Here is a 72,089-nt window from a genome sequence, read left to right on the forward strand (position 1 = left end):
GTGAGTAATCGACATATCGAAAAAATGATGGATAGATTAGTCTACTTTTAAAAATAATGTTTAGTTGCAGCCCTAGAGCCAATCAGAGGATGAATATCAAAGAGCGCCTGTAGCCACAGGAGCTTGTGTCTGAATTGTGCATCATGGCTGCTGCTAACGACCAACAGGGGCTTGAAGAGCCTCCCCCCTTGCTGTATAATGGCAAGTGTGCAGTTACACCCTTTACTTATATATATATATATATATATATATATATATATATATATATATATATATATATATATATATATATATATATATATATATATAGACACACACATACGGGTTATCAGTATTGTTTGATAAAGGCATGAAATACCAGTATAACAATTGTGTGGTCTTAGGTTAAACATATTGGGCTGTAAATGTGTGATTCCCATCTATGTCCTTCCCACCAATACAAACAGTAAAGAGGAAGGGGAGAGCCATGGAATTACCTAAACCACAGCCAAGTCCAGCGAAACTGGAGGATGTCTTAAAATGTACACCATTCAGCTGATTCTGCTGACACCTTCTCTCACTGGGCAGCCACACCCATCTGAGCTCAAGTCAGTGTGCCTCATTCTACCAATTTACTTAACTGCCTACTTATGAGGCTGTGCCTCACTTTATAAATACTGCACAGGCTGCACTGCACCTCACGAGTAGAAAGTCATGCATTTAGAGCCCATTGCATGTGTCTATAAGTATGAAGATTACATCATATCTAATCAACATTTAATGAAGAAAACTAGGAAATTACAAATGGGCCACATACTCGTCTTGGCACTGTAAATTGCAAAACAGGCTTTTTAGCTGACTTATGTATTTGTTGCGAGGTCCGCTTTTTCTCCTCCCTCTTTCTCCTTCCGCCATCTCTGTCTCCAGAAAGATGGAACCATCTCTTTATATATGCCTCCACCTCCTGGTCTGTTGCACTGGCAGTAAGCCAATTGTTTATAACTGTTCCCAAAATGGGGAAAATATGTAAGCTTCTGATAGAACAAAAATGACAAACAGTAGTGAGAAATAATGAGAAAGCTATATGGCTTGCTACCAGATTAACCCTTACATATAAAAACAATTTCTGTCCCTTGTTAAATCTGAAAAATTAAGGCCATCCTATATTCAGGGTCTATATCCAGTGTTCCTTAGATATAGGCTTCACTGGAGTGGCCCACCCAGGTAAACTAATTCATTTGTCACATAGCAGATGACATAACCTCCACTTAAAACTCACCAGTTAGTACATCTTTAAGATGAAGTCTGTGGAAAGCAGTTTTTCCATTGATCCCACGCCAGTTCAACTGCTTTGCCAGTGAGTTTGTGAAGCACTGCTTCATCACTCGCCACACTGTGTCTTTCATGTCAGTGCCACCAATGACACTCAAAGTAGTAATCTTGGGGTGAAACAAAACATACATTATTTATATGTACAGTAGTAGCTTTACCACAGTTAAATCAGTTCAGCCCTAGCCCCTTTTTTAAGCATTTCTGCTTGAAACTGACATACACATAAAGAAAAGAGTGCATCTCTGCAACCACACGGTCTATTTGAAAAATTTTGGTGTCATTATAAAAAAGATTTGATGTGTAATTATCAGTGTATGTCTTAGTGGGACAGAGTGAATGAAGATATAAGTCAAAATAATCTGAAAATTTCATCATATGTAAAATGTATGTAAACATGTTAAATGCTAAAAAAAAAAGAATAAACAGAGACTTAAACTCAAATAAACAGGTTTTTAGTTAAAATAGTAGAGTTTTTGTCAAAGTGTGCAATGACAGTAAACATAGAAGTTAATGAACAACCACAAAGTGCACTTTTGTAACATAAAAAGTAAACACACCCAGTGTCCAATATAATATTTATATTATATGGCCCAGCCATGAAAAAATGAAAATAACTATTCAAAAGAGAACAACATTAATTGAAATAATTATTTTTTTTTTTACAGGACAGTAAGAACAAAATAGGTTTGTGTGTTTATGTCAGTCTGATTTCATCTCTGCTGCACAGCCCTTCCACAGCCCATCATATGTCACAACTCCAAATATTTTTATATTATTCTTCATCATAGGAAGTTTCTGAGACCCTCCATACACTGAAGATATTTTTGACACATTTTAATCTGATTTATACGCCGTCCACTGAAAACAGTTTTGATCCAGGATACTTCAGGATTTTATTTATCATTCAAAAAAGTGAGTGAGAGAAAACAAGCCGGACAGCTAAAGAATGTAGAGTTTTGATTCATTAAAAGGCTGACTTAACATTATTTAAGTCTTTGTGTTCATGTAAAAGGGAACATGTGCTACAAGACACTGTCCGAGTTATGAAATCCGGCAAAATGACCGAGGACCCCTCACAGTCCCTTGAGATGCATGTCTGTCTGACTTAGACCAGATCCATAATGTGCATTAGGGCTGGACAATTAATCTGATTTTAATGGTGATTTCAATTTTGCCATCCGACAATCATAAAAACAATATATTTGAAGAAAAACAATTAATATGCCACACAGTGTAGATGTATGCAAGTTCCTGTGCCTCATAGCTCTTCTGTGTTCCATGTGCAGCCACAGCGAGTGTGTGTTTTTGAATAAATGAATAATTGTGTATATTAATTGTGATTTCAGTATCACTTAAAATAATAGGGATTCTTATTTTTACCATAATCGCCCAGCCCTAATGTGCACGCAAAGGCACTACGCTATTTTAGGAGTTATTTTGATTAAATGTTCACATGTACATCTTCTGCATTGCAAAATGAAATAATTGACAGACAACAATTGTCAGTGTCTTAAAAAATGTTCCACCGCGGTCAGCCAAACATCCTCTCTACTCGGATATAGGCAGATAGAGTTAAATAAATCACAAAGCTGTGGGGATCAGCAAAGGGGCCTTAGATAAGTCAAGTGAGGTGTGTTTTACTTCTTTTCTCAGTCTATAACTTGTTTCATACGGTGTGATATTGCTATTTACATGAGAACCTGTGACTCTCTGGGGATCACCCTCCTCCTTACAGGGCGGCGCACTGCTGTGCTGATCGACACGCTGCTTACGGTGGGGTTTGTAGGTTGGAGCATAAAATCAGTGCTGCACTGTGAGGTACTTTTGAGTAATGTGTAATTTGGGGGTTGATCAAAAACTGCAGACATGCATCACAATACATTATGCCAGAGGTTTAGTCAGATATACTGATCCCTCCACTGCAGGAGTAAGCTTTTTCATCCTTTCGGACTGGTAGCACTGCTTCACTGACATTTTTCCAAATCACTTTACTCTCTTCTTTCCTTTTTCCTCCATTTCGCTGTATCCTTGGCACTCAAAGCATTTCAAATATCTCATTTGCATTCTTATGAATCACAATTAATATACTCAGCGACTATCAGAGTCAGAGTGCAACTGGAACACACCAAAATTGGCTAGTCAGGTGCATGTAAGCATCTCTGCTCCCGCATAGAAGTACAGTGCATAGAATGTGCCCTATAGACGATTTAATGATCTTTCTGATTTATGAGATTGTCCCCATGTTATAATCCCCAACAATCTAATATTGCCGTACCACACATCACTAATAAGAAATTATTTGTACATCCTCTCTGCAAAGGATTACTGTTAGAAAGCGATGCTGAGCAAAATAAGAGAGGTATATAACAATACGGTCAGGTCAGGACTTTAAAAACATTGCATAGAGCAAAGGTCAAAAATATGTGTATTTTGTCAAATAAGAGCCAAATTAAATAAATGAAGTGTTTAAAATGCATATTAGTGCCCAGAATTAGTATCTATGTAACACCTTGTTATATTAGACCATGTCCAGGCCTTTTAATTAATTTATTTGTTTTACTGACGATAGTCCCTGAAGCAATTAGCCCCCTTAATGACTCGCCTCTGGTCTCCCTTTTCCACAGCAGTTCTTCTGAACAGCTCCTCCTTTAATAAAATAAAAAATTATGATTTCTTAAATCCATAAAACACGAACTATGACGGTAAAAGACGATCTCTTATGGCAAAACACGGCAAATAAACGGCAAAAGAAAAGCAAGAACACACTCCAGATTGATATCAATGCTGTTATTTACAACCTTTATACATTACAGTTGGAGGAAAAAGTAAGTACACCCTTTGTAATTTTGTACATTTCTGCCTAAATTGGTTATAAAATGTGGTCTGATCTTAACTCAAATCACAAGAATGAGTAAACAGTGTCTGCTTAAACTAATGCCACCCAAACAATTACATGTTATCCTATTTTTATTGGCCATTAGATGTCAACATTCACAGGGTTAGTAGTAGTTCTGTAGTAGTAGTAGTTCACTGTAGTTCTCATCGTGTCTCTTCGTCCTGGCAGACTATCTGCGTTTGTTTATATCTGGCACGCAGCGTGCGCAGACTGATACACTAAGCAGCGAGCTGTGGCTCTGCAGCGGAGGCAGCACCGTTTTGCGACACGATGAGAACTAGAGCGTTATTTAGCGGTGTTTTTGTGTGAAAGAAACGCGCTGAACATTCTCTAAATAAAGCGTGAATGCAGACCGATATATCAGATTTTTTTCGGTGGGAGTCCGTTTATTTGTGTTATTTGGGCCTTCAGCACGGCGCATGTTTGCGTATCGGGAGGGGTGGCATTGTGTCCATGTAAAGACAACGTCTTTCTCACCAATTAAAAAAGCAAAAGTACGCCCAGAATGTTCAAAACACTTAGCCATGATATACCGATTTATTAGCTCACTAGCACAGTTTTCCAACACTATTACACGGCAGTTTTCTTCCAACTGCGCTACTAGTTTTGCATCACTACCCTCTACCAATTATAAGTAATATGCGCATTAAGTTCTAACAAATTAATAATTATTTGTCATTCGGGACTTACCTTGACTTCTATCGGCCTGTTAACGGACACCACAAGCACTCAGCGCGCCTCCTGCTCTTTTTCGTCAGTTTGAAGAAGCTGCATTCAAAGGATTCTGTAATATGGGAAACTCCAACTTTAAGACACAAAAATCCATCAATAATAAAGAAATAACGGAAAAATATAGTTTAACTTTATCCGGTCCCGCCGGCCACTTTTTATATATGACTGGCATTTGAGAACCATTTGTCCTATCCAGTAACATACAAGAGGTGTAATTGTTTGATTTTCAAGTTTCTGGGGGTTTCTGAACGCATCACAAGTAAGGTCGACAAAATAAAAGCTCCTAAGTTTCATCCTACGGAAGCGCATTGCATTCACTGGATAAAAAAAAAAATAGACACCTTATCTCGTAATTACGAGATCCTGATCTCGTAATTATGAGAAAAGATCTCGTAATTACGAGAAAAGATCTCATAATTACAAGAAAAGATCTCGTAATTACGACATCAGGATCTCATAATTACGAGATATTTTCTCATAATAACGAAATCAGGATCTCGTAATTACGAGAAAAGCAAAGTGAAAGTTTCCTCTTCGTGGAATATAGTACGGAAGTACAGAAGCGTAAATCCTACTGCAGTGATGGAGCTGTCCCATTGCTATTAGTGGCGTGGGGATTTTTTTTTTTTTTTTTAGGAAGCCAAGTGAGACAAAGCCTCTAATCTGTATGATTTTTAGGGAATGTGGTACATAAAAGGCTATGTCTTGTATATCGCTATTTCATGTAACAGAACGACCTGTTAGAGCGCCAAGAGAGCGCTTGTTTTACTTACTTTGAACACCAACACACACCCTTCACTCTCCCACCCTCACTCACTCATTCACACACGTACATTATCCTCTTGATTTAGCTTAAACATCTTATTAATTTGTTCAATTGCCCACTTAAACACACAACCGACCGCTTCATGCACACTGCTAATGTGCTAACCTCCCTGATTTCATTCAGTGGCTTGATGATGAGGATACTGTGATTTGATTGGTTTGAGGCCAAAGACGGGGTGGCTTCCCTTGACACAGTCTTGGCCAATCACAGATGAGCAGTGTCATGACCGCGGCCTCATCTGATTGGTTAATCATTTTTGTTTGTTTTATTTTTTTCACCAAGGGAAAAACAGAAAAACCACGATTTTCTGTCCTGGTTTTAAAAATGGAAAAACGAAAAATAATAAAAGATTGTGTCAAAATTGTTTGTGTGATATTTTGATATTGAGGGCTCTAATTTCATGGCGCAGCGCAGGGGGCGCAAGCCTGGTGCAGCCTCCGCAGTGCTAATTTCGTGCGGCGCACTGCCGTGCGCTGCCAATTTGACGATTTGGTAGACCGTCTGCGCAGAGATGGGTGTGACGGCGCGCCAGGGGGAATTGATGGCGCACCAGGGGGAGGTGTCAGCAGATTCATGTTTGCGCAGTGACAATTTCGTGCCAAAAAAGTGCGCTGAAAGCTCGCCAGCTCCAACCTGGTCTATCCTCGGTGCAAGGCGGAGCGCACCCCACACAGCTGTAATTTGGTGACAGGTGCACATGTGCGCGCATGTCATCAAAGCCTCAGAGGCAGGTTTCCAGAGTGTCAGGCACATTTTAATGCAACAAACAATCACAGTAATCACTATTTAATGTAACCGTCTGAGCCAGCATATACATTTATATCTATATTAACTGTCCCGTCACATCTGATGTCAGATTAAAGCTGTTTGTCATAATGGAAAGTTAACCTGACAGCAGCTGGAAGTTTGATGCACATCTTACAATTAAACAATAAACAGCCTTAACATCTGATACTGAGTATATCTGGTTCTCTCATTTCATTTAATTCAAAGAAAAGAGGGAGAGAAAAGACAAAGAAAAAAGAGACAAAATAAATGTATGTCACTCAGGATTTACCCGTGATTTCCCATATTTCTCTGTATTAGTCTTTATTTTTAACGTGATCTAAAAAGATGGAGTACATTATTGTAAGGAGGATGAGGTGGAGACACTGGGAGAGTATACAGTTTATCACCAAAGGTTCTGCTATTTGGTGATGACAAACCAGGAGTGCAGGTGGATCAAAAGTATTCTGAATGGATAAGCCAGCTGTGTAACTGCCTCTCAATTTTTTACTCCGAATAAAGACAAAGGAACAGATTAAATCTGTCCCGGGAGCTGGCCAACATGGTGACCCGCGTCGTGTCCTCCGATGTGCCCCGCTGTCCATTCTCCTGCTGCAGGCACAGTGGCTCTGACTGTCTCCGCTACCAGCACTCTCTCCATAGTGCTGAGGATCACTCAGACCAATCAGACGCTGCGCCTCGTCCGCAGGGCATTTAAAGGCGAGGAGAGGCGCTCATTTGATTGGTGAAAACAGCGCTCGGCTGTGTTAAAACCCACTCGCGGCTTTTCTCCTCACTCTCTGTCATTTGCGCGGAGGGAGGCGTGGACCCGCAGCTCTGCGCCTGGACTGCGCCTGGACTGCGCCTGGACTGCGCCTGGACTGCGCCTGGACTGCGCCTGGACTGCGCCTGGACTGCGCCTGGACTGCGCCTGGACTGCGCCTCTCTTGGCACTGCAGGAAACTTGCAAAGTGCGCTGGTCACGCCCTGTGCGCACGGCGAAGGCCGGCGCAGGGCAGGTGTGCCTGCGCCTGCGCCTGGTCTGCGAAATTAGAGCCCTAAATGCCCTAAAAACATCTCTATATAAAATTAGACAAATAACTCCCATTGAAGGTTTATACAGACATCTTCCTGAGCTTTTTTTTTTTTATAAGTAACAGATCGCTGACGATTCACTCCATCTTATCCGCGCGCATTTGCGCACTCCCATGTGTTTCGTCATGTTTGTGAAGTTTAAATTTAAGTCTGAGCCCCTGCAGCATCCAATCAGAGAGTGATATTCCATATGAGGGCGTGTCTGTCAGTGAAAAGACTTCCGCAAAGCCGGCTCTCCTGTCTCCTAGATCATGGTTTGCAGTAAAAACTTGTGCACAAAAATAGATTTAAAAAAAGGTAAATTTGTCATTATCCAATCTGTACTCACTACGTTTAGAGCAAGGCTTAATATTCCCACATATTAATGCATTTAACTGTAACATCAACCAGGAATGCTGTGAAGAAAAGCCAGCAGTGACTTTTATGTTTACAATACTCACCAAAATTCAAACTGATAAGTCCCTAATTCACTGTTTTTTTCTTTGCTTTTATTGAATCTATTATATCCTTTTGCATTATTTGCTCATAAGGTAACCTTGGTAATACACTTGACTGGATCATGAAGGTGGCAAGTAAGATACAGTGATCTGGTTTGAGTCACATTTGTGATAAGCAGTTTTTTTTTTACAAAGCTACTTAAATAGATATAAAAAAAAATCCTTGATCCCAGTCTCCATCAGAGCCTTAAATGAGTCGGTTAGAGTTAAAATTATTTATTTTATTTATCTATTTATTTTATTTCATTGTTTATTTGACATGTTTCTTCAAAGCTTTTTCTTTTCAACTTTAAATTTTCCTGAGTGGAGAAAATGTCTGACCCTGTGAAAAATATCAAACATGCATAATTATCCAAACAGGTTTATATTTGATGTTTTGTCTCAAAAGGAAAGGTGCACAACACTCCACTACACGTCCCTCTTTAACTCTGTGTCTGCTCTCAAGGGGATGAGGTGGAGTTTCTTTCACAGCATGCATTAGCTGAGAGAAAACATCCTTGTTTTATTTCTGTTGGCTGCTTTCCTGCTGACCTCAGCGATGTAAAACATTCATAAGAACAAGCCCCGAGTGCTGAATTTAATTAAAACCCAGAAAATGATGGCCCAAACTGTGCAACAAGCAATTAAACACAGCATTATGCTATCAATTTAAAGGGACACACATTAAGAGCAGTAACACGCGTTTGATGATCTGTGCAGCCTGCACCCACAGGAAACACTTCCACCCCACTCTGAATCTTTAACTCCATCATTATGAGGCCGACAAAACCCCTTTCTACAGGTGCCTCTGTGGGTCAGCCACAGACTAACCCATGTAAACTGTGTCAACTAATCTGTTTTTTTATTTTGTTTTTTTTTTTGCCTTTGATAATGTCAGGTTTCTTTCACACTCAGTATCATAAAAACAGTGTTTCGATAAAGTAAAGGACATTCAGATGCCTTTTCAAGCATTAAATAAACCAGGGGGCAGCTGACCCTAAATTAAGGATGTGACTTTAGCTCACATAGACTTGGTTTCTTCTTTCTTCTGTTTGCTCATCCAGTGAGCTCGGAGGAAGACGCTTAGTTGTACTTCAGTGCTGTTGACTGTAGCTGTGTCTTGATTCAGGGTCTGCAGCCTACAAAGGCCGCAGCCTTTGGAGGACCTGTCCTTCGTAGCCTGCGTAGACCATAAAGGCTGAACTAAATTGATAGGGTCTGGTCTACGGAGCATTTTCTGTTTGTCACTCTCATTGTCACACAGCACCGGCCTTACCTAGCAGGCTTACATTAGTAATGTCACATAAATTCAGCATGGCAAACTTTTCAAACACAAGTAAACCAAAATCTTGATTTTAAAGAAGGATGGTTTTTGGTTCTAAAACAATTTACTATTTTACTTAAAGTGTTATGTAGTTATTCATTTTTTTATTGATAGAGTATAGGACCCTAATCACATCATGTTAGCCTGGCTATGTCGTCGAAATACACCAGCCAGAGCTATAGAGATAGTAACTAGTAACTTATTATCTCTATAGCTCTGTTTGGAACTATTCGAGGCTCCACAAACCTAAAGTAGACCGGATGAAAGCATACAACGGCGTCTTATGGGAGTGTCGTAACTCTTACTATCTCTATAGCTCCGGTGCTGAGCCAGCCAGGCTAATAACAATAGAGGTGACCAGTATTGTTGGTGCTTGCACCCCCTGTTGGTCTAAAGCTGTATTGCCATGGCGGCTCACAGACAAGTCTCCAAGCACAGATACAAATCGCTGCACGAATGTTTTCCTCTTCCGTGAGAAGACATCCAATGTAGTGGCCAGATATTCACAGACCACACATCTCCACATTGATGAATGTATTTACTGACCTGTCTACGCTTACAAATCAGTTTACGCAGCTGCAGATTTATTTTACATATATGGCCGAATCCGTTGGCCACATTTTGAAGGAGCCTTTGACATGGGACAACCTTCGACACAGGGCTGTGACGTCATTGGTCTTCGAATTCAGCCTTCATAGACTGCAGCCCCTGAACACAGCCACTGTCCCTGTTCTATTTCAGTTTCTTCCTCCACCAAGACCTTCAGCTCCATGGCTCCAAACTTCATTTCATGTTGCACTCAGCTTGCCCAAGCTCTCCATGGTGACAGCTGGAAGCTTGTGCTAAATCCTCATTTAAATAGGGCTTTAAAAGGGTTGCAATCATAATAGATCACCAGAAATGCACAGAATCACCAAACTTTCTCTTTCTCTTTGTTCTCCTGATTGACTCAATAACAGCTGTTTGTGTATTCTTGTAATAAAACCTACATTTCTCTGGCTAAAAAATGATTTCTTGATCTTTTCTCAGTCACACCGTTACCACTTGCCAGGTTTATCACTGTTTTTGAGTGGTGGACATGGGCAGTTCCCCTGAATTATAATGTAATCTGCAACTGTGTCTCTCTCATGGTGTAATTAGTTAACTGGATGTTTATTTGCAGTCTTGCATGTGGCTAAGGCTGCAGCCCAAACCTGTTCAATGACAACATTAGGACTAATGGTCCTGTTTGTTTCATGACTGAATGTGCACACTGGCCCAAGTGTCTTTGAATTAATGATAAGATAATTAAATTAGTTATAGTTACATGTTTCTGACAATGAGTTCCCAAATGTTACCTTTAATTTAATTTCATTTGTTGGTAACATTAACATAACAAATTAACAACATAACAACTGTTCCTGTGAGGATGACAAGTGTTTTATCACCCCCCATGAAAACCTCCAGGATCAGTAACCCATGGTGAAGTGAAGTTCTGCTGCCCTGACATGACGTGATGAGATAGACTGTGAACAATATTGATATAAACACTGTAAAATACACATTACATGATGTCCAGCTGACTTCACTGAAGACGCCAAGAAGTCAACTTGGCTCTGAACCTCAATAAATCCAGTTAGCTCAGTATCGTTACTTTCTGTCAGCAGAAACCCTCTGGCCATTTACTGAAACAGAACCAAGCAGCCAGCAGATGGCACCACTATCCTAAAGATGGCAGCCCCAACCAAAAAGTCACATCACTGAAACCCATAAATCAAACAGGTCAGATTTATGATCATTTCACAAAGTCCAACAATATCAACTGCTCCATCTGAACAGGGTCAAACTCTACAAACAGATAAGGTCACTCAAGAAAAAACATCAAAACCAACAAATATGAATCAAATACAGTTAGATTATCACATTTGACACATTAAAAAGGATCATGTTTTTATTTTTTACAGTTCTGACAGCTAAGAGAAAAAATCAGTCTATTTTTGAAGCTTTTCCAAAAGTGCCACAGCAGGGCTGTTCGCTTGATTTATTTTTACCTCGTTTGCTTGATCTACAGGATTTTTATGTTAGATGTAGCTGCATAAGGGAGGAACTTCATTATTCATATTTTTTCATATTTCATAGCTTAAGAGCACATACATCTCATTGCTATTTCTACTGAACGAATAAAAAATGAATGAAAAATTCACTCTTGAGTTGAATAAAAGAGGCATTCCTGTTAAATTATACCAATCACATCAATCTGACAAAAACACGATGCTGAAGGGAAGCAGTAAACACACACCAGACAGAAATGACTGTATAATACAAAACTATATGTAAATGGATTAATGAATGAATGAATGATGAATGAAGCAGGTTTTCAGGAAGGAACTTCGGAGTGAGAAGATGAAATATCAAATATACCAAGAAATGTTCTCATTAGTCTTGGCTTGTCAGTCCCCAGGTGCGGTTTTCTCTTTCCCTTTCCTGAAGGCTGTGGGAACGTAGTGCTCTCAAACACAAAAGATGATTGTACTCATGAGATAAATTCATGCGCCCAAATTATGATGGTAAATACCTTGTAAAACAGGAACGCTTGTAGAGTGTGGTGGGAGAAGAGGAAGAAAAAAAGTGAACTTGTATTTAAAAAATGTTTACTTGTATAAAAAGTCCACTCATGTGAAATTAAATTGATGTCACTGATAGCAGGAAAAAATGTAAACTTGCGGTTAAAACTTGAACCCAAAGAAAACATTCACGCGTGTGATTTGAATGTGAAGTCACAGGAAAACAGTATCAGCAAGTGTCAAATGTGTCGATTGATAATCACACACACAAAACAACAGCTGCGATGTTTCATCTGGAGCTCAGTACAACAGTACTGTAGTTACAATTTTTTGCTGACTACCGTGGATGAGCTGCACTACCTGAGCCACTTGTGTGGGTTGTAGACTCCGTCTCATGCTACCACTAGAGTGAAAGCACCGCCAGCATTGAAAAGTGACCAAAACATCATCCAGAAAGCTCAGGAACTGAGAAGTGGTCTGTGGTCTCCACCTGCAGAACCTCTCCTTTATTGGGGGTGTCTTGCTCATTGCCTATAATTTCCACCTGTTGTCTAGTCCATTTGCACAACAACATGTGAAACTGATGGTAAACCAGTGTTGCTTCCTCAGTTGACAGTTTGAGTTCAGTTTGACTTGGAGTTACACTGTGTTGTTTAAGTGTTCACTTTATTGTTTCGCTTGTTTGGTGCTCATCAGGTAAATTGATGATTCTAAACTGTAGGTACAAAGTAGTGATGGGAAGTTCAGCTCTTTTCAGAGAGCCGGTACTTTTAGCTTGACTTCCAAACAGCTCCTGATTTGATATTTTTTTGCCTGATATCTTAGCCTAATCTGGTAAATGTGAATTATTTGTGTATTGTGACGGTGGGTGTTAGTGTTCATGGGAAATGGCGTCTTTATTAATACTCATTGATACTGAGTACCAATCATACAAGTATTTTGATTCATACAATTTAAAGGGGACATATCATGCTTGTTTCTCCTTTTCACTATGCCAGACTAGAATGCCTGTAAAGCATTTCTGCCCTCAGTACAAATCATCTAGTTCCTTCATTGCCCCACAATAGCATTCTCAATATCCTTATTTCAGGCCATTCTGAAGATCTCATTGAAACGCTCCGTTTGGAGAATGACCTCCAGTAACCTCGCAACGTCACAGCCCTTTGTGCTCTGATTGGTCAGTTCTATCAGAGGGGCGGAGAGGGTAGAGCCAGGGGGCGGTTCTTGCAGCATGGCAGTATTTACAAAATCGCCATATTGGATGGGGCAGACCAAGCGAGTTTGCTGTTTGCCAAAAACTTCACCGTAAGGCATTGATAACACTGATAAAATGGCAGAGTGTAGGATACGTCCTTTTGTATTGGACCCCGAGTCAGACCTGGACGGTTCTGCAGCTCAGGAGGAAGAAAATCCACCTCGACACAGATCATCTCAGGACGCTTCAGTGTAGTGAGTCAAACCGGTACTGTAACATGTATAGTTTATACGTTTATACTCGGCTCTTGGTGGGTGTATCCCTCAGTGGCGGTTGTGTGACTAACTGACATCACAGAGGAGGAGCTGCTTTATCAGATTACTCCAAAAAGAGAGGATCCTCGTGTCGTCATGAAGGTCGAAATCTCAAAGCCAAATGTCAATGACCTATTTTCAGAGGCTTCAAATCTCGTTCTAGAATATCAGATAAAAAAACAATATCTAATTTTTTTGAAAATTCAGGTGATGAAAGGTCTTGTTTTCAAATTTATTATATTATATGTAAGTATTAAATCAGGGATCAGTACATGTCCCCTTTAAATTAAGAGTGGCTGATCACTTTGAACACAGACAGCGCAGTCACTCTGATATTAAATACAAAATAAAACACAAACAGCTTTCTAAGTTTATGAGTTTTATTATTATTTTTGTAGCGGCAACAACTGGCAAGGAGGACTTACTCAACGTAAGATTTTTTTTTTCCTTGAGTATTCTCAGCATTCACAAACACCAATACCTTAAAAACAGTATGGTATCTGCCCGATACCCAATACCGATACCAGCACTCGCCCATCTCTATTAATGAGTGTTTAATTCTGTAGAATCAAAGACTGATCCAGAGTTTTCAGGGCTACTTTACATACAAACATTTCTGTGTGAAGTCATTCCTCTGAGAGACAGAGACATCAGAGGCCTTTGAGACACAGAGAACCCTTAGGCTCCCGTAGACAAATGATCAAACAATTTTTTATATTAGTTATGTGTGTGGAGTACAAATAGGAGTAAAATAAGTAAAAATGTTTTATGTGAGCAAATCAAATAGCAAAAACATCATCAGCATTCTGAGAATATCCCTTACGGTACCTTTAAATATGTAGAAATCTTAAGGGGTATGTCCTGTGTGAAAAAGCAGACCACTTTTATGGAGAAGCTAATGGAAGATGCAAAGGTGCAATACACCTTGAGTGGTACAAAAACTTCTTTTGGGGATTTTCTTTGTTTGAAAACTACACAGTTGTTGCTTTGTCAGTGTTTTATGGTTGCTGTGAAGACAGAAACATGATCGGCTGTTTAACTTGGCAAGTGTGAAAGTTCTTTAGGGCTAGCTGCCCTGTTGGTCCATGGTGTGTCTGATATCCCCCAAGGTGGAGTACCCGAAGTGGTTCAGGGTTCAGTGTCTCATCCAAGGACACTTCAGCATTTGGACAGTGGGACCCCCTAAGCTGACAGTTGTTTGGTCATCAGACTTTATTGAGGACCCTTTTGGTCTGGATCAGCAAATGCAGATTCTGCATGTATGATGTAGGAAGAAAATGTGATGCAAGCACTCCAGCTCACAACAGATGGAGATTGATTTTTTTTTTTTTTTTGTCCCAGATGAAGTAAAATGTAGTTTGAATAAAATAACCTGTGCCACTCGGAGTTATTGAAGTTATGTGCCTACTGCAGCTTAAAGAGTAAAAACAAACTTGTGTGTGTGTGTGTGTGTGTGTGTGTGTGTGTAGGGGTAAAACTCTGTCCATACATGTCCTTAAATCTTGCTAACTGCTTCTGACGTAGCTTTCATTGCTCCATTCATACAGATCTCTACATTCATAACACACTGAGCTCTTCAAACACTGCTGCTGCTGTTTGTAGTCTTTGCAGATTTTCTCTTTGACCCTCCCAGGATTTCACGTGACAGGACAACAAAAAGAATTTCCACTCTGAACAGCCCCTGTGAAGTGGTGCTGATTGGTTAGGACATGTGACGCTGCTGAGAAAACAGATCAGAGGTCTCAGCTGCATCAGAGGTCCCAGCTCCTCTTGATTGATCTGATTCAGTCAACTCAACCTCTCCACAGCGCAGATATGTAGATATGTAGATATTTAGATTGTTGCATCGCTCTTTGAAATGAAATGAAGTACAAGTATCTGAAGATGATGCTTTGGACACAGTCCTGTGTGTAGAGTTATTTCAGCCCAGTCTCACGTTTCAGCTGCTAACATGGTGTACTTCGATTATGCCAACGTATCCCGTGGACCCTGGGGCATGAAAGACACACTATGTGTCAAATTAACAAATAAAGCTGAGGGAAAACAAAGGATCCCTTATTCAAAAATACAGGCCAGCACCCATGGGGTCAAGTGACATCATGGTTATTTGGGTTTAGGATAATCCACCCATGAGTGGGCTGATGACAGTATGAGGGCCCCTTTGCATTGTACTGTGATTACCTGGAGAGCAGGCTGGTGTTCATGTGAATCCACTGCGTGTGTTAAAGTCGGTATGGAGTAAAAAGCCTGTGTCGCCCAGAGGAGCGTAAGACAGAACTGTACTATCCTCTAGGTTGGCTGTTAACTCCACATGTTGTGTTCAGTCCAGGTGTGCTGTTCTGATGATGTGTCACAGGTAAAAAGCCAACCTGACTCATTTAAGTCTTGTGTAAGGCTGTGGTGCTGTGGGTGGTGAGACTCAAACACCAGTGTTTCTGGAGAATTGCTCTAATAAGTATCATGTTTATCACGTTTCCTTTATTTTACTCATTCATGTTTCATGTCTTGTTTCCTGTTTTATTTTGAAGTCACTAACCCTTGTCTCTGTTTCAGATGTGTTCCTGTCTGCCCTGCTCCATCTGGTCACACATGCTCCCTGATTGTTCCTCCCTACCTGTTTCCCATCACCCTCATTACCTCTTGTATTTAACCTCATGTCCCTCACTGTCTTGTTGCCAGTTCGATGTACTTCTCGTCCCAGCTTTTTTTTCATAATCACTGGCTGCATTTACATGCAGTCATTACTGGGGTTAAGGTCAATATTCTGGTTTCTAAAGCATTCAGAATAACCCTTTTACATGCGTATGCAAACAGGGTTATTCTTGTTTACATGGTATCCCGATCAAAACAACGACACACAGACCAGGGCCCTGTTCTACGAAGCAAGTTCAGTCTAGCGAGATAGCCTTGGAGCTACCTCGCTGAACTGACGACGCTGGTTATCAACCTCATAAGTTGATCCAGCAATGAGCGCGTGCACGCATATAAGGTGGAGCCCGCTGCATTTGACCAATCCCGAACATGGAGCAGTCTGGAGCGTCAGAGCAGGCCAGAGAGAGAAGGACCACATACTTCACTCAGGAGGAGCAGGAGGTGATCATGAGGAAGTATGACGAGGTGAAACATGTAATTAACGTTAAAAGCAACACCGTCGCTGCTGCTAAAGCACGGAAGGAGTGCTGGCAGAAAATTGCTGACAGTCTAAATGCGTAAGTGTAGTGGTGTAGTGCAAATAAAATATTTTGTGCCATTATCATCCTGAAATAGCACTGTTCACCATGCACTTTTACTGTAACATGCAACATAGCTAATTTAGTTCTTACATGAATTTATTCATTTGTTCATTCCTATCGTGTTTATATTTTTTGTGTGATTTGTAGCCCACATGAGCCCTACATGAATTCCTGTCACAATTTTAAGACGGGCAATAAAATATTGTCATGGAACAGAAGTGTTGGCATTGGAGATCTTATTACGGCAATGAGAGTTCTTCATTCCCTTTAACTACCTGTAGAAAGTGTCATGTACTACCAACCCCTACCTGGAAAACTGGTTCCTTTCATAAAGGTGGTCATCCGAAAAAGAGTGTGGGTCGGTGCGGTCCCTGAAAACTCTCGTGAGCCGGAGTGCTCCTCGGACAATGCGAGCTCCGATGTCCACGGGATCCTCTAAGAACGGACAAGCCATTTTTTTGTGAGGGCTCATTGGTCAGGGGCGGGGTTTTTACAGTCTGCGAGTTCAATCTGGAACCTAACCTGCCCCGGAGCAGTTTAGCCGTTCAGCGTTTGTTGCCATGGAGACTCGCCTCGCTGAGGAGTGATCCCGTGTCATAGAACAGGGAATCCGGAACCTATCCTCAAAGCTACCTCGCTAGGCAGTAATCCTGCTTCGTAGAACAGGGCCTTGGGGTCTGTTTCACAAAGCAGTTTCAATAAACTCTGAGTCTAAATCTGAACTCTGAGTTGATCTACTTTGAGATAGAAAACTCTGAGTTTTCAGTTTCAGAACAGCTGATTAGAGCCAGTTAAATCAACTCAGAGTAGTTTCACCTGGAGTTAAGTGTGTGCAGCCCAACCATAAAATAGAATAGAATAGAATAGAATAGAATAGAAAATACTTTATTTATCCCCGAGGGGAAATTCAGGAGTCACCGCAGCATTTAAGAAAACAAAAGTAAGAAAGAGTATAGAAAGTGCAAAAAGGTCCATAAGAAATTAGATGACGACTTCCCATCCACCACTCGTCCACCACTCTCCAGCCCAGCCAGTCTCCACCTCCACAGGGTCCAGGACTGAGCCTCCCCAGCAGTCTGTTCAGTCTCTGTCTCCTGTATCCTGTCTGCTCACAGCAGGCGAAGCTCCTCCGATGTGTCGCCGGCGTCCGATGTCAGCTCCGTCAGCCACGTCCGTGAACAGCACAATGCCGCTGGGTTAGCACGGCTAGCTCGTCCATCCCCCGGAGCTGGATCCCACGTTTCCAACAACGATGGATGGAAGGACAGGTCCACGTTGTCATCTCCCAGCTCACACCCGAGAACCGGCACGTCGTCCTCACCTCCTCCTCCTCAGCTCGAGGGAAATCATCAAGCCCTACACTAGTTAGCATTGGCATGCTACAGGCTGCTAACAGCTGAGTTCACATGTAAACAATGCAGCCATGGTTACATGTAGGATCTCCAGACAAACACAGGAGAAAAGTAGTCGAAAATATTGCCGAAGCCACAAAAAGTTTGGTGTCTGGTGTGCAGCCCAACCATAAAAAGCCATCATCAACGGAGCCCCGATTCAATGAAACACCATGGCAACAGAGAGGAAGAGGGACGCTTTTTTCACCCCAATTCAACCAGAAATTTTGATGTGCTCATATAAAGAGTCTGAGCATGTTTTTAGAAAAAGAGCAACACAGCTGCAACTGCAAGAGAGAGAGACATGGGAGAACATTGCTGATTGGGTCAATGTGTGAGTATAAATGTAGTCCTTTGCAATCTCAGTAACATAACAGGGACAATCTGTTTAAATTAAATACATTGAAATTATTATGTGCATAGTAATTAGTTTGATTTATTTAATTTAGATGCAATCCTATGGGACTGATGCACACTTAGCAGCAGCTAAGAAAGAAATATGATAACATTATTCAAGCAGGTAAAATCTCAGCTTTATATCATGGGTTTCTCATCTGTATCATATTTTGTTAAATAACTAAGCACAGACTTCTACTCAGCCAACAGAAAGAAGAGGAAAACCACAAAGACTGGTAAAAGCTGTTTCATGGTGAGGCACACTTTACAAACCTCTCTGTGTACAGTTGCCTTACTTAAATGCTCAGCATCTCCAATATATAAACAAAAAACTTCTGTTTACAAAGAAACACGGTGCAACACACAATATCTGCTGTGAAGTGAGCACATGACTGAGAGCGGTAATGTTTCAAATGTAAGGATGGATTAAGTTGTGTATGTAAATGACTGATATAGACGTGAAACGGTATCACTCAAAAAGGTAACTGTCTGGAAATGCGACTAAATCTACTGTTCTTGTTGTTTTAAAGTTTTTACAGTTTATTGTTTCTGCCTTTTTACTGTTGAAGCACTTTGTTGGGCCCCTGGCCGTTTTAAATGTGCTATCTAAATAAAGCTGACATTGACATTGATTTAGTTCAGTCTCCTTGTGGCTGCAGACCCCATGGATTCCTGGGTGGAGGGACGAAGGAGTGAAGGCTGACATGTTTGTGTTGGGCAGTTTGCTGAGAGAGCGGCCTGTTTAGACACATGAAAGACTCAGTGAGAGGCGACTCTCTGTCCTTGGCTTTTCAGAGCTGCTAGTTGGGGGGCGATCAAACTCAAAACGGGTCCAAGTCCTTCTGTGCTCCTGCCTCTCCTTTCACTCTTTTGTCTCTCTCCTGCCTTTAAACACTTGTCCTGACAGGAGTATTTAGCTGGAGGGCAAGCAAATCAAATCTGCAAAGAGATTTTTCATCCCACACAATTTGAACAAAAGACAGAAAATCCCTTTTATCTCCTCCTTTTTTCCCTCTATCTTTCTCTTTCTGTAGTTTGTCACCAGGGGCTGTTCTTTGACGGCTACTGTGAAGAGCTCATTCATTGACACTCACACACAGAAACACACACTGTGGCACACATAATTAGTGAAACACTCTGCTTTGAATGAACACACTGAGTCTTGCCTGGATTAAAACAGTACTGAGAACATGTCCTTGAATTTTTGGAGGGTTGCACAGTTTCAAAGCTTTGAGCCTCTAACTTATGGGACTTGATGGTCTACCACTATCTTTGCCTAAGGCGACCATATCCTGAAAACCCCAAAAGAGGACCCCTACACAGCCTCTTGTAGATACTGCAGACATACCCAAAGGTACATAAAGACGACACAGAGGCTTAGAAACCAAACACTAAGTTAAAACATTCCTTTTCTGTTTGACGGGAACATTTTTCTTCATGTTAACATATATAACCCCTCACAACCAAGCAGCAACCTTCGGTCTATGAGACACTGCTGAAGTGTCAAAATCTGCTGTTTCTCCAGAGTCCGATTGAGGCTGGCTTTAGAAGTACCTAAATCACAAACACACCAAGCCAAAAAAAAAGTTGTTTTCACTGCAGAAATTAACCTGTTTACAGCCTGGTTCAAAAAACATCTCCTGTCTGAATTGCTAATTTAGCCATCAGCACACACTGAATGGGGGTTGATTTTTTTCTGACTCTGCGGTTTAGAGGATATTAAGATCGCGAGCTCGCCTAATGAGAGGCACCGCTCAGCTCACATGACTGACGAGCCCCCTATAGCTGTATTTGAAGCCCCCATCACTTCCAGTATGGCCGCAGCAGCTGATTTGCTTCAAAAGTCTGTTTCAGAAACAGACAGGTGACGGGGGAGACTACGTCCATGTTGTACACAGTCCGTCTACATCCATTAATCATACAGTCTATGCTCACAACACCCTGAAAAAGAAAAAGAGACATAGCCCACTGCTCAAAATATATTTTTATTGTGTAAAATATAAATAAACTGTAAAGAACTTAGTTAAAGATTAACTGTATGTCTGTAAAAGTATATTTATGCTTTGGCATTTTCCATCTGAGAGCGCAGTCACTAATTACCTCGTCACTTTGCATCTTGGGGAAAAGTCGATTTGAAAAAAGGAAAGAGTTAAAGGGATAGTTCAGTTTTTTTTAAGTGGGGTTGTATGAGCTCTATGTGACCACTAAGGACATTAGATACAGCAGAAAGGTGTCTCCTCTCCTAAGACACAGACTGTAATCGATGGTGACAAGGAAATAGGCGCTAACAGGGAAAGACCGTACCAGATTCAAAGGCTATTTTCTCTGCCTACAAGAACTAAAATCAAAAAGTAATACCACAGTTTAAGAGTACACTACATAAAATATTTTTTAAGTGCATTAAGTCTTCGGAAATATAAACATTTATCCGGACCTAACTAACTGGTCATGTATCCCTCTGCTCAGCGCTAGTGCGCTCCATCCCCCCCTCCTCCTTTCAGCTGTAGGGAATGTAAACAAGCTATGCTTCGGACGCCGGTTACAGACATAAATGTTTATATTTCCGAAGACTTAATGCACTTCAAAAGTATTTTATGTGGCGTACTCTTAAATTGTGGTATTACTTTTTGATTTTAGTTCTTGTAGGCAGAGAAAATAGCCTTTGAATCTGGTACGGTATTTCCCTGTTAGCGCCTATTTCCTCGTCACCATCGATTACAGTCTGTGTCTTACTGAGGGAGAGGAGACACCTTTCAACTGTATCTAATGTCCTTAGTGGTCACATAGAGCTCATACAACCCCACTTCAAAAAAACTGGTTTTAAAATTATTCCTTTTACATTATTTTAAAGTGTCACAAACCTAGCTCAAAAGAGTGTGACAAAAGAGGGAGACTACACACAGTCTGTAATGATTTGCAAAATGACTTTGATAAGATAAATAAATTACAAGAAGATGAATATCAGTATATGTAAAATCAGTGTGTGTGCAGTGTTAAGTGTGTGTGTTAGCGTGCTTACCAAAGTAGATCAAAACCTGCAACAGAAAATACAAGCAAATGTGAGGCAGTCTGCAGGTCAGGGAAGAGGGTGATTGCAGGGCAGCTCAGCTTTTAAAACCTCCTGAGTCCAGCCTGCTCAGGTGTGCTGCATCAGGAACCCACTTTCTTCCAGGTTAAACTCCTCCCACAGCTACCTGCAACAAAGAAACAAACCCCAGCAGCAGGAGAGGAAGGCTGGACACACACAACAGGCCTTGGCCGTCACACTCCCCCCCTTAAAACAGGGTTTAACCCTGGAATAAATAAAGAGACTTTTTATCCTGTAATTATGCAAATCACAACAATTCTATTTAACTGTACTTGGTAACATTTTTTTAATTGCATACTCACAATAACACCAAATTCTAAACTCCTCCTCTTTAAAGCACAGCATCACCAACCTCAGCAGCCTTGGTGCCTAGGAGCAGTTTAAGAGGAAGGAGAGCAGAGACTAGAAGGAAAAGGGAGTAGAAGAATGGAACAACGTTTAAATTTCATGAAGGTACACAAGATAAGGCATCAGCCATAATGTTGTCTTTTCCTTTAATGTGCTGTATTTCAATTGTAAGGCTGCAGAAACAAAGCCCATCTCACGAGTCTCTGATTTGGATTTTGCAAAGAATTCAGGAATGTCAGCTAATTGTGATCTGTAAACACTTTGAGAGGCATCCCAGAGTCAACATTAACATGAAAATGAAACAAAGCCGGAATCAATGCCAGTGCTTCTTTGTCTATCACTGAATAGTTGAGCTGGTAGGAAAGGAACTTCTTGGAAAAGAAGCTAACTGGACATTCAATGCCATTTTTGTCTGCATGAAGTAATGCAGCGCCTGCTCCAGTATGACTTGCATCAACCTGTAAAGTGAAAGGTTGATCACATCTGGGAGCTAACAGGGCTGGAGCAGAGCACAACAAAGACTTCACCTAAGGAAAGGCCTGCTGACAGGCTGTAGACCAAACAAATTTAGCTTTTGCCTTTAGCAAGTCAGTCAAAGGAGCCACCATGGAGGAAAAATTTCGGCAAAAACAACGGTAATAACCAACCGAACCCAAAAACCTCATCAACTCTTTTTTTGTGGTGGGAGCAGGAAATTCAGTAATGGCTGAAACCTTAGAATCAACTGGCCTCACATGACCCTGGCCCACAACTTTAACCAGGTAGGTCACTGTGGCTTTTGCAAACTCGCATTTAGCTAAGTTAATAGTCAAGTTTCCTGTATCCAGTCATTCAAACAGAGCTCTAATCTTCCTGAGATGATCTTCCCTGGTGTTACTGTACATCACCACATCATCTAGGTAAACAGCACAACCTTCAAGCCTGATAACCACCATGTTCATGAGACGTTGGAATGTAGCTGGTGCATTTTAAACCAAAACCCATTACTGTATAAGAGTACGAGCCAGATGGTGTTATGAAATTTCCTGTGCTCTTGGGGTCAGAGGCACCTGCCAGTAACCTTTAAGCAAGTCAAACTTGCTAACGTATTTAGCTGCACCGACCTGGTCATGCATTTGAAGCAAACTGTGGAGTATTTTTCAGTATTTAACTTTTTAAGTTTTGGTTTTCTTAAAGACAAAGGAAGCAGCCCAGGAGGATCAAAAGGACTGATGGTAACTGTCAGTTTGTCTGCACCAAAACAACACAAGGACAGTCACCTCCAAGCTGACCACCCCTGATGCTCTATTGAAGTCCCTGTGAGGAGTTTCTAAGTGATCTTGAAAAAGTCTCCCTTCTAGATATGTGCCTGATCCTAATCCACACTTTAAAATGACATTATCAGCACCAATAAAGATTATTCCAGAATGCTCCTTCTTAGCTTCCCAAATTGGTCAAGCAAGACTAGATTGATTTATGGCACGTTTAGGTCTCAATGACAACACCACGCCAACTGATGAAGTTTAGTAGTGAGAAGAGAGATCCGTGTTTTTCTCCGCTGAAAATGATTTCTGTGATTAATTTTGTAGTGATGGTGGACACTGGAGCCTATCTATCAGACAGAAAAGGACAAAAGAGCAGAAGAAAGATAAACAGGAGAGTGATCAAGCACAAGCTAAAGGCTAACACACAAGCTAAAGGCTAAAAGACCAGGCTGTGAGCAGAGCTAAATATAGCTGGCTACTGAACTACGGTACAAACTGACCGAGTTTGCTTGTTGTCACGTTTCAAAGTGTAGCTCTAACTGTTGATAAATACCTTAGCTCGTGGTGTTATATCTGGTAAAAAGTTGTCTTTAAAAAGGAAAAGCAGAGTTAAAAAGATGATCTGATCTCCACCAAGTTCCAGAACAAACACGCTATGTTAACGGTCTCGTCTTCACCACAGCCTGTGAGACTCCGGGCCACAAGGTGTTGCTCTAGTCCACTTCAGACAGATCCTCAGGGTCTCTTTAACGCCCATTTAAAAGGCCCCTGTTTTGTTTTGGTCTGAATATCAGGTTAGAATTGTGACAGCTTTTGTTGGGAATTATGACACCTCTTCAAGAACCAAAGAGGGGGCCTCCTAAAACAGCATCCAACATTGAAATCCCAAATAACACTCAGTGCAGGGATCAAAGAGGGACAAAGTACAAGTTTTTTGAGATACGAGCTGTCTCTCAGCAGATATTTAGCTTTAAGTTAATAGCTAAAATTCACTGCTGTTCACTGCAGTGGGAAACGGCACAATGAATACTGCAACATCCGAGCATCCTGTGTCTTACTGGTTCATTTTAAGCAGTTAGCTTGCAGTGTAAACATCAGTGTCATGCTCCCATTGGTGCTTGTAATAATTCTGCCAAACTTTAAGACTTTATTCAAAAGAAACAACAAAGTTACAACTGGGCGTGCGATGGGGCTATTCAGTTGGGTCATTTTGGACCAAAACCAGTTAGCGAAGGTCAGTTTCTCAATGGATTTGTCATCTAGGAGGGCTAAAAACAGATTTAGCTGGGGTATATTCTTAAAATGGTGGGGGTTTTTTTGAGTCCAAAATCTGTGTTTTTCTGTTAACAGTTTGTAACAGCCAGACTGCGGCATTATTAGTGTAAACCACTGCAGAGTAGTAGTTTGACATTTACCGTAACATTTTGTATTTCATTTCTATATTTCCACCACCTTAAATTTTCCTGCTTCTCCTCATTCTTAATACTGTATGTGTGTGTGTGTGTGTGTGTGATGTTTATCCTTGATGTGTTTTTTTTGTTTTAAGTGGCCCGAATACGCCACAAAATAAGTACTTCCTCTCCGAAATAATAAGCATTCTCCACTACTGACTATTTCATATAAAATGCTGCTTCTGGCAATGTTTTGCAGATTAATAACTGAAATTTCAACATGTCGGCTACTCATAGTTTGTTTTGTACAAACAAAATTAAGTTTGAAAATAAATCGTATAAAAATAAATAAAATAAATCCTATTTCCGCTTCACTACAAAATAAACATAACAGAACAGTCATAGTACGTACTACATTCAAGTGTCATAGGCAGTATGCAGTGCCTACTACAAACTACTTTCATACAAAGTATGTAGTAGGCAAATTTAACAACAGCCTGCATTTTCCTTATGACATCACACATATGTCTTGGTTCCAGTGGTTTCCGTGGTGATAATAAATCTCCATCCATTTAAATGGGAGTGAAATATAAGAATCAATTCATTTCCATTGGTGTGAAACTGAAAAAAAAAAAAAAAAAAAGATAATATAGCCAAAAAAAAAAAAGTGATTTAGACCTGAAAAGTCATAGCCGCATAGTCCTTTTGAATAGGAAATGGGCAATCAACAAGTGTTGTTTACACATAAACATCTACTTTATTGACTTCAGATGTTATTTCTGTGAACTTCAACTGTATATTATTCAATTCATCATGAGCAGAGCTTCCATTTTAACCTTACAGAGACTCTGTAACATAACAGAAAAAAATGCCTCACAAATGGCAAAAAAATTCCTCCCAAAAAACCTAAAAAAACACCAAAAGTGTCAGCCATCTTAATTTCGAAGGTTGAAATAAGGTCAAATCATTATGTAACCCAGAAATATGTATTTCTCAACAAAAATACAGTCTGAAAACATGTATTTTCTATCATTGTAGGCCAGGGGGGTCCAGCCTATTCTGCAGGCTTTTATGGAAACAGCTGCAGATGAAGGCGAGGAAAGCATGGGGTAAGGGCAAAAATTAGCCAATCAGATTCAGTCATTCGGCTCTGTTCCCTAGCCTGTCTCCTCCAGCTCCCTCAGCATTTTCAGGTCGTCCGATCTCCAAGGTAAATGCTAAACATTAGACTTAATAAAACCAGTTTACAGCAGTCCATTGTGTTTTTATGTAATATTCATTATTTAAGATTTGACCTGTATGTAATTTGAGTTATAAGCTCCATAACCTGAGTCAAGGCCCCACTGTATGTCTCTGTTTCTAATCTAAGCCTGCCAGCGACCAGAACCAGAACTTTTAGTGGACACATTTTGAAGATTATTTTCCTGCTAATGCAGACTACTTTATTGCTGTAAGCTGACTCCAGAGGTTGGCAGGTATGCAGTCGGGTGTTCACACCTGTTCAGGGCCAGAAACACACCCCACAAAAGATGCCAACCTCAACCCAAACAAGCAGAAACAAACTCCTGCGGTGGAACTGGCAGAAGGTGAATGCTCCTGAGCTGCACTTGCAGGTGATGTAGGTGGTGCAGGTGTTGGTTGAGTGGATTCTACAACCTTATTCTATACATTAAGGAGATGCAACAAGGCATTGTGGATATTTCATTACCAACCAGCCCTACCCAAACACATAATGACAGTTCACTGAAAGGAATGACTGAAGAGTTTCTGTTTTATGATAAATGCTCAATGATGACTGAGCCCTTTCTCCACAGAAAGCTTGAGTTTCACAGCAGACATTGAGAATGCCTGAGTCTGCTGCTGTAACCAAATGATAGAAATAAGACCCACAAAACACACAGTAAGTCTGTTTGCAAAAGTATCTGTGTCCTCTGTGTCTCACTGCTTTGAAGGAGACCGCAAATGGAACTTATCACGTCCCCTCAACTCTCCAGTGTTTCATCATCTGTTGTGTAATACTGGAATCTCCAGAGTGTTATTACACACGCCTGACTCAGGTTTAAATCCTCTCCAGGGTTTCATAAAAGTGGTTTAGTAAACTCTTTGACTCCTTGTCAGCTGAGCAGCAGTGTCACACCTCTGCTGCAGTTACTCTTTGTGGTGGGAGGAGAGGGAGGAGGAGGATGAGGAGAGGGAGGAGGAGGATGTGTTGAGGCTGGTCTTGTGTGTTCGCCCCCCAGCAGAATGCATTATGATCTAACTTAAGATTATGTAACTACAGAGCATTACCTATCTACTCCAGTACCCTGTAAAACTCTCCCACCTGGGGAGAAGGAATTTGAATCTTTTACTGTATATGTATATGCATGAAGACATGGCCGAACTGCTGCAGTTCAAAGCGAGCATCAGAATGGGGAAGAAAGGTGATTTAAGGGACTTTGAACATGGCATGGTTGTTGGTGCCAGACAGGCTGGTCTGAGTATTTCAGAAACTGCTGATCTACTGGGATTTTAACCCACAACCATCTCTAGGGTTTACAGAGAATGGTCCAAAAAAGAGAAAATATCCAGTGAGCAGCAGTTCTGTGGGACAAAATGCCTTGTTGATGCCAGAGGTCAGAGGAGAATGGACAGACTGGTTGGAGCTGATAGAAAGACAACAGTAACTCAAATAACTACTGGTTACAACCGAGGTCTGCAGAAGAGCATCTCTGAACACACAACACGTCCAACCTTGAGGCAGATGGGCTACAGCAGCAGAGGACCACACCGGGTGACCCTCCTGCCAGCTAAGAACAGGAAACTGAGGCTACAATTCACACAGCAACACCAAAACTGGACAATAGAAGATTGGAAACACGTTGCCTGATGAGTCTGTGTTTAGATATAATTGAACTATGATGTGAAAAATGTCCCATATGGTGACATATAACAAGCAGCTGAGCACAGTCAAAGCTCACATGGAGCAGGAAAACAGAGAGCTTCGTGAAGATGGAAATCAACTGTGGCTAATATACTCAATGAATTACACAATTTGGGAACACTACTGCTCATAAAGTTTTGGTTGGACTTTAATTCTAACAAACCAGAATTTGGCATCAACAACATGAAAGCATGAATCCATCCTGCCTTGTATCAACGGTTCAGGCTGCTGCTGGTGCACTCAAAAAAGGAACATTGGTGTTTGTTCAATCAGTATAAATAAAGCATGTTGCTTCTACTAGATTATTTCATGTTCAGTGGTTAAACATGATTAAAACATGTTGTTTCAGCATGATGTGCAAAATTGTTAAAACAACAAGATCACTTTATGTTAACTCAACCTAATTGGTTTAAGTAGGAATCCCATCTGCAACACCTCTCCAGAGCAGGAGGTGGCAGTAATGTGCAATAGGCCCTATTCATCAGAGAGCAGAGCCAGATGATTACCTGCACTGTAAAAAAGTCTGTCAATCAGTTGAAGTGATATAATTTTTTTAACCAATCCATCTCAATATTTAAGTTAAGGTTTCCAATGTATTTTTGTGGATCATATCAACTTGAAACTCTGTGTTGATACAACTAATAAATGAAGTAGTTGGACCAACTTAAATTATTTAACATGGGTTTAGTTGTGATCTCTTAGGAAATTTGAGTAAAATGTACTATGTGTATTTGAGTTACAACAACAAATGTTATTAAATTGAAATAACTTCAAGATACCATGTACATCAAGATTAAATAAATTATCTAGATCTAGATAAAGATATTGCGTGCAACTGCTGAAATTAATAAAATTGGGTAAATTCAACAAAACATTTTTTTCAGTGTGGTGTAATGGTGTGGGGGATATTTTCTTGTCTCACTTTGGGCCCCTTAGTACCAACTGAGCATGGTTTAAAGTCCACAGCCTACCTGAGTATTGTTGCTGACCATGTCCATCCCATTATGAGCACAGTGTACCCATCTTCTGATGGCTACTTCCAGCAGGATAACGCTCCATGTCATAAAGCTGGAATCATCTCAGACTGGTTTCTTCAACATGACAATGAATTCCCTGTACTCAAATGTCCTCCACAGTCCCCAGATCTCAATCCAATAGAGCACCTTTGGGATGTTTAGGAACGGGAGATTCTCATCATGGATGTTCAGCCGACAAATCTGCAGCAACTGTGTGATGCTATCATGTCAATATGGAGCAAACTCTCTGAGGGAAGTTTCCAGGACCTTGTTGAACCTATGCCACCAAGGATTAAGGCAGTTCTGAAGGTAAAAGGGGGTCCAACCTGGTACTAGCACACAGACACAGACACACACATTTATATATATACTGCTCATCTGCATCTGCAAAAGAGTCTGTGAGGTCCAATCAAATCTGCCAGCAGCATCATCAGAGTGATAGGTTTGGACCAGCCCAGCAGTGACGTGCTGAATGACTGCATCATCGTTTTGGGTTGAGTCATCCTTTGACTCTGAGGGTTGGGTAATCTCTGTTCAGGAATCTTACAACATGATTATACAAAAAAAATCCAGCCTTTGTAAATGTTGCTAAACTTCCTCTGAACCGCCTTATCCTGGTGGAGAACAAAAGCCCCTGATAACAGGCTGAAAGGAGACTTTCAGTGATGGAAAGTTATTAGCATACAGAAAAGCTCTGTTTCCAAAGGTTAAGATTAATGAGACTAACTGTTAAACACCCCCGCAGACCAAGCCCTCCAGGCTGCCACTCATTCACGTTGGAACATGAAAGTGCTGACAGCCTAAAGCTGTTATCTCTGCTCTCATCTGCCTGGTCTGATAAAGAGACTGACCTGACCATAAGTAAGAGTTACCGCTGACCCCCTACAGTGTCTTTATCTGCCTTGAGAGGGCCTTGGTCATGGCTCTGTAAAGCCTTCACAGCCACACTAAGTCTACGCATCGTTGCCAAGAACAAGGAAACCCACCCATAAAAAGATAAACTTTTTATTTTTTAAAGATAGAGAATAAATCTAAACACACAAGATTGTGTTTTCAGTATTTTTCTGATAAAAGTTGAAACATTAAAATGTAATCCCTCCTGTTGATGAATCACAGCATGAAAACCATCAAAATGAGCTTGTGGCTGAAGCAGAGCTTTGTGTCTCTGCTGGTTTTAAAGGCTTTCAGTCCCAGTAACAGGCAGACCTTTGATGTGTTTTCAGACACACACACTCACACACACACTCTCCTGTCAGTCACTTGAAGTGCCACTTTGAGGACCATGGTGAGAGTTTCCTTGACTGCTGGTGTTTTGAGGATAGTCTTTTTGGAGTGTTCACACTCTGGGTCTGCGTTTTTAGCTCAGTGTTAGCGGGGCTGAATCTGTCCTGCATTGATTACCATCATCTTAACATCAGAACTCTATATCTGAATAACTCCGCCTACTTTACTGACTCTCTGTTCTGGATGATCAGTGAGTCCCTCCATCTTTCATCTCCCTGTGACTGTGAGGGATGTCTGGCTTCAGTCATTAGGGGTACACACTTTAGCTTCAAAAGTTTGATTTCAAGGTTGGGTCCATGGAGACAGTTGAAGATGGCTGATCATGGCCCAGAGTCCATTTTTATATAGCCCCCACTTTCAACTTACAATGTGTATAACAGACAAACCACTTTTGGGAGCACTGCACAATCATTATCCCCAACAACTCTCCCAACTGAAGTCTTTAAATGAAAAGATTGATGTTAGCATGTTTGTCCATGCATGTTTTTAATTGTGAGTGTGTGTGTGTGTGTGTGTGTGTGTGTGTGTGTGTGTGTGTGTGTGTGTGTGTGTGTGTGTGTGTGTGCGTGTGTGCGTGTGTGTGCGTGTGTGTGTGTGTGTGTGTGTGTGTGTGTGTGTGTGTGTGTGTGTGTGTGTGCGTTGCTGTTCCTGGGAGTTTAGTTTACCAAAACTTTCCTGGTTCCTGTTCCTGGGATGAATTGTTCCATATCCTGATTCAAATTCTTCCGTAAGACGGTTAAGCTCCCTGATAGGGAACGGCTCCAAAAGGCTGTAACTGTCCCACAACCACAGTCACACAGCTGTTGTTTTTAAGTTAGAGAAGCACATCTGGGCGCACAGACTGATTGTGAGCTCCTTAAGTCAGTATCAGGTGAAGGACAGGAGAGAAGAGGATCAGGAAGGAGGGAAGGATAGAAGGTGAGGTGAGAACAGGTATCAGCCCTTCTCTGCTGTGTCATGATTACCTTTCACCACAGCAACATGACTCCTCTCCCCTGTGAGTCACAGCTGCTTTTAGAGGAGAGGCATAAGCTCAGAGGTAAATAAAAAAGCAGAGACGTGGAGGGAGGGATGACAGAAAACCAAACACAGGATGAGCCAGCAGAGCAGAAGGGAGGAGGAGGAACCAGAGACCAATGTTTGGTAAAGCCAGAGAGGTGAGGAGCAGGCCTTCAAGTGAGGAACGACTGCTGAATGGGGCATGAAAGAAAAGGAGAGAAGGGGGTGTGAAGAGGGCCTTCCTCCCAGGAATTTACTTTGACTCCTAGTTTGGCAACTTTGTCACACAAGCTGAGGGAGTCCAAGAGAGAGCACAGGAACTCATCCCAGGAGAAACACACTGACAGAGAAGAACTGAGTGTGTGTGAGTTCTGTCTACAAAAATGACCAAAAAGTGTGCACCTGCTCAGAAAGCTGACAAAGCAAATGGACACAGAGGTTCTCAGAATGGGACTCTACAGGATGAGGACAAGAAGAAGGTGGGTCTGGGGAAGAAGGTGACTCTTCTTAGAGGGATCTCCATGATCATCGGCACCATCATCGGGGCCGGGATCTTCATCTCTCCAAAGGGCATCCTGGAGCACTCTGGCAGCATAGGAATGTCCCTGGTCATGTGGATCGCCTGTGGGGTGCTCTCGCTCTTTGGTGAGTGGTCTCTCAAACTTTGTAGAGATATATCTGTTCTGCTTTAGGAAAGTTACACTGAGTTGGAAACAGAGTCTAAAAGTCTGCTGAAAAAGAGGAAAAGGGTGATGAGTGTAGAAATGTGAGACATCACCTCCTCTTTTTAGAGAACTCCACAGGAGAATGACTGAAGAGGTTTTTATGATTAAACAGCAGACGGTGAATAATGATTTTGTGTCTAACTTGTAAATTAGAACGCAGCTTTCTTCTACAAAATCCATATTTCACTTATGAGACTAAGAAGATGCATCTTCCAAAAGAAAGCTTTTAATTTTATAAAAAACAAACAAACAAACAAACAAGCAAAAGAGAAAAAAACTCTTTAAAAGAAACAATCAGTAAGAACCCTGGTTGTCTTTTCAAATCCCTGCTGGTGGCAATGTATTCACTTTGGTTGACCTACAGAAGAGTCAGTTTAGGCATGTCCAAAGTCAGACCCATCCCACCTAACATCAGACGTCTGATGGACGTGCAGATCAAGTCTAAATGACGTCCGTTGGTCCAAGACCAATTTTGGAGGTGTATTTAACGTTCAAATTAATTGCGCTATGTGGACGTCTTACCATGACCCCACCTGGACGTCAGAATGCAGTTCAACATCTGAACATCAGCTTTTTGGGCATCAAGTGAACAACTAAGCAGGAGAGATTGAGTGAGTAAATGAGCCCACTATGCAAGAGACGTTCAAAGGATGTCCTTTCAACGTCATCTTTGGACTCCTCAAGGAGCAGACTGTTCCTCTAGACAACATCTTTTCTGATGTCTACTGAACATCCATTTATGATGTCCACAGTACCTCTGTGTAAGAGCTACCCCCTCAAAAAAAAAACTGATCCATGCTAGGACTTGAACCAGTGTCCCTCCAGTTTTAACTTAGCCCCTTGCAGTCATTTTAGAAAGTCTGATTTGCCTGATTAGGTCAGTATTTTACTGTTATTTTAATGTGACATTTTCCAGCTCTGTATTAAAGGGTCTGTGAGGAGTTTCTGAGTGATCTTGAAAACGCCTCTCTTCTAAATATATGTCTGATCCTAATACACACTTTAAATGGGATTATTAGCACCAGTGTTACATGTTACAGGTTATCTTAAATTGCTACTTCTTTGTTTTTTGATAGGGTAGAGCAGGACTGGATTGATTCACAGCATGTCTAAGTATCTATGACAACACCACAATGACTGATGAAGTTTAGTAGTGAGAAGAGAGATTTGTGTTTTTCTCTGCTGAAAACGATTTCTGTGATTAATTTTGTAGTGATGGTGAACACTGGAGCCTAACTGTCAGACAGAAAAAGGACAGAAGAGCAAAAGAAAGAGAAGCAGGAGAGAGATAGAGCACAAGTCTAAGGCTAACATATGGGTTTAACTTTTGGTGGTAATGTTGACTCTAACCCACAGTCAGCAGTTATTCTGCAGTGGTCTGTTCAAACTTGAGAGTCTATCAATAAATGAAGAGTGAGGTTATGTTAGCTCTGCTTGGTAGATGACTGGCAGGACATAACCACTAACATTACACATTACAGACACGTCCTAGAGCACCAGGCTGCCAGCTGTGATAAATATAAACAGCTACTAAACTACATACAAACTGACAGTGTTTACTTATTGTCACATAAGCCTACAGTGTCTAAAAACATATTAAAAATAATGTACAAAAAGACAGAACAAACAGGAGCAGTGCTAGCAGGCTATATACATTGTTCAAACATGCACTCTAATGAAAAGCTATTTTTAATGTACCTTGAAGATGAAAAAGCCAATTTTACTTTAAGTTTTCTTTCTGATTACAGATACAGGTAGAGAGAACAAGGTCTCTGCTCATTACTCTAAATACCCCGCTCTGCTACAACTCCACATGTCGCACTGAAAAGTAAATGGAAATGGATGATGTTGCTAATTTGAGCGTTTGTCTTGATACTGCGTCACCTTTTCCTGATGACACAGTATTAAGACACAGTATGTGTAGGACTGTGGCTGCACCGCTTCAGGCTGCTGTGCAAACACCATGTTTCATTTTAAGGCTGTTTGCTCATGTGACCAACGTGTGTCACACTGAAGCGTCATGCAGTTATGAAGTCTGACTGATTGATTTCTTCTCATCCATCATTAACACGAGTTGCCTGTGAATATTTTCCACAGTGTGGTTAGTTAACAAGGAAAATATAACAGGTTTTACAAAGAGCTCTGTGTTTTTCAAAGGCTGAACTACAGGTTCTCCAAGTGCCTGAGCAGGACTTTCCTCCTGCACAGCTGTATATTGTTGCATATATTGTTGGAGAATCCTTAAATCCCTCAGTTTTTCCACTGTAATGAAAAGTCCAAGCACATCATCCCCTCCTTTAAACCCCCCTCTGTGCCCTTAAGTCGTATTCCCTAAACTTGTAATTAAAATACATCCACCTAAATCTTCCTTTCTTAAGTTACAGGGTTGAGACCCCAAAAGGCTCCCACAGTCATATATCTGGGCAGTGATGGGGCCTGGGGAGGGACAGTGCAGGTTTATGAATGTGCCTGAGACAGTTTTATGGCCCCTATGATGACTGTCCTGTTTCTGTGCTTGAGACGATTTGTCACCTCTGTTCCTGCAGGAGCGCTGTCCTACGCCGAGCTCGGGACCTGCATTAAGAAGTCTGGTGGGCACTACACGTACATAATGGAAGCTTTTGGACCTCAGATGGCGTTCATACGACTGTGGGCTGATCTCATTGCCATCAGGTAAAGTCTGAATCCTCATTTTCTGCTCTCTAATGCTCATCTCAAACATTAATGTGTATCTTTTATGAACATCAGGTCCATGTAATTTACAAAGACCACTCTTTGGTGCCTGGAAAGCAAATATATGTTGCATAGGTTCATTTCAACGCAGAGACATGGAGGTGAAAGAGACATGAAGCCAATGACTGAGCATCGGAATGAAATGATTTAAAGTGAATTCTATGTTGGCCCTAAAGTGTCAAATATGACAAAAAAAAGTAAATGCAAAAAGCAGGGTTTGCCACTGATTTATAGACAAATCTAAAACTGCAGTTCCTCATATGGCCACTTGGGGACTGTTCGCTAGAATGCAATTTTTTAAAGAGCCACTTTTGTTTCGTCTGCTCAAAGAGCAGGTTTCATTATCATTTCTTACCCAAACCAACCCAACAGTCGTCTAAATGTGATTTTCCAAACAGGGGAAGATGATCTGGGATGCAGGAAATTTGCCCGACTGTTTTGTGACACCACACCAGGCGTAAAAATCTGGCTGTGACCTCGTGTGGGGTGGTGAGTTTAGTTCTGGCCAGTGAAAGTGAGAAAATACTCTGTGTGCAGCTGTGTGTGTACTCAGCCGAGGCAGAGCAGTAAAAACAGTCTAGTGGCCCTCCTGAGTCGCCCAATTTGATGCTGGCCCCAGGCAAGTGGGACTCACTGGAAAGCATGGGAAATGAAGGCAGGCTGAGGCACAGGACAGGGCAAGAGAGAGAGGAGAGAAAGAGTGTGTGTGTGTGTGTGTGTGTGTGTGTGTGTGTGTGTGTGTGTGTGTGTGTGTGTGTGTGTGTGTGTGTGTGTGTGTGTGTGTGTGTGTGTGTATGTGTTTGGGAGGGGTCTCTGGCTGTTGTGGGAAACCAAAACAGAAAAACCGATGAAACCAGACACGAGGGGCCGGATGGATTTCCATCTGAGCAAGACCACTGACAACACAACTGACCGATCAGATATTACACACACAAACACACTCACACACACACACACAATGCCTACATGAAATAAACGCAGTCAGAGTAAGTGTAAGCTTGGCAGAAGCTGAACTCAGACAAACTGCGCTGCAGGTTTTAAGATTCTGTCTCTTTAGATTAGTCTGACAGCCACACTGTGTCATGTAGTTTCTCTCACAGCTGGTTTCCTCTGTTTCTCCACAACTCAGCTTTCCTTATAGTTCAAGCTACTTGATCACTTCCCAATCTGATGACCTCTTAAGCCTCATTTCCACCAAGCAGTCTGGTAGGTGGCATGAGAGGTGAACGCCGGATGCTGAGACCTGTGTCAGCTACATAATAGCATGATGGCATAGCAGTGCGACATGTATCCTGCTAATAAATCCAATGAAGACGAAAAACATGCCACAGTTAACAAAGAGCGGCGATGAAAGACATCCAGCAATTTGTCTTCTTTGTGATTTAAACACGACAGTGTGACGTTTTGTTCTTACTGCTGTTGCACAGGAAGCGATGCAATGTTTCTAGCTCCACCTTCTGAGCTTGGATCAGTATGTCTGGCACCCCAACAGAAGGGAACCACAAAGAGGGACAGTAAGGGTCAGTAAATTGGGGACTGGTGCCAGTTTTAGTCAAAGGACAAGACACAAAATGTGTGCTGAGCTGAGACAAACCAAACTAAACCACTTGGTGGACACGGGGCTTTAGCTAGAGATGGGATTTACAGGTCTTTAAAGGCAGCCAGATCATGTGGACCTGTTCTTACCCAAGGAAATGATCCCTAGGAGAAATGGAGTGAGGATCTGGATCAGAATCATTCTGTGTTAAACATCCCACCATTATGTACACTGTTGATGACATAAGTGGGTCTATAACCTTACTTAGCATGTAGGGACTAAATGGTAAATGGACTTGAGCTTATATAGCGCTTTTCTAGTCTTGGACCACTCAAAGCTGCTGTACACCACAGGTCACATTTACCCATCCACACCCATTCGCGCTCACATTCACACACTGATGGATCCAATCTTTACTATGACAGCTATCCATCAGTACATCTAACGCAGTCACGCCTTTTCATACCCATTCACACACCACTGACGCAGCAGTGGGAGCAACTAGGGGTTAAGTGTCTTGCCCAAGGACACATCGCCATGTGTCGCCCAGAGCTGGGCTTGAACCTGCAACCTTGCGATCACCGACCAAGCGCATTCTCCATCTGTGCCACCGACTAGATTTTGGATTCTGTCCATCTCTATCTACTCATGGAAAGGGCAGACAGATCTGCTCAGATTCTACTCAGAAGATAATAGAGGCATGCCAAAAACTACTTTATGCCAACTGCATCATTCATCCATTCATCTTCTACCGCTTATCCTGTCCAGGGTCGTGGGTGGCTGGAGCCTATCCCAGCTCTCAGGGCGAGAAGCGGTGTACACACTAAACTGGTCCCAGTCAATCACAGGGCTGACACAGAGGGACAGATAACCTTCACACACACACACACACACACACACACACACACACACACACACACACACACACACACACACACACACACACACACACACACACACACACACACACACACACACACACACACACACACAGGTAATATAGAATCAGAAATTAACCCCATGAGCATGGTTTTCTAACCAGTGTGCAGCCTGACAGCATCATGAGACATCATAGACAAGAAAACCGGATCACTCAATCAGTCAGAAAGAAAGCACAACACCAAGGCCTTCATACCCTCTGCCAGGTCTTTTATTGGTCCAAAGGAGCTTTTTGACCAGAAGGTCCAGGAAGCTTTAGTTCCTGATAAAATGTTCTTGAGGTAGATCAGTCCAAATGACGTACATATGGAAAGAATAAAGAATAAAGGTGATTGCAACACACCACTAGACCAGTAGAGGGCAGGGAGACAACAACGAATGCCATTCAGCAAAACTGACATCATAGAAGGAGCCAGACAGGCTGGCGTCGTTATGTGTATCACCACTATTAGCTTGTTAGCATAAAGGGGATAAATTCACGCATAAAGCGTGAAATTCAACTCTGATAGTTTATCAAAAAAGGGTTCTGCTGGTCAGGACATATGTTGACTCTTTAATTCATGCTGTGCATGTGAAGGCTATTTTCTTGCACTGACATCCTCCAAACTGCACTCTTTAGTGACCAACAACCCACACACGTACCTTGAACCTCTGGATATCTCTTACTAAGACATTGTCCAGTTGCTCTTTTTCAGCTCTTTGACTTTGGCCCCAAGAAAATGTCTGCTGAGCTTCTAAATGCCCCATTATGTCCACTAACCTGTCCTCTAATGTTCCTGTCTGGTACTGGGCTTTAATTATGTCTCTGTGTCTGTCATTACTGTGGATCAGCCCTGTAACTTGACATTAAACACAGGCTGATGCAGCAAACCTGTGCCAGTGATGTTTTTATGGCTTCTCATGTGTGTGTCCTCCAGGCCTGCTGGGATGGCTGTCATCTCTCTGGCGTTCGGTCGGTACATCCTGGAGCCTCTCTTCATGCCCTGTGGGATCCCTCCAATGGCTGTCAAACTGGCCACTGCTATCGGCATCAGTACGTATGGCTGGATTAACTGTGTCTTAATACATAGATGAGGATGTTTGACCTGTTGTAACGTGCTGTGTAAATAACAGGGGATGATCACAGGCTGGTATCAGCTTAAGGACACACTACAGTTAGTCAGATAAACAACAGCTATGCTCAGACACCGCTGACACCTGCAGGGACAAATTCTCCAGCGCTGGTGTTTAACAGTTGCCAACTTTCTGCCTCTGGATAATTATGTCATTCTCTGGTAGTCACAGACTCAGTTCCTGGCAAAGAGTGCTTGAGCCCAGATTTCAGGGAAGACTAATGATGCAACATGTTTCAATGTGACATGGTGTACACATGCAGGTGTGTGTGTGTGTGCAAGTCTGTCCCGTGTTTTGGGTTCAGGTTGGTTACCGTAGCGACAATACTTATAGAGTCAATATTTAATAATAATATTTAATATGCTGACAATGTGTTCTTTATCTATTATCCACTACATCAGACATTTAACTTCACACATCTATCAGAAAGCAGACTGAGCAGCATGTTGAACCTTTAATTTATTTTATTCCAATCTTCCAAAATTCCCGACATAAACAACACAACATCCATTAGGTTAAGGGCTTAATAACATCATATTGTTTGTAATTTTATAAACTACCAAGTATGTTAATAAAAGACTTAAAGGCTTACATTAATGGAGGTCCATTTCCACCAGTTAAAGATAAGGTAAAAATTTGATCTTGGCTCTGTTGAGGTTGGGTTTTTTTTTTTGCCTATATTAACTCAAAATTATGAAATAAAAAGTCAAAATTATGAGATTTGTGAGCTCCAGATGGCATTGTAGTCTTTGCAAAGTTAGTTTGAGGCTGATTTTATGACCAGAAGATATGGACCCAGTATATAGAGTCAATTATAAGTTAACCTATAAATTATGTCTAACAGAAATAGAAATTAGTTCAATGCTTAAGTACGCTATGTTATCAAACTATTTATCAGTCCTGTTATTTTAAAGAGGCTGAGAGGAGTTTAAAGGTGATCCTGAAAAAGTCTCCCTTCTAGATACATGCCCGATCATAATCTACACTTCAAAATGAGATTATTAGCACCAGTGTAGGTTATTTAATGGGAAAACCTGAACTGGAAGCTACTTCTTAGCTTCTGGATCTGAAAGACTGGATTGATTTATGGCATGTCACAGTCTCTATGCCAACACCACGCCGGGCCCGGCTATCAAAGTTTAGTAGTAACAAGAGAAGGCTGTGTTTTTCTCTGCTGAAAACAATTTCTGTGATTAATTTTGTAGTGATGGTGGACACTGGAGCCTAACTGTCAGACAGAAAAAGGACAGGAGAGCAGAAGAAAGAGAAACAGGAGAGAGATAGAGCAGGAGCACTGTTGTCTGAAATGTTGTCACGATTCAAACAACAGCATGTGTAACTGTACTAATAAATACTCTACCTTGTCGCGTTGTATCCAGTAAAAAGTTGACTTGAGCAAAGAAAATTTGTTCAAAAACAAACACACGCCTCGTTAAAAGTCACACCTTTATGACAGTGTGTGAGAGACTTTAGGCCAGAAAGTGGAGAGGCAGTACAGTTAAAACAGATCATCTCAAAACATCTTTAAATACAAACCAAACAATTCCTGACCATATTAACCCAATTATTATTTTACTTAGCAGATGCTTTTGTCCAAAGCGTCATACAACATCAAGCAGTTGGGGGGAATGGCACCTCAACAGTGGTGCAGCAGGTTGATGTAGATATTTCAAAGTGTTTCCAAATTGTCTGACACAAACACTTGCTTATTATAATACATAAAACCCCTGCTGTGGGTAGAAAGTTTTTAATCTCAGGGGGAAAACAGTCTTTAAAGTACATGCTTGTCCATGGATGCAGTCTGTGGTGAATCTATGTCCAGGCATACATCATAGATTCACCTGTGAAGAAGCCTTTGATTAGAGCCTGGCACACAAAGTGCCAGTCTTGAGACTTGTAGATGTAATTCGGTTGAAGACCACACATAAGGAAAGTTTTTTTAACTGTTCCATGAAATTCCAAGGCCAAATGACTTCAGAAAGCACAGGAAGATGAACTGGCTCAGCTGGCTGCGTTGACAAGCGGAGTTCTTTTTATTACCACCAGTAGATTGAACGGTGGCCATATGAGCAACTACTCGCTATCTCTTCCGGGTAAGGGCTGATGGAACTGTCACAGTAAAATTGGTTGCCTTGTATAAATCTGTGTCTGATCCAAGCAGTGCTTTGGGAGATATTTAGATCCAAAATCGTGCAGCGGACGTCCGTATAATGGGATCCATCAGGGGCATAGACAGCGCCGCATTTACAGTAGGAGGGAGTGCAGTGTTGTCAGTGGGGCACAGATTTATATAAGGCAACCAATTTTACTGTGACAGTTCATATGCACATTATTTGGATTTTGTAGAGCAGAAGGAGAAGAGCGTGACCGTAAAATGCAAGTTATGCCCAGGAAATAAGAGGCTGAATACTGCGTGGGACACAACCGCGAATCTCTTGAAGCATATAAAGATGTATCAGGGGGATAAAGTAGTGTAACAAGTAGTGTAACTTTGTTACTATTTCCATGGAGTAATCAAGTAGTGTAAGGCACTACTTTTTTCAATAGTAACGAGTAATGGGTAACTCTTTACTTTTTTGAGTAACGGACCCCAACTCTGTTGGTTAATGAGGAAATTTCATGTTTGACATGTTGCATGTTTGATAACCCTGTCGGAGAAGCTCTAAATCAGTTGGAATTAAAGCAGTGAAAGGTAAAGGGCATGATTCTTATAAACAGGTGTGCCACTTACATGTTACAGATCTATGTGATGATCTATGAGAAGGAAAAACTTAACCAATGCATGCACGCACTCCCTCTGCCTGTCTGTCTTAGCTTCTGTGATGTACCTGAACAGTATGAGTGTAACATGGACTGCCAGGATTCAGATCTTCCTCACCTGCAGCAAGCTTTTAGCCATTGCCATCATCATAGTGCCAGGAATGTACCAGCTGTTCAAAGGTGAGCAATCTTCAGCATCACTATAGTAACCTCCAGTAGTACCTCTGTACCTCACCACAGCTCCAGACACTCCCAGGAATCAGCTTTGTTATTCTGGAACATTCTGTGACTTCCCGCAGAGTGCTCAGCTGCAACAATTAACACAGCGTGTTCTGTCTTACACAACTTAGTGCTCTGTAAATATGACCTTGAGGCCTGGCAGGTGCTGTAACACAGCTGCTTGCGCCAACACACAACATGAATGTTTCACAACATCATTACAGCCGTGGTTATCAAAGTCCAGACAAATATCAGCCTCAAAGAGCCGGGGCCTTATTAGAATGACCTATTCCTCAAAGATAATGAGGCTGAATCCTTTTTCATTCATCACTTCATTATCATCACCACTTTAATTATCACTCTATCAGACTGAAAGCTACAGCAATGTGATGTGATGCTGTGCTTCAGGCAGTCAGTGAGTATAAAACACGTGTGTGTGTGTGTGTGTGTGTGTGTGTGTGTGTGTGTGTGTGTGTGTGTGTGTGTGTGTGTGTGTGTGTGTGTGTGTGTGTGTGTGTGTGTGTGTGTGTGTGTGTGTGTGTAGGTGAGACCAAGAACTTTGAGAATGCCTTTGACCTGAACAATGTGAGGCTGTCTGGGATGCCTCTGGCTTTCTACTCGGGGATGTATGCATACGCTGGGTGGTAGGTATGGTCACATTCATCATTATCATCACCATGATCATCATCACTATGATCATCATCATCATCATCATCATCATCATCATCATCATCATCATCATCATCATCATCATCATCATCATCATCAGTCAGCCAAACAACACATAGGAGTGCCTTCTACATAAAGACACATATTACAATGACATATAGGGGCAGCAATGTTTTTATATTATTTTTATATATAATAAAGAAATGGAGGCCCAGGACTGATTCCTGTGGAGCACTTTTTGTTTCTACTAAGAGCTCTGATTGAATGTTTCCAGCAGTGACACATTAAAACAACTTTTGAACCATTTTCAATCATTGAAGTAAAGTCAACATGACAGATTTCTTAATGAGAAGAGAAAGATGGACACACACACTTATCCACTTTTTTAAACGTCTAACATTTACTGTTCAGATCTACATGAACTGCTGATGGATGAGCATTTGTTTACAGAAGACCAAATAATACCTGTGTCTATCTGCAGGTTCTATCTGAACTTTGTGACCGAGGAGGTGGAAAAGCCTGAGCGGTAAGTTTTAGGTGTTTGAGAATCATACATGGAAACAGACTGTCAGTGGCAAACAGTGCCTACCTCCCCCCATGGTGTGTGAAGCCCAAGAACCCAGTCCGTCAACAACTGTGCGTCTTTATACAGTCTCTATTTTGTATAAACTAGTCATTTACTAGAGAATAAAAAGGCATTACATAAGGGTTAAAGATGATAACAAGGCACTTGGTTTAAATGTGTCACAGAAGCTGAAAACGCTGTCCCCGCCCATTACCTTGACAACACATCCGAGCGCATGTACGTGCATCAATGCATATCAGAGGATCATGAGAGTAAGCCTTTATTATTACACAGTCTATGGTACAAACACAGAAGAAAAGCATCAGACCCCAGCGTCTGATGGCCACATGTGGCCACATGCACCAAACTTAGTAACTTTTTCATCAAGACAAGCAGCAGGATGAAAAAGAGACTCTGGATGGAGAGTTTGAAGCGGGTAAGAAGAGATTTAATTGAAAATATATGATGCCTGCAAACCACTGTCCAAGTTTATGCATTGATATAACCCTAGATTATCCAAAAATAGTATCATAACGTCCGTCTAGATGCTGAAAGGATGTCTAAGTTTTTTTTTGTTTTTTTTTTTAAATGAATTTGCATATATTTGGAAAAAAAAAACTGTGATGTCATAAATTTCATAAATTTGAAAAAAAATTGAACAAGTTGCAAAAATGCCAAAATGTTAAAATTTAAAAGGAAATAAAAAATTGCTGAAGAAATTAAAAAATCTTCCAAATTTTAAAAAAAGAAATACCTTCACGAATTTTCTAATTTTATTTAAAAAATGCTTTCTTTTGCAAAAATCTGGAGAAATTCAACTAATATTAAATTTTCAAAAATTATCCAAATTTACAATAAAATTTGAATTTATTTTCTTGGTTTAAAGAAATATTTTTTAAAAAAATGCAGAAATTAAAATTTATAAAATCTAAAAATGTGAAATGTAAAACACACAAAAATTTTGAACAAAAATGATGTTTCAAAATTTTTCTAAAAGATTTTAAATTGAAATTTAATACATTTTCAATAATTTTTAATGATTATTGAATTTGATTTCATGTATCAATTACATTACCTAACTCTTATTTTTTTTTCTTTCTACATTTCTTCAAGCTGTATTTTCTTCCAGATTAGTCTTTTTGTAGATTTAGTTATCTTCCCAGGGCTGTAAAAGTTGAGGTTAGCCACAGGTGCATGGGAAGTTGGTGGTCTGTTGATGTTGTAGGAGGTGAAGTAGAGCGGTGGCAGGCTTTATTGACAGATGGGATGAATATTCAGTCCAACAAGAAGGTAATGCACGATTTTATTTAGTCACAATATCTTTAATCATCAATACCCCCTGCATGGAAAATATTAAAGCTATAAGGGGGCACTGCAAATGAGTCAAAGAGCCACATGAGGCTCCAGAGCTGCAGGTTGTAGACCTTTCATTTAGGTGAAAGTAGGTGGAGGACAAGATGTAATCCTGATTTGAAGCCAGTGAGTCACTGGTGAAACACTGGCGCAGCTACATGCTTAGCTTCACCATGTGTGTATGATACTGTGTCATCAGTCTGTGAGTAAACTTAAATATCTAGACAAGCGGTTGGAGAATTGGATACATTGGGCTAAATAGGATCTGCCCCAAAATAAAGCCATGGGGTACTCTATTTAGGGAGCTAAGGTACAATGAATCTGTTTTAAATCTGTGGGTTTTTTCCTATCTGTGGTTTGTTGCCCAGTAGAGGGCACTGTAAAACATAAATGAATTCCTAAACAGGCCAGTTTTAAAAGAAGTGCTGGTACGTTATCAATCTCATGGATTCTTCATTCCAAGTCAGAAAGGTGATACTGCTGCACGTGTCTTCATTTAGCATTACACCAGTCCTACAGATGCTGGGTGTTCAGCTATGTTCAACCTTTAACTGTATTTTTTTTCAATGTGAATTTACCCTGAGAGCTATTGTTACTGTCTTTTTTGTGCTTCACACTCTGGTTTGAACCTCCTCCCCTGTGTGTGTTTTCTCCCTGCTGCACACAGACATCATTTGCGTTTTGTGCAAGAAACAGAGAAAAGGAGGAAGGCAGAGGTAATGAAGGAGTGAATGACAGTGTTCTGTTTCTGCTTCTCTCTCTTGCCCTCAGGACTGTGCCATTAGCTATTTGTATCTCCATGGGGATAGTGACTTCCTGCTATGTGCTGACCAATGTGGCGTACTACACGGTGATGTCAGCAGAGGAGCTGCTGGCCTCAGACGCGGTTGCTGTGGTGAGAAAATCATTGGATGTTTCAGGTCCTCCTTCTGGTTCAGATATTGATCGTAATCTTTTGTAATGTATTGACAGCTCCACAACACACAAGGTCAATATTTATTTTAACCATGGTGTAAAAGCCGTGATACCTGACAATTAGACCTCCAGGCCTCAGTGATTCCAACAGTAACATTCATGAGTGAGTGGTCCAGAAGAAGGCCTTAGGCTGGTTACACAGTAGACCACTTCAGATCTTATCTGATGTTAAAACTGAGGGTGAAGTTCTTGAGACTTTCCAGCGTGTTTGAGGTGAAGTGCGTAGCTTTGTTTCCATTGCACAAACCTAAATATCACAATGAAAAAAAATATAGAAACACCCAAATTTCTAAAAACCTCTCAAAACCTCTCAAAAAATTTGATAAAAAAGTTTTTACACTCTCAAGAGGTGGTTTTTAGAAGTTTTGATATTAAAGTTTTTTCGCAAAAGTACAATGGAAATCCCCCCTTTTTAAAATAAAAAAAAATTAAAACATGTTACGTTGTCATAACAACGCACCTCCCTCACCTCCTCCTAGATGTCCATATCCACATAAATGGACTCTGGCGTTGATATTGTAATAGCTCGGCTGTTAGTTTTGTGTTCAGTGCAGATGTTGGTGTTTTTGACCGTCGACAGTTTGACCTGTGTTTAAAAACAGAAATGTTTGTGAATCAGCGTTATCATGAATGCAGCATCCATATTTTTTTTACTCCAGTTTTACACAATTCTAGTCCCAAAAGAAACACTGGCAAGGCGCAGTTGTGCTTGATCAAAACTTTAGAAATATCCCTTTAATTTTGCAGAAAGGTGTGATGGAAACACAGCTTGTGATGGTCAGCAGCTCCTCCAATTTCCTGTCCTCCAATGCCTCCTCCTGCCTCACAAACTGCGGCCTGCCTGTTAGCACCATGGTTAGCTTTCTGCACGTCATCATTAGCCTGATGTCTCAGACAGCTCTGCTTCCCATCAGCTGTTAATGTGATTGTTCCAGCCTAGCTCTGTGAATGCTAATCACATCAAACACACTGTCTAATAACACACCATGTTCCTTATTAGCCTGAGAGCTGCCATCAGTGCTACTGTGCGCTGTGTTAGACTCATTCACGGAGTGGTCTCAGATCTTTTCTAATGTACTTACTCTTATTGCCCTGTGCACAATGAGTGATAGCAGCGCCTTAAGAAAGGTGTGGAGAGCATTTAAGTGTTCTTAAAAGGCGGTGATGGAATAAAAGAATTACACCCTCCTCTTCCTCTCTTGCAGACAAATGGCTGAAGTTTACAACTTAAACTTAATTACAGAGTTCAACTCATATCAAGGACTTGTCTGAAGGAAGCCAACCTCAAGGAAGAGTTAGTAACGTGAGACAGTATAAATTACAGCTGTTCACGTTATGTGAGGGCTGATAGGTGGAAGAGGCTGCAGGGCTTTAACTGTGATTTAATCATTTCTTGTTTCTTAAGCTGTCATCATGTAATGCTGCAGGAACATTCACTTACAGCTGCTAATGGAAAAAAAGACATGGGACATAAAAATGTAAGACTTGATGACGACATCTGGAGTGGGTTAATGGCTGCTGCCATTACGCTCTGCTGGTTATACAAGAGCAGAGATAACAAGGAGCATCTCAGAGCATCTTATGATTTGTAGGACTGCTGGTGCAACTTCTGCTCGTGTTGGCTCTGCAAACCAAGAAAGATGCATCAGGCAGATCCTTCAGACACAACACACACTGTGCTGGAAAAACCTCTGAGTAACATACTGTTAGATATGTGTATTTGCTTTAAGCTCCATGAAAAAAGTTTAAACAACCTTGTTTTTATTTCTAAATGTGTGTGATGATGTAGTTTTTGAGTGAGCAACCTCTAACTATCGGAAACAGGGGTTGCATAATGTGACCATATGTAAAAGCACAGTTTACTGTGGTACCAGAGTCTAGTACTTAATTGTGCCCCACCTTCACAGCTTCTGTAATCCACTACAGGCCAGTCTTAGGCTTTGGCCACCATAGACCTGGGTGCTGTAATAAAGTTCTTCTTTCTGGAAGTGGGCCAGTGGGCAGGAACTTTCATCTGTTAATTTGGACTTTGTTGTCTTTTATCTGACGGGCCTGCCTTAAGAGTTGATGTGCAAGAATTTTTGCTGTTTTTCCTCTTTTTGCATTTTGAAACTCTGCTGGGAACCTATTTAAGATCAAAAAGTGCAAAAGGTGAGTTTGTGCAATTTTTCAAGTGGTCATGAAACATTGATCAGGTGCATGTGTGTGTGTGTTTTCCTGCGTTCCTCTTCGCCACAGACATTTGCAGAGAAGCTGTTTGGAAACTTCTCCATCTGTGTCCCCGTGTTTGTGGCCTTGTCCTGCTATGGCTCCATGAATGGCTGCCTCTTTGCCTTGTCAAGGTAAAAAAAAAAAAAAAAAAAAAAAAAAAACTTCCTCTTTCCTGTCCATCATCCTACAGCTCACACTCAGGCTGACAAAGCATTTTGAATATTTGAAATAGCCTAAAACAAGTGGAGACACGGATCACAGTCATGTCAGGTGTCAGAAATTAAAGCTATAAAAACGGTGCTGCAGAAATCCTTGTTATTTGACGTTACCCTTAATTATTATTATTAAGTATTAATTATATTAGTCAACATTCTTTCTTTCTTCAGATCTAAATAAAAATCTGGTCTGTACCAGAAGAAATCTCCCATTTTAAAACTTTAAGATGAAGTTTAGAGTCTCAATAACTCAGAGGATCAAAGGTTTAGGTTCTTCAGATAGCTACAGCCAACAGGCTGTACCAGCTTCGGTGTCATCCTTTGAGTTGGATCTATCGGATCACTTCAGAATCAGACCAAGAACTGTTTAAACCAGTGGCCCCCAAACTACGGCCCGGGGGCCGGATGCGGCCTGCCTCCTTGTTTTGCCCGGCCCCCTGAACAATACCAGAGGTGCATTACAATTTTTTTTGTTCAGTCTGGCCACGTGATCGAGAAAAACACATGCATAAAACGTAACTTTCTATTCCACCCTTCTGCAGTTTGTGCCCTATCTGAAACCCCTCCCTTGAAAAAAAATCCTGTTTTACAACCATACTGGCAGTAAAATCTATTGTGCTGGTAGGTGTTGTATCACTTAGTTCAGTTTCTTAGCCTGCTTGCTTTCTGGTTTTCACAGTGAAGTTAATAAGAGTGAGCTGCAAACAGTGGTGTTTACAAGAGAGTTAATATTTCATGGTCTTTTTTTCTGTGAAAACCCCAAAAAGGGTTTTTTAGTTATTATTTATTTCATAAATTGTGTTATATATTGCATTTAAAGTGTTATTATTTATTTTCTGATTTTTTTTCCTGTCAAGATCCCAGAAAGGGTTATTAATATTTGGTTATGTGTGGCTTTTTGGGAAACAATAACTATTCATGTTTGGACACCTCTGCGATCATCACACTTTTTTTTACAAACTGACCCTGGCCCCCCGTCAGAGACAGGAAAAGTTGTTTGGCCCTGACGGGAAAAAGTTTGGGGACCCCTGGTTTAAACCATTAACCAGACATTCTGCCACTCTTAATTCAACCTCATCCAGAGTAAATTTCTGATTGTCTCAGCTATCATTCTGACTTTAGATCAAAGTCAGCATGACATCACATCACATTAAGTCCAGCCTCTAAACCATTTGGATTTTCTTTGTGTATGTGTGTGTGTGTGTGTGTGTGTGTGTGTGTGTGTGTGTGTGTGTGTGTGTGTGTGTGTGTGTGTGTGTGTGTGGGGGAACAGAATGTTTTTCGTAGCGTCGCGAGAAGGACAGCTCCCTGAGGTTCTCTCCATGGTCCACATCCGCAGGCACACCCCACTGGCTGCCGTCCTCATCCTGGTCAGTTCTTTGCAGACACATCACTAAAGATGTCAGTGTGTGCAGAGTTACACGCAGGTTAATGTCAGTCACAAAGGTCATTATGTCACATGAGCTGCTCAGATCCCTGAAGGAGCTTAGTAAGGTGAAGACCTTCAGTTGAAACGTTGGAGAACTGAAGTACGGGCTCTGTTATAAGCCATCTCTTCAGGACGTGACACACACAGACATCACCTGACCACCACAGAGAAAGAGAGGCATCAAGAGATACTTTAATCCTAAACAGCACCATCTACCCTATTTTATCAAAATATTTAAGATCAGTCTGACTCTAGAGACTGATCAAGAGACCATTTCTTTAAGATCCTGGTCTTATTTTGAAGTTGAAAGCACTTTACCACAATGGTAAGGCATGATGTCCACATCACTGCTGAAGCTGCCCCTGTCCATCCACCAGTCAGGCCATGTCTGTTCTTAAAGAGCTGCAAAAAAATTCTTGAGTGTGTTACATGTATGTGTGTGTGTGTGTGTGTGTGTGTGTGTGTGTGTGTGTGTGTGTGTGTGTGTGTGTGTGTGTGTGTGTGTGTGTGTGTGTGTGTGTGTGTGTGTGTGTGTTTGCAGTACCCTATGACCATGCTCCAGCTGTTTGTTGGAGACATCTACAGCCTGCTGAACTTCATGAGCTTCCTGCGCTGGCTCTTCATCGGTGTGGTGGTCCTGGGTTTGATCTATCTCCGATACACCAAACCTGACCTGCCCCGTCCCTTTAAGGTCAGCCAGTCCACACCTGCACACAGCTCACCTGGTTGTACAGGCTCCTTGTTCCTGAATGCATGTCTTTGTACCTGTGCTCAGTGATGTAGTGACTGGTGCTGACTGCTCCACAGGTTCCACTCTTCATCCCTGTGGTCTTCTGCCTGACCTGCTTCTTCATGGTCTTCCTCTCGCTGTACTCAGACCCCATCAACACAGGGATTGGGTTTGCCATTTCCCTCACTGGGATCCCCGCCTACTACATCTTTATTTACTTCAGTGACAGACCAAAGTGGCTCCAGAGGGGGTTAGGTAAGTCAAAAGTTCTGACCTGTATGAAGGTGATGGAGGCGGACAGTCAGCTGGTCACATGACGTTTACACAGATAGATCTGTAGTTTAGTTTCAAAGAATCTTTTATTTCCTACAGACTTGTTTTAGAATCATCCATGTGCGTAAATTCTATTTCTAAAAACTAAATCTATAAATGATTATGTGTAATTGGTGAAGGCTGTTTTAGGCTTGGTTGAAACGTTGACTCTTTTTTTCAAAAAGGAGTCATTACTCATGGCTTCAATGAGTCATGATGCTAGAGTAGGACCTCTAGTGGTCAAAACAGGGATTAAAGTTTTACATCTCTAGACGTATTTATCTCAGTTGGAGGAAGAGGAAGATTAAAAAAAAGTTGCACGTGCATTAAATGTGATTCAGTTTTGAGTATCCAAAAAAGTCATGACGTTGTAAACCAATAAAGCCAGTCAGAGCCTCACTATTGGCCAATCAGAAACAGAGGAGGATGGGTTCACCACTGCCCCATTAAAGAAGGATCTGAAGTAACTTGTCTGGCCTCTACTGGTAGATCATCGCAGGTGTAAGCGTTGTTGAAACGGCCTGAAAAAAACAAAAAAAAAAATTTTTTTCGCTTTAATCCCTGGGTCAATAAATTTCGTCTTGTTAACTTCGGGACTTCAGCCTGTCTCCGAACCGTAGATGGGAAAGGTAATTAACATTTATTTACTTGGCTGTCTAGGAGACGGACCAAAGTGAGGGAAAAGACTAAAGAGGAGGAAAAAAGGTGCACCTTGTGCACAACCGCACATTTATCGAGGAAACAAAGACCAAAATAACTTACTCCCGCCCCACACACACCATGCATGCACTCAGACCCTCTCTCCTTCTGCTATGTCACACGCGCTCACACACACACACACACACACACACACACACACACACACACACACACACACACACACACACACACACACAGCACAGACTGTCACTGCATTAAAGGGGCAGGGCTGGCCAATAACAGTTTGTATTAGCAAATGTGAGCAGTGCACCGTATATATAACGCACACATATAGAAATTTAAACTTTAGCTGGGTGCCTGCCTCCCTCGTCATGGACCTCACCGCACGTTACTGGTTATGATACAATATGTCATAGTTATAATACTCATAATAACAATGATAATAAATGTTGTAGACCATGTTTTTTTTATTTTTTTCATGCCGTTTTTTTCCCAATGTATTAATTATAATTCAGAATTATCCCGGAGCGCACTTGACTCCGTCAAGTGTTTCACATGACAAACCAAACCAATAAGGTGCTTCGATGACGTTTGAAGCCCTCAACTGCTTCAAACATCACTGAGTGTTAGACGTCATGAGTCATGTGACCAAACCAGAACTGTTAGTCCTTCTAATAGAGATCCCTGAAGTAGAGGACAATCTTTCTTTGTCTACTATTCGAGTGTGTGATTCAATAATTAGGGGAACATTTCAGGTACAAAAAGTATGTTTTTTTTCTTTTTTCAGTTATAATTATTATTATTATTTGCTTCATAGTCTTTTTGTTTGAAAAGAAATACCTGGGATGCACCAAATTCCTTAATTAGCTTAAGCTCTAATGAACTCTTAAATATTTAAGTTATAAAAATATTGATGCATTATTTTGTCAGCTGTATTATGGACAAAAGTTGTGACTATATTTTCAACATTTATCCATTTTATCAGAATCAGAATCAAAAATACTGTATTGAACCCTGAGGGGAAAGTATACTGAATTTGGACTTATTCAACATTTCTGTGTCAGACTAGGCTCTCTAGAAATTTACCTCATCAATTATATCACGGTTTAGACAACATTAAAAGCTCTACATTTTTATTGATGCCAACACAGTCGACATTTCCTCCATTTTTTGTCCCTTGTGCTAACTGCAGACCTTGAACATGGCACCACCTGACCTCCATCAGCTCATACTTCTGCTCATTCACAGTTTGGTCTTTATAACATCTAAAGTAAGAACAGCAGAAAATACACAGAAAACACTGTTGATTGACTGTTAATGCGCCCCATGTACAGACAATCATTCTGATGAAATATTGATGAGGAGCTGAAACATGCCACACTTTCTTCAAGGTTCCCACCAAAAGAGATGGGACCTCAGCTGATTTAGGTCATGTGACTTTGGAGCAAACCATTGCTGATTTTTAATTTGGTAGCACAGTTGACACAGATTCCTGTGTCAGGAGTGAATTATTTTATCTAAATGTATTATTTAAATAGCTTTTCAAACAGCTCTGTCATGTTTTAATGAATATTTTGAACAAAAACTACTGAATATAATAAACACAAACATGTTTTCTAGAGTGAATTTGAAGAGCAAACTTGACATTTGAAAAATTAGACGGCACAAAAACTGTAAATTCAAACACATAATTAGCATTTTTTGCTAAATAAATGATGGAACCTGCTAACTTTCTGAATGTGAAATATAGTAGCATAATAGTCAAATGACCAGCTGTAAAATTGGTCATTGCTTGAAATGAATATTTCTTAAGATTATAGTACAGTATACCCCCCTGCTAGTCTACTGTCTGCTGTGCAGACTCTGGCTGACTCTGGCTGCACAACTGCTGCAGACTCTGGCTGCACAACTGCTGCAGACTCTGGCTGCACAACTGCTGCCAATGGCTGCGCCTGTGATGGGGTATTTTGGCTTCAAAAATGTACAATGATAAATGGTGGAGCCACGCGGTCCACTCTATATACAGTCTATGGTGTGAATCCAAGAAATTGTTGTGTTTGTCACCACACACTCCTGTTTGATTCAGAGACAATCTGAAATAATATTAATGACTTACATGAAGTTTTGTAAAATGTTATTCTTTCTGTTTCAGATTCCTTCAACAGAACCTTACAGATCCTCCTGGAGGTGGTCCCTGCTGAACAATAAGAGCACTTACACACACATACATACACACACCCTTTTCATCTTCTCTGTAAAGTATGGATTATTGTGATATGCTGCATTAAATATACACATTTCTGCTGAATGTGTACACTTCTTGGTGTCAGTGGTTTTCTGTTTATTCTGATGGTTTAAAGCTCAGTGACTTATCAGCTGATCCACACTCAGCACCCAGGGTTAGCTGTAGGTGTCCTCTGAGTGTGTGAGGGTGTCCTCCAGAACATACCATATACTTTATGCACTTATTTGTTTTCATAAAGTCTACAAACAATGGACTCACTGGATTCACTGGAGGTTGTAATCACTTTTTTATAATTTCATTTTTTATAAAGTTTCATTTTAGTTTGCAAAGATCAACATGTTGGTAATAGATTAATAAAGAATACTTATTAGACCACGTAAATAATGTATACAATATATAGGACACACACACACACACACACACACACTCACACACATGGGGCTCTAATTTTGTGGCGCAGCGCAGGGGGCGCAAGCCTGGCGCAGCCTGCGCAGTGCTAATTTCGTGCGGCGCACCGCCGTGCACTACTAAATTGACAATTTGGTAGACCGTCTGCGCAGAGATGGGTGTGATGGCGCGCCAGGGGGAGTTGACGGCGCACCAGGGGGAGGTGTCAGCAGATTCCTGTTGGCGCAGTGACAATTTCGTGCCAAAAAAGTGCGCTGAAAGCTCGCCAGCTCCAACCTGGTCTATCCTCGGCGCAAAGCGGAGCGCACCCCACGCAGCTGTAATTTGGTGACAGGCGCACATGTGCGCACATGTCATCAAAGCCTCAGAGGCAGGTTTCCAGAGTGTCAGGCACATTTTAATGCAATAAACAATCACAGCAATCACTATTTAATGTAACTGTCTGAACCAGCATATACATTTGTATCTAACTTAACTGTCCCGTCACATCTGATGTCAGATTAAAGCTGTTTGTCATAATGGAAAGTTAACCTGACGCAGCTGGAAGTTTGATGCACATCTTACAATTAAACAATAAACAGCCTTAACATCTGATACTGAGTATATCTGGTTCTCTCATTTCATTTAATTCAAAGAAAAGAGGGAGAGAAAAGACAAAGAAAAAAAGACACAAAATAAATGTATGTCACTCAGGATTTACCCGTGATTTTCCATATTTCTCTGTTTTAGTCTTTATTTTAAACGTGATCTAAAAAGATCGAGTACATTGTAAGGAGGATGAGGTGGAGACACTGGGAGAGTATACAGTATATCACCAAAGGCTCTGCTTGGTGATGACAAACCAGGAGTGCAGGCGGATCTAAAGTATTCTGAATGGATAAGCCAGCTGTGTAACTGCCTCTTAATTTTTTACTCCGAATAAAGACAAAGGAATGGATTAAATCTGTCCCGGGAGCTGGCCCACAAGGTGACGCGCGTCGTGTCCTCCGATGTGCCCCGCTGTCCAGTGACCTGCTGCAGGCACAGCGGCTCTGACCGTCTCCGCGGTGCTGGAGATCAGTCAGACCAATCAGACGCTGCGCCTCGGCCGCAGGGCATTTAAAGGCGAGGAGAGGCGCTCATTTGATTGGTGAAAACAGCGCTCGGCTGTGTTAAACCCACTCACGGCTTTTCTCCTCCCTCTCTGCCATTTGCGCGGAGGGAGGCGTGGACGCACAGCTCTGCGCCCATGTGCGCCTGTACTGCGCCTCTCTTGGCACTGCAAGAAACTTGCAAAGTGCGCCGGTCACGCCCTGTGCACACGGCGAAGGCTGGCGCAGGGCAGGTGCGCCTGCGCCTGCGCCTGCGCCTGCGCCTGCGCCTGCGCCTGCGCCTGCGCCTGCGCCTGCGCCTGCGCCTGAGCCTGCGCCTGAGCCTGCGCCTGAGCCTGGTCTACGAAATTAGAGCCCATAAAGTCAACAGGAGTCATATAGTTATGTGCATAAAGTTTCATAGATGTTACAACAAGAGCCACTCAGGAATGCGGAAAGGGATGTGATCATTTAGTGGAAAGGGCTCTGAGATCACCATGAGATCACATCCATGAGAGTCTGTTGATATCACACTGGCCCTCATTTATCAATCTTGCATGGGAATTGGTGCAGATCTGGGTGTAAAATTGATCCTACAACGTTCACGTGTGGTTTATGAAACGTGTGTATCAGGGCCAATCACGGTGTCCGCCTGATCAGCTGTTGATAAATGTGGCAGCTGAAAACAATCATAATTTAAATAACACGCTCCTAAATATTCAAGGTTCAGCCAAACCCACAGAATTTATAACATGGAGGGACACATTACCAAAAAAAGGAAACCTCTCCATGCTGGAGATCGACAACGCCATAGCAACAGAGGTAGAGAGGAAATTATGTCCACAGTTTGGCAGCCTGAAAAGTGGCTGAAAAGTAGAGCATATCAGAAAAAAATTCACTCACGATTAGAAGCTTCAATATTATTAATTGTTTTCGTTCAGGTCCAGAAATGTGGAAAGTTGTCTTTTAAAGATGTGTTTGAGCTCTGAAAGCAGCTGCAGACTCCAGCCTGAACCTGTCACAGACTGAGGAGAGAGTGGAGCTCTCACCAGGTCTGCATCAGTTTCAGGCAGAAGTGATGGAGGGACATAATTTTCCTCCACAGACAGATTTCCCTCGCTGCACAGGTGGCCTAACCTGACACGCCAGACGAACAGTTTCATATATCCGCCACGGAATTATTTCACAAGTCCATCTGGGTAGCAGCTCTTCCCATTTGTTTTCAGAGGCGGGTGATTGGAAGACCGTTCTGATTAACACACTCACCACGGACCAATCCACATAAGCCACAGTTTGACGTAGCTTATGTTAGCCGATGCTTCTGAGAAACAATAGATGAACAACTACTGAATCACGAGAAACAGCTGTGAAAAAGGCATTACACGACAGCTTCCTTTTTTATGAATTTAACTTAAGAATCAAAGGAACGCTGACAAGTACGAAAGTCTGCTGACGTCACGTCTGCTCCCACAGCTCCCGCCTCTCTTCCCTGATTGGGCTGGTCAGAATTTAGCCGAGTGAATTCGTTGGTCATTGGAGCCTGGCAAGATGGACCTGCAGGAGTTCAGAAACTGAATCAGGCAGGTCCGTCTGCTCTGCAAGGTTACAGGTGGCCCACGATCAGATTGATAAATGCCGATCTGTGCGTGGAAACAAGCATACACCAGGCGTATGCACGTTGGATAAATGAGGGCCAGTGTGCCAAGACCATACTATCATGTTTACAGTGTATGAGGTGTTATGGTACATTTCTCTGCCATTGTATGGGTACACCTTTTAAAAGTCTGAGCAACGATTGTAGAACAGAATGGGAAAAAAGGACCAACATGAGGGCGAGGGTGGTGGGCAGATCGAGGATGGGCTGGTCTCTGAGTGAGAGGGCGGTTGCCTCGGGTGAGTGGCAACACACACAAACCCCCTCCAGAGCAGGGAAACAGCACACACTTAGGGAAAGACAGTCATCGTGTCCATAGCAACTCAAAGGAAAATAAGTTGATCAGGTAGATTACCCGCTGGGCTAACCGTAAGCTTGTCAGGTTGGGTAGGCCGTGTAATCAATCAATCAATCAATTTTTTTGATAGTAAAATGTATTTCTTTCAATTTAATATTATTCTTCGATATATAGCTTTGTAATGCTGTGTTCATGTTCAACACAAAAATCGCCTACTCTTCCACTCCCCCACAGTCACAAGGATACATTTAAGTACCTAAACATGGTACCTTTTGATTTTGGCTTTTTTTATTCATTCAGTACCCATCCCTACTGGCGTTGTAACAGGTTTGTGCAAACACAGTTTTTCCTTTGTATAACATACAGCACATCTTTAAAGGGGACATATCATGCTTGTTTCTCCTTTCACTATGCCAGACTAGAATGCCTGTAAAGCATTTCTGCCCTCAGTACAAGTCATTTAGTTCCTTCATTGCCCCACAATAGTGTTCTCAATATCCTCATTTTAGGCCATTCTGAAGATCTCGTTTAAACGCTCCGTTTGGAGAATGACCTCCAGTAACCTCGCAACGTCACAGCCCTTTGTGCTCTGATTGGTCAGTTCTATCAGAGGGGCGGAGAGGGTAGAGCCAGGGGCAATTTTTGCAGCAAGGTAGTATTTAAAAAATCGCCATATTGGATGCGGCAGATGGTGTATGCGTGGAAACAAGCATACACCAGGCGAGTTTGCTGTTTGCCAAAGCTTCACCGTAAGGCATTGATAGCACTGATAAAATGGCAGAGTGTAGGATACGTCCTTTTGTATTGGACCCCGAGTCAGACCCGGGCGGTTCTGCAGCTCAGGAGGAAGAAAATCCACCTCAACACAGATCATCTCAGGACGCTTCAGTGTGGTGAGTCAAAGCGGTACTGTAACATGTATAGTTTATACGTGTAAATATAGGCAGACTTCACCAATAAACTATTTCTATCACAGGGCTCCATCCTGCTCCTTCACTTTTCTCTGTCTGTTTTATCCATCATGCTGAAAGTGTAGTCTAAAGATCGCCTCTACCGTCAGTTCGTCACTGTTATTACCGCAGCATTATTGTGGTCCAGGTTCACAGTGCATGTCAGAACAAGCATGCAAATATCACAGTCTCACAAGTATTATGACGTCTGCTAAAACTACAGTGTTTTAACTGCTAATTAACCATGTAAAGCCGAGCTGCTCAGCAGAGCAGAGTCCCTGCATCCAGCACTCAGTCAAGTTAGCCAGAGCTAGTAGGGAGCTGTATTTATACTCGGCTCTTGGTGGGTGTATCCCTCGGTGGCGGTTGTGTGACTAACTGACATCACAGAGGAGGAGCTGCTTCATCAGATTACTCCAATAAAAAGAAAGGATCCTCATGTCGTCATGAAGGTCGAAATCTTGAAGCCAAATGTCAATGACCTATTTTCAGAGACATCAAATCTCATTCTAGGATATCAGAAAAAATACAATATCTAATTTTTTGAAAATTCAGGGGGTGTAAGGTCTTGTTTTCAAATTTATTATATTAAATGTAAGTATTAAATCAGGCATCAGCATGATATGTCCCCTTTAAGCCAGGAAGCAGGGTACTGAGCAAGATTTCCATGTGAGGAGAACAAGTTTTTTTAGCAGCCACCGTTGTCAACTCTTCTAAAATGAAGGTCTAAAAGTTGCATAGAACAGGGCAAAACTGGAAAAGATGTGCCGGAGAACAAGAGAACAGCACCTGTAACATTTAGAGGACTCTGAAGTAAAGATGTGATAGAGTTTGGATTACTCCACCGTCTGAATTAATAGAACAACAATGAACCCGATACTTTGCTTCTACACAAAATTCTTCAGATGTCTCTGCAGTTTAATCCCTGGCGCAAGCTTCCTGATAAGATCTGAAGACACCAAAACTGTGAAGCTGTCCACAAATCTTGACACTAGCTGATTAGAGTATGGAAGGAGTGAAGGTAGGGATTGCTTCGTGTTGTGAGCATAGAGAAATCTCAAGTCTGGTACAGAAGTGTTATAAACTGCAGCTCTTCAGTCATCCACCCATGGTTGGCTTCACAAACACCAGAAAGCACATACACACTAAGTCATAAAATCTAGTTTTACAGCAAAAATGAACATGTTTACAGTCTGGTTGAAGAACCAGTAGAGATACGGGGATGGATTGGTAAGTTTTCCAATGCAGCTGGATGCTGAGAGGCCACACACACATAGTACATACACTGAGACATGAGTAACACCTTTACTTCAGATGGAAACTTACTTCCTGTTGTATCATTACAGTTTCACTCCTCCAGCAAGATTTTAACATGCAGATGGTGCAAATGCTGCATGGGGAGTGCTGCCACACCACCCAGTCTTTATTATGGCACTCTATCACCTCCCTGACCCAATGTGGACTCTCTGCTCCCCTGATACTCAACTCACATTTCACATTAGCCAGTCAGACCACATCAGCACCAAGCCCCCCCTCTCTGCATCACCAATGAAGCAGCTGGCTGCTGTGTGCCGTGGTGTGGGTACAGTCCTGTTTTTGCTGTCTGTGTGTGTGTGTGTGTGTGTGTGTGTGTGTGTGTGTGTGTGTGTGTGTGTGTGTGTGTGTGTGTGTGTGTGTGTGTGTGTGTGTGTGTGTGTGTGTGTGTGTGTGTGTGTGTGTGTGTGTGTTCGGTGTGTGCAGTCTGCTGATGTGGCTGCTCTCCATTCCCCCTGGGTGGGATTTGCAGGTAATCTGTCTGTGTAACCGCTGCCCTGTGGCTCGCTGCGGTCCCTCTCAGCTCTGTGTCCTGTAAATGGGGGGCTTTTACTGCTGATGAGAGGACAGCAGGATGGAGACAAAATGCCCGGGAGCTTCCACTTTTTGCGCTGAGCCATAAAGAGCTGGCTTAAAGTCGGCTAGCAGGAGCCTTTGTGTGAGCACAGTTAGTGGAGCTGGCACTGCAGCCACACAGACCTTTAGCACTCTGCTCACGGATCACTGTGCTGCTTCTGTGACTCAAACTTTATTTAAGGAATGGCACCAGGGCTGTAATTACCCAGGAAGAAACATGTCATAGTGTGAGGGTTTGTGTTGCACTGTGCCATGTCCAAAATGTCTCTGACGTCTGTAGCAGCATGGACAGACAGTGGAGTCAGTCCAATCAGTGGTGGATGATGCTCTGCTCGACTTTAAGTGCAGGTATAGTACCAAGAAGGGAAATGAAAGTCACCTATCCAAACATTTCATGAGTATATGATGACAAATGCAGTTGATACATCATTGTCATCCTTAAAGTCAATACAATACAGCAGAATGAACTTTATCCATCCCCAAAGGAAAACTCAGAGTCATAGCAGCAAAACAAGAAAGTATGTAAAGCAAAACATTCAAGGATATAAAAATATAATAAAATAATAAGTGTCAACCAGAAAAAAACAGTCCATCAGAGACGACAGCTTGTCCATCATTGTCCAGTTCAGCCAGTCTCCACCTCCACAGGGTCCAGGACTGAGCTTCTTCAGCAGTCTGTTCAGTCTCTGTCTCTTAGATCCTGTCTGCTCACAGCAGGTGAAGCTCTTCCAATGTGGCTTTGGTGTCCAGTGTTAGCTCAGTTAGCCATATCTGTGACTAGCATGATGCTACTCTACCCTCTGGTATTTCCTCTGGTGCTGGGTTAGCATGGCTAGCTTCTTCATCTTAATAGAGATAGATCTTACAGCCCCCATCACAATGAATGGAAAGACAGTTCTTAGCCCACACCTGAGAACCAGCACATCGTCCTCGCTTCCTTTTCCTCAGCTCTCAGAGAACATTGGTCTTAGCACCGGTTAGCATCAACATGCTACAGACTGCAAACAGCTAAAATCTTGTGTGCTAACAATGCAACCATGGTTAAACGTAGGATCTCTGGAGACAAAACCAGTTTGATGTCAATGGCCAACAAATGAGCCATTCAAAGAAATGACCAGCTGACTAAAGAGTCTGATCTAAGCCCACCAGGGAACAGAGACCTTTGCAGCAAGACTGACGTTAGACAGAGGTCTGAGACTCAGAGACTCCCAGGAAGACCTATGGTCAGTCACTGTAATGAGCCATCAAGGTTTAAAGTTAGTGACAGAGGAGCTGACTGAGCTCAGTCTGTCCTCAACAGAGCACTTAGTCCTCAATACTGTAACTTTCTACATCCTGTAAACCGGTCTGTTCGGTCTGTTCATCACAACTCTGTTTTTAGACTTCACATGTGTCTTAAGGAACTGAAGAAATCTGAAAATAAACACTCTGATGTCTGACTCTGAAAGGAGGTGTGACCTTTTCATCTCAGCTGCCAGCAGCATGACGGGGATAATTAACGCCCTGAAGAATTCAGCTCCTCACGGTGGAACATGACGAAAATAAACCCCTTCAGGACAGGCTGCAGAAGGTGCTAACCTAGTAGTGTTTTACGTGTGTGTGTGTGTGTGTGTGTGTGTGTGTGTGTGTGTGTGTGTGTGTGTGTCTGTGTGTCTGTGTGTGTAGTGATGTACTAAGAACTCACACTCTCTCTCACACACACATGATAATGAGTTTATCACATGGCATTAAATGAGCAGGGAAATAACATTTGATCCTCTTTCCAACTCTTTAAAGGATGATTTGCAGCTTGTTTTCATCATCCTGGCCCTCTCTCCTGTCTGTGATGTCACATTTGGATTCAATCCACAGAGATCTGTCCCTAAAAATACCTCTGTCAGGTGTTAGTGCTGAAAAGCAAACAATCAGATAGGATGTAAACACCACCTGAGATGTCTTGTGTATCTGCTCTAGGTGCTGACGGAGCTCCCAAACTGCTGGGAGATCTCTGGCGTGAGATCACACTCTTTATATATCGCTCTGTTTGAAATGCTGTTGTGTGACACTCTTCTGGTTTGTGACAATTTATTTGATCAAAAAGAAATGACTCTGCGCTGGTGATGAAACAGACTGAAATAAACGTTTATTCCTCTTGAAGACCCCCTCAAAACAAACAGCACCATCAGGGACAAAGCTGATCAGTCTGTAGGTTTTTAAAGGAGCCCTGCTGGGGCTGTGTGCCATCCAGAGGAGGCTACAGCAGTCTTTATTTGTCGTCAACACCTGGAGCAGATTTATGGTCAGAAAAAGTCTTACAAAATTAGTGTTGTGTCCACAGGGGGCACCTGTTAACACAAAATAAAAGTTCATGCCCGAGGGAGAAGAAGGGTTTCAGAAGGCTCAATTTATGTTTCTGCACAAGATCATCATTTATTACCGTTTTAGATTGATTTAATGTGACACATACAGTTTGCAAGACATCTTTCAGAAGCCTGTCTGAGATGCAGCTAAGGTAAGCCTGACCGGGACCAGGCTTGTCGCGCTGGCTAATTTACCATGGTTATCAAGCCACGCTAGCCCCAAGCCTCGTGTGTGTAACTGAACTCTCACTAAAGTTAGCAAGGCTAACCGAAATAAGCCAGACTTTAAGCTAAACTAGCTTCATGGAATACCCCCCAGGTCATTTCCTTGTACAAAAAACTGTGTCTGACCTAACAACAAAATAAATCCAAGAAATCCTGTGCTTCAACAAAAATGGCAGATTTATCTCCTAGTGATGGAAAAAGAGTTTCTTTCAGTGAACTAAATCATTAGAATCACTTTGGTTTAATGATTCATTCATTGGCTTTATTAGCGGATGTTGAAACAGTTAGGTGAGTGAAATTAAGTTGTATATAAGCTGTTTGTAACCTAAAAGCAGCGATAAACGTCAGTGTTTTCCCTCGATTTGCAGCCAGTGGAGGCTGCAGCGAGGATGGCAGGAGAGCGAATGTTGAGACGGCTGGGAGCTGTTTCTACCATTTCTTGTGGTTGTTTTCCATGCTCGCTGTCTGCTATACAGAGTGTACTTGTCTGTGTGTTTTTGTGTGTATGATCGCTTTGGGGTTGAACTCCGCCTTGCGTGACACAGAGAAAAGGGGCTATTAAGGCTGTTATGAAGGAAAATACAGAGCAGATTTATGAGAGATTAAATTACTTTTGCTCTGATCTGGAGCTTTATGGAAAATAAATATACATTGACGTCCAGGGCTGTGCCCCCCCACCCCCCAATAAATAAATGAATAAATAAAATAAATAAATAAATAAATAAATAAAATAATGGGAGGGGCACTCCTAATGTTTAATGAAATATTTGCTACTTCCTTGAATTTGGGGACATGGCAGGGAGATGTTAGGGGCAAGCTTAAACTACAAAATGGACGCCTCTGTAGTGTACGACTGGAATAGTGCACACAATCTCACAGGGTAGTGTTGCTGCCCCACACTTACTGAAAATGACAACCACATTTCACATCCGTTCACAGGTGTTCTTCTGCTATTCACTGATTACAACCATCAACCATGGTTTGAGCTGTTCCTGCCCCTCCTCCATGTAGCCAAGATGGTAATGATTGAGGGTGAATAGTGTCCAGCGCTCCATGCTCCACTTTCTAACTGTTTGGAGTGCACCAGCTGAGAAATTGAAGTGCACGGTGCTTTTTCAAACTGTCAGTGTGAATACACCAGTGTACTTAGAATAGAACTGCGTCAGAGTCAGAAACACTTTATTACCGTCTTTATTAATTTGGTAATAGAAGAGTAAGTGTACACAGCCTGTGTCTTTATGACCCACAGAACTAACAGAGACAAGGCAAATCGTTTCAGTGCAATGAGCTTGAACACTAGTTGGGACCATCATGGAACAGGGGATAGACAGGAGGATTTATAGCACACTGAAAAACAGGTTTCACAGGAAGTCAGCAGCTTACATTAGAGCTTTTAGCAGCATGGTGTGACTAGACATCATCCAAACACTCTGGAGAAGCTACAGTTTTAATATAGATGATAGTTTGTAGAAAGTTTTGATGAAAGTTATTGGTGATTTGTGGCAGCTCAAACCAGCTGCACGTTTTTATTTAACCTGTCTTCATGTTTCTCTCCTCTTTCTTTCTTCCTGTCTTCATCTTCTGCAATCCCCTGGAAAAGCACTTGGGGGTGCTGCTGTGCTTCACAACACTGTTGGACATTTCATTAAGGACACTGGAAGGCACAGATACTGGCCAAACCCTTAGGAAGAGCCTAACCTCTCGGAAAGAAGACATGAAGACCAGTGGAGCTAGACTTTTATAGGAGGGGTTGCCAGAGGGTGGGCAGGGCCTGATCAGGATCCACGTAAATAAAAGACATGTGATGTTGTTCTGGGCTGGAGCCTGAGTAACATTCCTACTGTCATAACTCAGATACATCTGTGTGTGTGTGTGTGTGTGTGTGTGTGTGTGTGTGTGTGTGTGTGTGTGTATCGTTGTCTCTAATTTGAAAGGTAAAGATTTGATTCTGGCTCTTGCACTCAAGTGTATCTGGTAGCTTTTTTCTGTTCTAATTTTTTTTGTTATTGAGATTTTCAAGATAAGAATAAATAAATAAATCAATAACACATAACAAACAATACAATACATAACAAACTCCAATACACCAGTATCTATGAAAAGAATTGTACATACATATACATATATATATACTTATATACACACACACACACACACACACACACATATATATATATATATATATATATACAAAAAAATTAAAGGAACACTAAAATAACACATCCTATATCTGAATGAATTAAATATTCTTATTTGTTAGGAATGTAAGGCTAGATGGATCCTCTTCTTTCGTTTTCTTCTTTTTGGGGTTTCTTTTGGTTTCTCATTTATTTTGGACTGGACCGGATGGGCTAATCCGTAACATATTAAACACTTTGTTCTTTACATAGTTGAATGTGCTGATAACAAAATCACCAGAAATTATTAATGAAAATCAAATGTGTTAACCCATGGAGGTCAGGGTTTGGAGTCACACTCAAAGTGAAAGTGGAAAAACACATAGGCTCACATAGGCTGATCCAACTTTGATGTGATGTCCGTAAACCAAGTCAAAATGAGGCTCAGTAGTGTGTGTGGCCTCCACGTGCCTGTATAACCTCACTACAACGCCTGGGCATGCTCCTGATGAGGTGGCTGATGGTCTCCTGAGGGATCTTCTCCCAGACCTGGACCAAAGGATCCACCAACTCCTGGACAGTCTGTGGTGCAGTGTGGGGTTGGTGGATGAAGCGAGACATGATGTCCCAGATGTGCTCAGTTGGATTCAGGTCCGGGGAACCACTCCTTTATTGGGGGTGTCTTTTGCTAATTGTCTATAATTTCCACCTGTTGTGTATACCTTTTGCACAACAACATGTCAAATTGATTGTCAATCAGTGTTGCTTTCTAAGTGAACAGTTTGATTACACAGAAGTGTGATTTACTTGGAGTTACACAGTGTTGTTTAAGTTTTCCCTTTATATTTTTGAGCAGTATATATATATTTATACTCACACACATGTATATCACTCTGGAACCATGGGGAAATGTAAATGTCAAACATAAAACCAGAAGGGGGCCACATTACATTTAATTTATTTTAAAGATCCCCTGATTTTTTTTTTTTTTTTTTTTTTTCCCGTTGCTAGGCGCTACCCAAGTAGCTGCCTGTTGCAGCAGCTCTCTCGTCTTTGTCCGTTTCTCGTAATTTTTTTGTCTCTTTTTCGTAATCTTTATATTTGGAGTGGATCATCACTTTGTATGGTTCATTGTCGGTCACGGACACCAAACTTTTTGTGGCTTCGGCGATATTTTTGACTACTTTTCTCCTGTGTTTGTCTGGAGATCCTACATGTAACCATGGCTGCTTTGTTTACATGCAAAATTAGCTGTTAGCAGCCTGTAGCATGTCAATGCTAACTAGTGTAGGGCTTGATGATTTCCCTCGAGGTGAGGAGGAGGAGGTGAGGACGACGTGCTGGTTCTCGGATGTGAGCTGGGAGGTGACGACGTGGACCTGTCCTTCCATCCATCGTTGTTGGGAGCGTGGGATCTAGCCCCGGGGGATGGACGAGCTAGCCGTGCTAACCCAGCGGCATTGTGCTGTTCACGGACGTGGCTGACGGAGCTGACATTGGACGCCGGCGCCACATTGGAGGAACTTCGCCTGCTGTGAGCAGACAGGATCCAGGAGACAGAGACTGAACAGACTGCTGGGGAGGCTCAGTCCTGGACCCTGTGGAGGTGGAGACTGGCTGGGCTGGAGAGTGGTGGACGAGTGGTGGACGGGATGTCGTCATCTAATTTCTTATGGACTTTTTTTGCACTTTCTATACTCTTTCTTACTTTTGTTTTCTTAAATGCTGCGGTGACTCCTGAATTTCCCCTCGGGGATAAATAAAGTATTTTCTATTCTATTCTATTCTATTCTATGATAGTATGTCTGAATACTTCCTACTTTGCACAGCTTAGTACAGAATCAATCAAGTGTTCATATGGAGGAGGAGCTGGGGCCTTAGAAAAATTAGCCGTCTTGCCAACAGAGTTACAAAGGTTATAAGGTCATTCATGCCTCTTGGAGTTAATGCTTCCTTGTATTAGTCATTTGAGTGCGGCTAATGGTTACAAGAGTGATTCCTATCTAGCCATAAACAGGTTAATAACATCACGATGTGGATTAGTTAGAAATCAAAATTTAAACTTTTGACAGGTCTGTCTTCTAGAGGAGAAGCAAACTACCTAAGCAACGTTTGTTGAATGGCGGTGGATCCATCATGATGCATTCTGGGAGTTAGGAAATCCAAATGCTGGTATTCTTAAGTGACTCAGCAGCAAGCAGATTAACGTCTGTGTCAACATTTGATCTAGAAGAGATCATAGACTGTAAGAAAAATGGACGTGATCCCACTTAGCTCAAAGTGAGGTCTTCACAAAAACTGCTCCCCCTGGTGGCTGGCTGCAATATGGGTTAAAAACTCTGTCTCCCCTGTCATTCCAGGGCTGTGGTCAAACTTTGAAAAATAAATACACCTGGTGTTTCTTACATCCCATTGTTGTGGTGATTTGAAGATATTATTAGACTGTCTTGTGTTCAAGTCCTCTGTTCTTGAAAAGTTTCTTGTTAATTAGTTATTAGAGGTTAAATGTGGGGTTTTACATCTCATAACAATGATAGATAGCTGCCAATCTTGTGTAGTTTATAAAGAACAGTAAAATATGTCCAGAAGGAGAACTAAGAAGAGATTAGACTCTCCAAAGATTAAAAAAGGACTTATTTTCATCAACCAGCTCCAGTCAGATTCTCTCAGGGGTTTCTGCTGACCGATGATGGAAACTTCTAAAAACTGCCTCCAGAGTGGAATTTTCCTGAAATGCATTGGCTGCTGTTGCCGTGTTGGCAGCAATCTGGAGTTTTTAGTGGAAACGCTGACGTCACCCTGACGTTACGATTGTTACAACAGTTACAATGTTGAACTATGGTGTTGTGCTTCTAAACCTACTGAATCTACTGAATCTACTGAGTGTCTGTCTACAAAATGTGAGTCTTTTGCTCCACTTCTGCTCTCAGTGAAGTTGCATTCAATATATACAGCAGATGATCAGCCAACCTCTACTTTAAGAAGATCTACCAAAAGACACCCCTGGGCAAGACAGTTATAGCACCAACCACAGACCTGGCATGCTTACTACAGCATTTTAGTTCCTCTGCAAGTTTATTTTTTACAGTGTCTTTTGCGTTTCTGTATGAAATGCTGTCGTTTAACTGGATGCTCAGAGTCCCTCATAGTGGCTGACCTCTGACAGGAGTATTATGTCTTTATAACCATCTTACAGTAAAGGCAGAGCCACGCTGTTCATTCTATACACAGCCAAGGAACAGTCTGTGAGCAGCTCTTCATGCAGATATCTCAGATTACAGAGAGAGATTACCAACCAGTACTCAAGTTCTGCTCCTCCTGCTTTTGCTCTCCATATTGACTGTTTTCCCTGCACACACCAAAGTCTGCTCTGACACCAAACTAAAACCTCTGCAGTTCCTTTGAATGCCTGATGTTTTGTTCAGAGAAGAGACGAGAGTGGAGAGTGGATGTGACCATTTTAACCAAACACCCTCGAGTGAAGAGTTATTTTCTAGAGCGTGTATCATAGATATGTACCTGATGATTTAATGTTGTAGAAACTGTAAAACTCTTTCAGTGAACGTCATCTGTTTTCCTCTGTGCATTCAGTTCATGAAACAGTGTGTAAGAGTGTGTTTTTTTGGCACTGTTTTTGTAGAAAAAGGGGGAGGAGCCACCGCCATGTGCCTAAAGGACGGCACAGCTCACCTGCAGCTGAGCAGGTGGGGTCAAAGGTCAACTCCAACAGAGGTGAGCGAAAGGTTAGTGAGGTCAGCACCACAGAAACTAATTGTGATCAACAATGTGTGTGTGTGTGTGTGTGTGTGTGTGTGTGTGTGTGTGTGTGTGTGTGTGTGTCCGTAAAAATGGGTTGTGTTTACTATTGCTGTGACTCAGGGGAGGGGGGTTTATTCCTCTGGCAAAATGTGACTAATGGGGCATGTGTGTGTGTGTGTGTGTGTGTGTGTGTGTGTGTGTGTGTGTGTGTGTGTAGTAAACCTTGAGGTTCCAGGGTCATCCCCATTAACAGAAAGCAGCAGACCTCCCCCAGGTAAAAGAGGTCTACCCACAGGGTTACTTATGGCCCAAATAGATGTGACAAGTCTGCATGTATATGTTTGTGTGTGTGTGTGTGTGTGTGTGTGTGTGTGTGTGTGTGTGTGTGTGTGTGTGTGTGTGTGTGTTATTTCCTCCTGAGCAGAGATGGATGAATGGATTCACGTCCTAAAGAACTTTACTCATTCACTATTTGTTTCTACATGAAAACATGAGGAAGAGGAGGCTGAGAGGCCTGAGGCTGCTGCTGTCAGAGAGGCTGACACACACACACACACACACACACACACACACACACACACACACACACACACACACACACACACACACATACACACACACACACACACACACACACACACACACACACACACACACACACACACACACACACACACAAATACACACACACACACACATGCAACCAAAGTATACTACAGTCCCATCAGTGTGTTTATGTATGACTCAGGTTTGAGAGCACACAGGAGTGAAGAAGTGAGGACGGCTGATGAGACAGAGGCATTAATTCAAAGTGACCACAGCTCTGCTCCATTGTTACCTCCACACACACACACACACACACACACACACACACACATACACACACACACACACACACACACACACACACACACACACACACACACACACACTCACACACACACAAAGAAAACCTTAAACTACTTCAACCCAACGTTCCTCTCATCGATTATCACTTCCTGGTTTTTCTTTAAAATCATTTAATCAGTTGAGGAAAATGGAAACACAATTCTTTGCTAAAGATTCTGGTTATTCTGACCCTGATCTGATACCGGCAGCTGGACTTCCTTGAGTTCTTCAGGATGTTTCATCCCTGCTCTGAGTTTTTTTCTGAACAGGCTGGAGGACAGAGCTAGAAAAACACAGGCCTCTTAAAGTGATACTCCGGGATGGAACAAGTTGGGTCCTATCACAAGGTTTAGGGCAGAAATGACCCCTACAGCAGTGTTTTTGTGCAGCAGAAGCCCAGAGCGCTCGCACCAAACACCCCCTCCCTGCTCCTCTGCCGGTTTCCTCAGCACTCAGACAGGGCCATATTTTACTTGACCAAAAACACAAATAAACGGACTCCCACTGAAAAAATCTGATATTGGTCTGCATTCACTCTTAATTTAGAGAATTTTCAGCGCGTTACTTTCACACAAAAACACAGCTAAATAAGGCTCTGGTTTTCATCATGTCTCTTCGTCCTGGCAGACTACCTGCGTTTGTTTATAGTGTATCAGTCCGCACACGCGGACTGATACACTAAGTGGCGAGCGCCTTGTAGCCAGCTGTGGCTCTGCAGCGGAGGTAGCGCCGTTTTACGACACGATGAGAACAAGAGCCTTATTTAGCGGTGTTTTTGTGTGAAAGTAACGCGCTTTAGAAAATTATCTAAATAAAGTGTGAATACAGACGGATATCAGATTTTTTTCGGTGGGAATCCGTTTATTTGTGTTTTTGGTCAAGTAAAATATGGCCTCGTCTGAGTGCAGAGGAAACCGGCAGACGAGCAGGGAGGGGGTGTTTGGTGCGAGCGCTCTGGGCTTCTGCTGCACAAAAACACTGCTGTAGGGGTAATTTCTGCCCTAAACCTTGTGATAGGACCCAACTTGTTCCATCCCAGAGTATCACTTTAAGGTTATCAGCTGGGACCTCAGCAGAGTCCTTACCCGAGATGAGTATTGCTGGGCTCACATGGTCCCTGGCCTGAGTGTACCACCTGGATAGAGAGTTCAAACTGCAACATAGTCTTTGGGGCTTCCAGTGGGCCTTAGTCTAGATCCTGAGCCTTGTCTCTCAGCTGTAGATGCACAGTTGAGTCCTTTACAGAGGAACTGGCTCTTCTGTGCTGGGCTATATCTCTGTGGAGCTGTTTCTTCATTTTGTCTCTGCAGGTTGGCAGAGACAACATGACTGCCTTTGTGCTGTAGTGTTCTGTCCTGAGGTTGAACCTGTTTGTGTCTCAGTGTTGAGAGCTTGAAACATACCCATACTTTGTTTTTGTTGAAAATTCTCTTGAATTTTTCAGATATCATGGGTATGACAGGGATTACGACACCCTGGCCTTTGTTCCTGTTCTCCTCTCTGTTGGAACTGTGCTTCATTGAGGTTTTGATGCAGGCCCAGTAGGGGTAGCTGCAGGTTTTAAGTGTTTCCCTGAGGTTCTTTCCTTTCCCTAGTCCCAGTGGGTACACTCTGAGATTTAGGGTTTGGGGTTTCATGTTGATGCTTATGTTCTCTTGTCCATGGTGTACTTCAGATTAGGAAGGTTGTACTGTTTCCCTCTAACATTTCCCTGACCTTGGGGTGTATTGTGAAAGCTTCCACTTCAGCAGGTCTGATCTTGACCAAAGCTAAATCCACGGATCTGAACCAGGGGCTGGGGGTGTCTACTGTTGAAGAAGAAAGAGCCCTGTTCTCTACCTGTTTCATGTATGGGGCTGGCCATAATGGTAGACACCACTGAGCCCATAGCACAGCCATGTTCCTGTCTGTAGAGGCACATGTTGGACTAGAAGGTGTATCAAAGCAAAAGTCCAACAGGTTATAAGGAATTTTCCTTGAGTAAATATTTCCTAATGGTCCAGACTGCCCCCATGATGGGACCTGAAATGACCTGACATGACAGGAAACCGTGGCTTTATTCTGGAGCATTTCCAAGTCTCCAACCTTGTTGGCAAAGTCTTGTGATGATTTTTTTCAAACCACAGGTGTTAGGATCGTAATCTTGGACTTGGAGATCTTGTGCATAACTGGGGTCAGTGATGTCCCTTCCTTGTGTTCTTTGTGTAGTCCCTAGACACAGGGAATGATCACTTTCTCTAGTAGTGGTTGGTAGGATTCCATTTCAGGTCTTTGAAGGTGGTCTTGAGGTGTTTTGTCCTCTGTCTTTCCTGAAAACAGAGCTTTGATAGTGGTGCTCAGGTGCTTGAAAGCTGATCCCTCAAGCCTGAGTTAAGAGTGATTCTAAAACTCCCCTTGTTGTTCCTTCATGTTACAGTGCTGTGAGGTCTGTGCTGTTTGAAACAGCCTGACACTTTCTCCATCACCTGGAGAATGATAAGTCTTTCCTTTGCTGTTCCATTTTGAGTTTCAGGGTGTGAAGGGGAAAATCTGTGCAGTTAGTTTTGGGCTCTACCTCTCTGTCCTTTCTCACGTGGAACCTTTCTTACCTGTCAACTTGTAAGGATGATCCCTTGTTGTCCACGGAAGAGGGCGGCTCCAGTGGACAGCTGTTTCTTGGGTGTCTAGAATACCCCCCCCCCCCCCCCCCCCCCAAAAAAAAAGGCCTGGCATATCTAAATTAAAATGAATACTTTTGTCCTTGAAAATTGACATTCAGTCTGTCAAATACACCTTGTTTCACTTGATACAGTGGTATAAGGTGATATAATGCTCCTCTGTACCCAAAATACTGTGTTTATATCATTAATGGACATAAACAATATTAAAATGTGTCATTTCTGTTTGAAACAGTTGTTTTCATTGAACTCTCTGCAGACACACACACACACATACACACACACAGCTCATACAGTGACCCTTCCAGCATGGTGACTGGCTGAGGATCAGCCTGCAGGTTAGTCATCGTCAGCCCAGCCAGAGGCCCCACTTCCTGTCTCTGAGCACACATACAAACATCATGAGTCACTCCAGGAGATTTACATACACCACCAACCCCCTGATCCCTGTTCACCCAGTTACTGCTCTGACCTGGTTTACAGCCGACACACACAGTGCCTGTGTTTGATAGTACTGACCTCTTCACTTTGTTTCACTGTGTGAGGTTTCTAATGAGGGGGAACATCCTCCTGCTGTCACTTTAAGTCCACTGACCAAGAACCAGATGACACACACAAACACACACACACACACACACACACACACACACACACACACACACACACACACACACACACACACACACACACACACACACACACACACACACACACACACACACACAGGAGCTTTTATTGACATATTCTTTAACCCTGAGAATAACATGTGAATGCTCCATGTGTGAACTCTTTCTTTGAGTGGTTTCTTTAAAAAAAAAAAAAAAAAAATCAGTCCCTCAGTTTGCTCAAACCTCCTTGTTCCATCATCACAGGCTGATGAAATCACAGCTCACCTGTCCCTCAGGAATCTCTGATCCCAGATAATCAGTGGTCAGTTTCCTGCAATGATGCGTGCTGCGTAAACATCAGCAAACTCTGCATCTGACCAAGTAACATGTTCTCCATTAAGGGGGGATGTAGGGAAAAATGTCAGGATGTTTTTATGTCAGGATTAGGATCTGGATTTTATCAGGATTGTTTTTCATATTCAGTGTTTTTTGACCTCAGTTTAAACTCAACTCATTTTAGCTCCAGACATTTTTGATTTTGCATTTTGAACTCTTTTTATAGGTTTATATATATATATATATATATATATATATATATATATATATATATATATATATATATATATATATATATATATATATATATATACCTTTTTATTTTAACCTTTCATCTGCTCTGTTTCATTACTTTAATCTGGTCTTCTGACCTCTGATGTTTTTTTTTTTGTTTTGTTTTGTTTTGTTTTTTGTTAGTCTAACATGTTCACAGCCTGATAACGGTTGTTAAAGCTGTTGAGTTTCTGTTGAATGTACAGGACTTTGGCCTATGCACAGTCCAAATGTGTTTTGAGATGTTACCAGAAAGACTTTGGTTTTCTATGTGACCTCAACAGAAAATGTAAATGCACACATGATTTAGAAAATGGTAACTTCAGAGCCTTAATTAACACATTGTAAGATGAAAGCTGGAGACAGTGTAAAAATGGTTGTTTTTCTTCCAGGGTTTGACAGGTAATTGCTCTCTCAGTATCTCTCAGTGGAGACAT

General features: G+C 41.8%; 1 protein-coding gene across 1 annotated transcript; it reads left to right on the plus strand.

The window, feature by feature from the left end:
* The first annotated feature begins 30,867 nt into the window (after positions 1-30,867).
* Positions 30,868-52,219, plus strand: slc7a11 (solute carrier family 7 member 11). Its single transcript, XM_074673975.1, has 12 exons — positions 30,868-31,435; positions 34,062-34,188; positions 37,642-37,757; positions 40,652-40,777; positions 41,361-41,460; positions 41,967-42,011; positions 44,175-44,298; positions 46,617-46,720; positions 48,078-48,174; positions 48,775-48,924; positions 49,041-49,218; positions 52,088-52,219. Exons 1-12 carry the CDS (start codon positions 31,174-31,176, stop codon positions 52,141-52,143), a joined length of 1,485 nt encoding a protein of 494 aa, XP_074530076.1. The 5' UTR covers positions 30,868-31,173; the 3' UTR covers positions 52,144-52,219.
* The last annotated feature ends 19,870 nt before the right edge of the window (positions 52,220-72,089 follow it).

The sequence above is a fragment of the Halichoeres trimaculatus genome, unplaced genomic scaffold (genome assembly GCF_033239565.1).
Source record: "Halichoeres trimaculatus isolate MK-OKI-2021-1 unplaced genomic scaffold, fHalTri1.1 fHalTri1_scaffold_7, whole genome shotgun sequence".
In the NCBI taxonomy this organism is placed as follows: domain Eukaryota; kingdom Metazoa; phylum Chordata; class Actinopteri; order Labriformes; family Labridae; genus Halichoeres; species Halichoeres trimaculatus.

Bases quoted from the DNA above. Each gene is read 5' to 3' on its own strand.
- slc7a11 (XM_074673975.1), top strand. From the start codon at position 31,174: ATGACCAAAAAGTGTGCACCTGCTCAGAAAGCTGACAAAGCAAATGGA. The intron at 31,436-34,061 runs GTGAGTGGTCTC...CTGTTCCTGCAG, and splicing joins TGGGGTGCTCTCGCTCTTTG to GAGCGCTGTCCTACGCCGAG. The intron at 48,925-49,040 runs GTCAGCCAGTCC...ACTGCTCCACAG, and splicing joins ACCTGCCCCGTCCCTTTAAG to GTTCCACTCTTCATCCCTGT.